This window comes from Chrysemys picta, chromosome 1 (genome assembly GCF_011386835.1).
Source record: "Chrysemys picta bellii isolate R12L10 chromosome 1, ASM1138683v2, whole genome shotgun sequence".
Taxonomy (NCBI): Eukaryota; Metazoa; Chordata; order Testudines; family Emydidae; genus Chrysemys; species Chrysemys picta.
In genome coordinates, this window is record NC_088791.1 from 88,289,469 (window position 1) to 88,350,416 (window position 60,948).

At 45.1% G+C, this 60,948-nt stretch overlaps 1 protein-coding gene across 14 annotated transcripts; it reads right to left on the reverse strand.

Annotated features, from left to right (window-relative positions):
* Positions 1-5,934: 5,934 nt before the first annotated feature.
* On the reverse strand, positions 5,935-60,443 carry AGBL3 (AGBL carboxypeptidase 3). Of its 14 annotated transcripts, none has more exons than XM_065561539.1 (22): positions 60,399-60,443; positions 58,619-58,721; positions 52,457-52,517; positions 50,486-50,668; positions 46,598-46,705; positions 43,637-43,739; positions 42,141-42,920; positions 39,805-39,967; positions 38,862-38,988; positions 37,380-37,480; positions 37,098-37,219; positions 35,225-35,291; positions 24,890-24,988; positions 23,022-23,090; positions 17,597-17,650; positions 16,272-16,326; positions 15,653-15,724; positions 13,038-13,226; positions 11,869-11,917; positions 10,179-10,381; positions 8,254-8,503; positions 5,935-7,194 (listed from the first exon to the last, which is right to left on the reverse strand). In XM_065561539.1, the coding sequence occupies exons 2-22, from the start codon at positions 58,703-58,705 to the stop codon at positions 6,888-6,890; spliced, it is 3,249 nt and encodes a 1,082-aa protein (XP_065417611.1). In that variant the 5' UTR covers positions 58,706-58,721; positions 60,399-60,443; the 3' UTR covers positions 5,935-6,887. The 14 variants fall into 14 exon arrangements, with proteins under 14 accessions (XP_065417611.1, XP_065417610.1, XP_065417606.1 ...); XM_065561538.1 differs by having other exon boundaries at positions 42,141-42,923; XM_065561534.1 differs by having other exon boundaries at positions 43,637-43,775.
* Positions 60,444-60,948: the final 505 nt, after the last annotated feature.

The following is a 60,948-nucleotide window of genomic DNA, read 5'->3' on the forward strand; positions in this document are numbered from 1 at the left end:
CCACAAGATCCCCAAAAAGGTGAGTAACCACAGGGGCAGGGGAAATCAGTGTTCCAGGATCGTACTGTACACTGGGCACGTGGCTCTTGGGGAGAGCCAGCACTGTAGGGGGGGCCTTATAATCATTCCTGTCCCCACATTTTCCACAGGCTGTGTTCATTATGGAAGATATCTCGCTGCTGAGGGTGAGCAGGGAATCAAGGGAGGGTCTTCTCCAAGACTGCGGCTTCCGCCCTGGCCCTTATGCGGCTCGCCTGTGTGCAGCAATGGTCTCCCCCCCCCCAGTGATGGCAGAGTGGCGCGGGAAAGTTACCCTTAATGGGGCAAGAAACAAAGCAGCTCTGCCAAAGAACCTGCGGCAGCAGATTGCCCAGTATCTCCATGAGAGTTTTGTGGAGATCTCTGACGGAGATTCCCATGAAGTGAGGGAGTCAAACAACACCCTGTTCCGCCGCTCGGACTAGACACGTGGTGGTATGCGCATCATACAGACACAAGCCTGCTTTCTGCTGCCTTCTTGCCCCCAACAACTTGCTTCAGCGATTCCCAAAATCAAAGCCACTTACCAGGGGCCTCCTCTCCTGTTTGCACTTCTCCAAGATTCGACAGCTGTGACTGGCTAGGTTCCTCTGGGGTAGAGAAGAGCTCCTGACTGCATGCAGCTCTGACCTCCGAGTCATCCTCTGCCTCTGGGTCCCACTATGCCCCCGCCCCCTCTACATCCTCATCCAAGATTCCCTCCTCCTGGCTCGGTCCACTCTTGACTGGCACGCGAGCCACCGAAGTATCCACAGTGGCCTTCGCAGTGGAGGAGGGGTCACCATCGAGTATCGTGTCCAGCTCTTTGAATAACCAGCAGCTCGTAGGCACAGCACCGGAGTGGCAGTTTGCCTCCTGTGCCTTGTGGTAGGCGTTCTGCAGCTCCTTCACTTTGACCCTGCACTGCAGTGTGTCCCGGTCATGGCCCCTTTCTGTCATGCATCATGAAATCTGTTCATAGGTATCATAATTCCTACGGCTGGAGCGCAGCTGGGACTGGACAGCCTCCTCTCCCCAAATGCTGATGAGGTCCAGTAGCTCAGCATTGCTCCAAGCAGGGGATGCCTAGTGCATGGAGCAGGCATGGTCACCTGGAAAGATGCGCTGAGACCACTGCATGCATCACCGAGCAAACAAGAAGGGAACTTTCAAAATTCCCAAAGAAGGAGTGGGGATGATGGTTGGGCACCTGCAGGGCAGCAGAGTTCAAACTGATGACCAGAGAGGTCAGAACAGGCATTGTGGGACACCTCCCGGAAGCCAATTGCAGCGCTGTAATCAACCAGGGTGTCTACACTGGCACCATGGTGCTGTACCGCTGGCGCAGAAAGCTGTACACCTCTCGTCGGGGTGTTTTTTTTACAGCACTGCTGTGACATTGCACTCCATAATGTTTTATCTCTGAGGGTGAGATTTTATCTGTAATTAGTTTCTTAATGTATTAGGTTTAGACTAGCATGTTTTTGCTTTATTTTGCTTGGTGACTTACTTTGTTCTGTCTGTTATTACTTAAAACCACTTAAATCCTACTTTTTATACTTAATAAAATAACTTTTGTTTATTAATGAACCCAGAGTAAGTGTTTGATATCTGGGGGAGCAAACAGCTGTGCATTTCTCTCTATCAGTGATATAGAGGGTGGACAATTTATGAATTTATCCTTTATAAGCTTTATCCAGAGTAAAACAGATTTATTTGGGGTTTGGATCCCATTGGGAGCTGGGTATCTGGGTGCTGGAGATAAACTAAAAACTGCTCAGCAGGTTTCCTAAGTCTGCATCTTTGGGGGCATGGCCCAGACTTGGGTCTGTGTTGCAGCAGGCTAGTGTGTCTGGCTCAACAAGGTGGGGTTCTGGAGTCCCAAGTAGCAGGGAAAATGGCTCAGAGGTAATTCAAGCACATTAGGTGACAGTCCCAAGGGGGTCTCTGTGACCAAACCTGTCACAGGTGCAGCTGCACAGTTTGGGCGCACTAAGTGGCTTGGCAGCAGGGCTGGTTCCAGGCACCAGCAAAGGAAGCAGGTGCCTGGGGCGGCCAATAGAAAGGGGTGGCACTCCATCCGCTGTTGGGGCAGCAGGTCCGGGTCAGCGGCAGCACTTCGGCGGCAGCTGAATCGGTCCGCTTCAATCTTCGGCGGCAATTCAGCGGGAGCTCAATCGGGTTTTTCTGTTTTTTCCTTTTTTCTTTTTTTCCCCGCCACTTGGGGCAGCAAAAAAGCTGGAGCCGGTCCTGCTTGGCAGTGTGTACACCCAGGAGTTACAATGCAGAAAGCGGCTTTACTGTGCAGAAACTTGCCACGGTAGACAAGGCCTAAGAAAAAGACCAGTAACTAGAGACTGTAAAAGTGCAATAGAAGCATGTATAAAACAAGTGACATGAAAGAATATTCCCTGAATAAAGGGCATATACAACAGGAGGAGACTGGAAAAAGGACAGGGTGAGTTACTACATTGTCCTTTCTGGAGACATGAATTCCAATCCTGTTTCAAATCACAAGTGGAAATGCTGATTTGTCTCAGATGACGCTCTGGATTAAGAAGAAAAGGCGATACTCCATGCAGTTAGGCTTGAGGTGTATCAGCAAAGCAGGTCCTTCAGTGAAGGGCACAATAACCAAATGGAATCAGCAGAGGAGGTAGGTGACTTAGAAATGTTACATTTTACTTATTGTCATTGTTGGCCATAGCTTTCACTGCTTGCTTTGCTTCACTATTTGTTTTCCAAGGAGGCTGGGTTTGTGTTTCTCTGATGGAGGCAGGATTCCCCAGGTAACTTGCCCTATAAGGTCCGAGGCCTTTTTCTGTAGCCATAGTAGGAGAGCAGCAGCCATGAGCCAAGACTCAGGAAGTCACATCCTCACATTCCTTCTAAATTATATCAAAGCAATGTAATACCGGGCTGGTAAGAAGGCACCATCGCCAGATAAGCAAGAATCTCCTAAGATGTTTAAAGAAAACCTTGTTTGATGGCACTCTGGCAAGGAATCTCTAATCAACAGTTGGGGGTGTGATATCTATACTGTTTATCTCTATGGTTTCTGTCTGCTTCTTTGATTGTTTCTGTCGCATAATTAATTTTACAATATTTAAATCAACTAAGGGGTATGAATGGATAAAACATTATTTCACAATATGTTAGGATTGGTCAAAGAATTATTTTCTAACATTTCAGTAAAATGATTGGTTAAAGTATAGCTAAGTGGAACTCAAGTTTCACTAGATAAACTGAGGTCCAAGAAGGAGACCAGCTGGGAAGGAAAAAGAAAGGAAAAGGGAAAAGAATAATAGGAAGGAAAGACCTGAAAGTAGAAGAACTCACCCCCCAAGACACAGCCCAAGAGCAGAGCTGCTAAGAATACTCTGCATGACTGTGACGTGCAGCAACCAGAATCCAGATGAGACCGAACTTGCCTGGGCAATGGGGAAAGTCCACCTGTGTGATCAGGATTGGTGAGCATAGCATTGTATGCTTAGCACGTCTAGTCTGCTTGGCAATTGTTAATAAATAGAAGATAAGGATATTACTGTGTAAGGCTCTTTCACTGGTAAAAAGATCCTGGAAACGCACAGAGGAGTATGCCCGGAGCCCTAGGAATTGGGTATGGGTGGCCCGGAGCCCTAGAAACTGAGTAAGGGTAGGTGCCTTTCGCCCAGAACCCTAGGAACTGGGAAAGGGCGAGGGTGTGTAAATCATCCAGGTTATGCCTTGAGTCCTAGGAACTGAGTCAAGGTGGGCGCCCTAGTGTGCGGGTAACAGCCCCAAATCTGCCACTGCTGTTGAGGCTGCTATACCTGGAGGTAGGGTGCTTTAGGGCCAGTGAGGAATGTTTGGGGGGCAGGTCATGACCTCCTAGTAAATGTACCATCGTTTTAAACTGGTACCGGAATTTGTTATCCTGGTGAGGTATCAATACTGTTTGCAACATCTGCATGCTGGACCTAACCCACTTCATGTCTTCTCTCAACTGCAGGAAAACCTGCTGGAACTGCCAGCTGGAGAGTAGCAAGTGTGAACCTTCTGTGCAAGGGCTGTAAAGCTAGTCATGTCTGTAAGTCTTTACAGGGTCAGGCCTTAACATTTCATACACCGATCTCACTAGTCACATGCATAGAGTGAGTGTTTAGCGGTTTGAAGCTCTGTACTGAAATGAGCTATCTTGAGATGGCTACTGGCTCAGGATACAGCTGAAGCAACTAGTTACAGCATTATCCTATTTACTTGCAATATCCTGTCGTTCAGTACACAAGAGGAGGAAGTCAACTCTATTTACTTTGAATGCTGCTTGTTTCTGTGACATTCCCACGGCATAAGGAAGCTGTGTTTGTTGTGATATAAAGCCGAGTAAATATGAGAGGGGGTTCCTTTTGGGGCTCTCTATTATCTGACCCACATTTCATGTGAGCGTGGATATTTTCCACAATGGTAATAGATACACATTTCCAGGACAGGGGCGTCAGGTTTGTATAATTTTTGGTGGTGCCCAGAACGGGTCCAAGTCCCGCCCCGCCCCCCCACCTGCCTTGTAAGCCGATATATATATTTTTAAAATAATGTAAAAATGGACTGGAAACAGTAAGTGTTTAATGGTTTCCCTATATTGCACAATGTGTGTGTGTGGGGGGTGAGGGTTCTGGCTGGGGGTAGGGCTCTGGGGTGGGGATGAGGGGTTTGGGGGGGGCTAAGGGCTGGGGCAGAGGGTTGGGGTGCGGGGGGGTGAGGGCTCTGGCTGGGGGTGGGGATGAGGGGTTTGGGGTGTGGGAGGGGGCTCAGGGCTAGGGCAGAGGGTTGGGTGTGGGTGTGTGTGTATGAAGGCTCTGGCTGGGGGTGAGGGCTGCAGGATGGAGCCAGGGATCAGGAATTTGGGGTGCAGGCAGGCTGCCCCGGGGCTGGGGCCAGAGAGGACTCCCCCCAATCCTCTCCCCACCGGCAGCAGTGAGTACCAGGGGAGGATCCCCCTCTCCCATCTGACAGCACACTCACCCTGCACCACTGTCACTGCACGTGCTCCTAGGGCCCCTCTTGGGTCCAGGGAGTTACACTTCCCCGGAGCAAGAAATCCTCATTCAAAAACAAGAGCGACAAGAGTTCAGAGGGAAAACTGACAATCAAAAAACTTTTCCCCACCCTCAATTCCGGAGAGAGGGTGGGGTGGGGTCAGGGGATGCTCTGTGGGAGTCGTGTGGGGTGGCAGGCGGGGCTGGGGGAAGAGACCCAGCCCCAAACATTGGTGGAGCTGGGCCCCTGTGCCTTGAATATTGCTGGAGCATGGGAACCATAGGCCCATATAACTCACCGCCCCTGTTCCAGGATTCATCACAAACTGCATGAGTGCTCATTGAACCTCCCTGAAAAACTGCCCTGACGCCAGTTTACTCAGCTGCGTGGAAATTCTCCTTGGCTGTTTGAGGATTCCCTGTGCAGAGAGGAAATCTCTCTGGTGGTGTGTGGCTGCTGCAGCTTGTAGGCCATCCTGCGTCAGAGCTGTGGCTGCCAGAATAGGCGCTGGAGGTTGCTGACTGCTGGTGCAGATTAAAGTAGGCTGATCTAATCTGTGCCAGGGGACTGGCCTGGTGCTGAGCTGCCCAATGATCAGGAGGGTGCAAACGACACCTTTACAATCTGCTCTGGAGCTATGCTGAGCCGCGTTGGTCACAGCTCAGGATCTGTCCCACTACTTGAAGGTTTCCTACGGTGCCTATCATTAACTAAGGCAATTAGGAATTACATGGAAATCCAGACCTGGGGTTTCCAGGAAACTTCCTGTTCAGATTACTGACTGTAAGAATGTCTAATAATTTCTATTTTGTGGGGAACACTGTATATCAGTTCAAGGAATAAAACCAGAAACATGCATTGCTTCATTGTACCATATGTTGAGCTCTTCTCATAGGGTCCCATGTTTGAACAACACACCTTTATTCTAGTCACAACAAACACTAAACACACAGCGAGGTTCTGGGATACAGTGAACACAGGTATCATCTGAATACTGAGAAAAGCATCTCTGCACTTAGCACTGTTTAGCCAACTCTACTGATGTTCTCAAACCCTGAGCTAGTGTCCTTGGGACTAATCCCGGCCTATCTTGGGGAAGGAACAAATATTAAATAGGCATAAGCACAATGGATTAGATGGACAGCAACAAAGACAGCAGTTCTAGTCACATCTGGGATCCAGCACCATAGCAAGGCATGTGACAAGATGGAATTTTTTAAGGCACTTTACTTACTTTTAGCTTTTTAATTTTAGAATAAACTTCTGCTTTTTGCTTTTGCCGCACAATGGAACAACATCCTCCTTTACTTCCCCAGACTCTCTAGCATAGGCAGTCCCTGATCTGTATTCCCTATATTCCCCCAAAGGTCTTAATCTGTGACTAGCAACCTTCAGCAGTACAGAACTGGATGGAATTCCCCTAGGAGTCCATTAGCACTGTTTCTTAAAGTGGCTGCTAGGGTCTGAATTGAGTAACACAAATCCTTCCCCTTTTTACTTGTCCATTCTGGTCAGACATCACTTTAATTCTGAAGAAGTCAGATGATTCAGCTGTTTTTTTTAATGTCTGAAATTTACTGATAATTAAAAAATGAAAACATTTGAAAAGAAACTTAAATACTGTGCCTTCTTTAGCTGTCACTCAGAGGTTCCGGAAATCTAGACTCTGTCTTTCAGGACAGTGTGAGGCTAAACTTCTTAGCACTGTATACACTTCTGCTGCATTTTCAGAGCACTCCTGCCAAAGGGTTTCCCCAGGACGGGAGTCCTAATCCCTCAGGGTATCTGATGTGAAGCCACTCATTTCCCAGTGTTGATGTCCTGTCTGAATGGAGCCTGGCTGGCTGTATATTTTAGCTTGTAAGGTTTTTCACAACATTTGCATCAATTTCTAAGCCTGACAGGAAATTCACCCAGTTGTGACTGGAAGGTCTTGTAAGTAGAGTCTGTGACCCAGGCTCCAGAGTTTTTCTCTTAGCCACCGCCTTGGTCTCACTATTGCACAATAACCCTTTTGTTGATGTCTTCTTCATGGCACATAGCAAAGATGCTGGATGGAATGTTTCTCTGCTGTCATGTTGGGGCAGTAAAATCATTTTGCTTGATAATGTAGGCCTGGCCACGTTCCCTTTCATATCTGAACAAGTTGCCAGGTCTGCTCTGTATAGAAAAACAAAACATGTCAGTCAGTGCCTTACATGTATCTCAGTCCATCCTATTCAACTTGTATTATAGACATGTCTACAAAATACCATCTGGTGGCTATGTCCTCCAATTCTGTCTATCAAATCAATCGATCTATCATTCTAAGTATTTTACAAATTCTATATTGTAGTTAATAACTCTTTCTAGCAGCATACAAATATAATCAAAGGAGATTTCTTATACTATTGGCTAAATCCAATGCTGGCCACACTCAGTTGAACTGCTCAGCACTGGGTTTTGACTTAGTTTTGGGGTACAAACCATTGAGAGGTGGAGATAAAGAAGAGGTAGTGAGAGGGCAGTCCTAGCCAAATTGCATGCTGGGTAACTGAACATGTTGGGAAATTTAAATAGCTAGGGTTCAATTGGGTATGAGATATTTTTCACTTCCTGTGCTAAACTGTTGTATAGTATCATGCCTCATAAATGGTTGCAAATCAACTCAAAGGTGTCCATTGTCAATAAAATGATACCTATGTACAGATTTTGTATGATTGTAAAGTGCTATGGGATTCTCCTGGATGACAGATGATAATTATTATAATCTATATGGCTTATGACCCTCCAATTTATCTATCACAGATCAAGAGATATGCATGTCAGTCTCAAAAGGTTGAACGGCTTGGTGAATAATTCTCTCAACATGTATATCAGGGATCAAGAGTCAAGATCAGCTTGAGATGCCAAACAAAAATGAAGGCTATGTTCTTAGCTCAGTTCCTACTGGGTAGGAGTTTGCATTACAAAAAAACAATGCATATGACAGACCGCAAGTCAAGTGGAAGTTTCTACTCAGGAGAGACTCAGAAGTAAGCTCGTGCAGTGAGAACGGAGAAATCCCAGAGCGGGTGAGATCCCTCATATTTCAGTTGTCCAGCTGCGTATGGCTTAGAAATAAAGCAAGAACTTTTGCTTCTGTTAGTCCTGACACCCTCATTGTTCATGCCACAATGTACATTCAACGTATCACTGACTGGATAGGTAAGTTCAGTAACTGGACTCTTCTTCACCTACCGGTGCTGGCCAAAGGATTTTGGCTGTGGTTCACCCTCATGACACTTTTCATTGGATTGCCTGCCCTTTGCACCAGGCACTATAGGGAAAGAAAGTTGCAATGATTCTTGTGTCTGGCATGACTTGATCATCCTAACATTCGTTTCCTGGTTTGTTCTGTTTCGGCAGGACCTTGCACTTTTCAGTGGTGGCCTGTTCTTCACTTTTCTTTCTTCCCTGCTTGAACTGCTCTTTGCATTGTGATCCAGATCTGGGCCAAAAAGGAAAAAAAAGCTACACCACATCAGCCATGTGTGAATTCTTTATTAGCTAAGATGACACATGGTTTTAGTGAAATGGAAACCTACTCTGATAGTTTAGTTTAACTTACAAGAAATGGAAAGTCTGGCAGCAGGGGACCATCCAGTATGAGTCATAGAAACGTAGGGTTGGAAGGGACTCAAGAAGTCATCAAGTCCAGCCCTTGCTCTGATGCAGGACCAAGCAAACCTACACCATCCCTGACAGGTGTTTGTCCAACTTGTTCCTAAAAGCCTCCAGTGATGGGAGAAGTGATCCACAACATGCTTTACAGCCTAATATACTATAGTGCAGGGGTTCTCAACTTTCTCTCTGAGGCCCCCCTTGACATGCTATAAAAACTCCAGTGCCCAGGGGAGGGGGAGCGCCTTGGGGCAGGGGCCTTGGGCATAGACGTAGTTTGACTTCTATTGGGGGGGGGCGCAGGGGTCAGCGGGGCTGGAGCCACCTCTGCATGGTGGGGTCCAGGGAGGGAGTTTATATATTTAAATTATAACTCAAAGGTGGGGTGCTTAGCTCAAAAAATTTGAAAACAGCTTAGGATGCAGGGAGGGGGTAGCTAGGGGCTGTGTGCAGACAGAGGGTAATTGGGTCTGTGTGCACACAGGGGGTGGCTAGGGTCTGTGTGCAGGCGGGGGGGGGGTAGCTCAGGGTGCAGGAAGGGCATAGCTCAGGGTGTAGGGAGAGGGGTATTAGGGGCTGTGTGTTGGGAGGACTCCCTTGCAGTCCCTGTTCCTGGAGGGGTCTGCCAGCCATGGAGCCGGGTCTCCCCACCCGGGGGGGCTCTTACCAGCTGCCTCTGCGGGAGCAAAGGGGGCTGGGAGCTGAGGAGCAGCTTCAATCTGGGGCACGAGCAGGAGATCAGGGAACGCTGCCGCTGCCTGCTCCATGGCAACAGCCAGAGCAGCAGTTGCCCTGCACTGCCCGGCTCTGGCTTCCCGCCTCCGACCTGGTTGGGGAGGGGCGATGGGGGGTGGGGGGGGCTCAGGGAGGTGTGGAGCTGCCCCCGGGACTGCGGTGCTCTTACGCTGCACTTTGGGGTGGGGGAGCAATGCCCTCCATGTCCCCAACCCAACCCACCAAGGGCTCAGGCTTCTGCCCCACAGGGAGCATCGGGGCTCTGGGATTCAGCCCTGTGCCTCCTGGCTTCAGACCCATGGGGGCACTGGGGATCAGGGCTTCAGCTCTGTGGGGGGTGCCAGGGATCGGGGCTTCAGCCCTGAAGGGGGGTGCTGGGGATTGGGGCTTCAACCCCATCCCTCCCGGCTTCAGTCCTGGGGGGGATGCCAGGGATCAGGGCTTCAGTCCCATGCTTCACCCGGCTTCAGCCCTGTGCGGGGCGCTGCAGATTGGGCAGAGGTTAACATATAGATTCTTCTCCTGTGTCCTGGTAAATTTACTCAATGAAACCAGTTCTGACATCCTCTGGCATGTAAGTTATTGCTAAAAACCTAATGGTTGCTGTATTTTTCAGCACAATCATTGCACTTCCATCATCTATCTCATTGCTTTGTAAAATGCTCTGAGATATCTGGAATAGGGAATGCACTAAACAAAAGAAAATCCTGTTGTCTTTTGGCACCTAGAATACTTTAATTAAAAATATATAAAAAAACCTTTCGTACAGGTAACTGTCTTTTCTGTGCAGCTGGTGACCCTTCTGCCTTGGTGCTTCTCTACACTTTGAGATGTCATCTTGAAGAACGGTGAATAGAGGTTTGCTCTCTTAGGTAAGGTTGCATCTTGGGACATGCTTTCTCCTAACCCCAGTGGCAAACAATTCTTTTCAAGAATGTTCTCTTCGGCACCCTGAGTCAGTCTCTCAGAGCTGAAAGAGATGGCGTTCACACCAGTAATTAATTTATTTCCAGACTAATTTGTGACTATATATATATATATATATATATATATATATATATAAAAAAGACAATGACACAGAAAATGACACTGTTACAGCTGGAGGATCTCCTGCTGTTACATTAATGCCAAGTTAAAGTGGGGCATTTTCCCATATAGTTCAACTGTACAAAACAAACTATGGTGGCTCAATCATTTTATCTGATGGATACTGATGCAAATGACATTTGGCCACTGTACCACCATCCATCCAGGATCTTATACTGATGCCCAGCCCAGGAGTACTGGAGAGTCACCAGAGTAGCACAAGAGTAAAAAACAAGAACAATGATATTTCTTTTTTCCCTTCCTGGGAAGATAGGCTTAGTTTCTTTTTATTTTTTTTAATACAAAAGTATGAAAGATAAGGTACTATTGTGGGAAAGCTTGAACAAAGAGGTGGGTTTTGCTTTAACTCTCAATGTAGAAAATTTAGTGGTTAACCTTATTTCATAAGCCTTTTGGGGCAGGGACTAGCTTTTTGTCCTGTGTTTGTATAGCGCCTAGCACGCTGGGATTCCGGTCCATGACTGGTGCTCCTGGGTGCTACCACAATAATAACAGTAATAATAATAATAATAATCAAAGAGTTTTCAAGTCTTGGTCTGGCTCTTGTGAAGGTTCTTTCTCTGCTGCATACTGAGATTCAGACAATAAGTCTATCGTTAGCCACCCATGCAAGCCATCTTTGGCATAAAAATATTTTTTTTAAAGCATATGGTACTTTTTATAAATAAATTGGATGCTGATTGGCCAAAGCTTTATCCTCTTTCAAATGTAATAAGTAATTTTCTGCCATCCTGCAATTTGAATGGCTACCAGTAGCACTGATTCTACTTTTGAATAACATACCACCAGGCACTGCCAACCCAGGAATAGCTTACAGTGCATATTGAACAAGCAAAGGGAACTAACAGCCTATCAATATGTAGGTATTTATGTACATAATGAACACTGAGCGTCAGTGTTACTGGTATAAAAGTCCTGCACATCCAGAAGAGGATACAGCCTTCAGAATTCACTGCCAAGACAGCCCAAACCTGGAAGTGCAGATATCCATGTCTTACTTTAAGTATGTGAGTAGTCCCATTGACTAAAGTGGGGCAAATTACATGCTTAAAGTTAAGCACATGTATAAGGATTTGCAGAACTGGGGCCTAAAATGGCAAGACAAAATGACAGAAGAACAGAAAATCAGATAAATAAAAAAGATCAGTGGGGGAAAAAAAGCCACGACCACCACCAGCTCTGAAAATCATCTTCCAAAAGGGGATCATCCTTCCCCTGGTAAATGATTTTAATCTGTGTTTCAGTCTATTTCCCTCTCCACATCATAAAGAGGGACTTTGAAAAATCAAGCTGGGATCACTCTTTACCCTTCAAGAGAAATTCTGGAAGTCAAATATAATGTTCTCTTACCTGAAGCATTTTCCCACTTGCTTGATGGAGGTTGTAACAGGCAGCTTTACTATAAAAAGTGGGAAAGAAATCATCACTGTAATGAATGTGCATGTCAGATTTAGAGGAAATAGTTCATCACACAATACAATACCCTGATTTTTGTCTTTACAGTTTACTCCCACTTTTGATTGCTAACTTAAGTCATTGGGAGTTGTGGGTGCTTAGGACCTCTGAAAATCAAGCCACCTATTTAGGTGCTTAAGTACAGATTTAGTAGCCTAATTTTAGGCATGCAGCTTTGAACATTTTGGCCTTGGATCATATATCCATTATTCTGCTAGTACCTCAGCTGGATTTACCATGATATTTGAAATAGCACAACTGATCAAGTATCCTTCAGATTAAACAAAATTTAGACTATTCAAGGTTTGGTAGATGAGCAACATACTTTATAACTTCAATTAAATACGAGTAAATGCTGAGTTTATTTATTTAATTTATAATCATTTCTAATGTGCTCAATACCTTAGCATCTGAGCACCTCTAACATTAATGAATTAATTTCAGCACCCCTATGAAGCAGGGAAGTATTATTATTGTTATTTTCCAGATGGGGAAACTGAGGCATAGAGCAGTTAAGTGATTTTCCCAAGATCATACAGGACAACTGTGGCAGAGCTTGGAATTGAACCTCAATTACCTGACTCCCAGGTCTGTCTTTAACCACAAGACCCTAACCCTAACCCTATCCATTTGTTAGTATAGTTCTATCAAAATCCAGAGAAAAGTCCCCTCTACTGCACCTAGTTTCAATATGTGGGACTCAGGGTCTTTGGGTTCAATACCTGACCCTGTCACAGACTTCCTGTGCGACTTGGGGCACGTCATTTCATCTGTTTGAGCCTCCATTCTCCATCTGTAAAATTGGGACAATAATATTTCCTTTCACCCTCACTGTGAATGTCTTGCCTACTTACATTGTAAACTCTTAAAGGCAAGGACAGTGTCTCCTCCCATGTACATATAGAGCACCTAACCCACCCCTAAGCACTACTGTAATACAAATAATAATTAGATCCCAACAGTCTTGCTCTGGGGATTGTCAGCTGCCTGATTATCTCTAATGTTAATATGGCATTCAATTTTCTAGATATGTTTTACCCCTCCCAGTTTCCACTACTCCTCACCTCTTCGCTGGGCCTTTTTTTCTTTCACTTTCGGCCTATTCATCACCTTGGGAAGCTGACACCCAGAGATTGCCCCTTTCCCTGCTGTTGAACCTATATAGCACATTTGTTTGAGGATGGCAGGAGGGAGAAAAAGTCTCTGGGATATGAAATGTTTTAGAGGTTGGGACACATTGGTCCAGTCCAAGTCTAAGAAAACAATAATCAAGGTCAAAGATAAATGCATTTAGTCATGCATTTCCATTAGTTATTGCTTTAATCATTCTTCCTTTAGCTAGTGCCATTTCCAGGAAAACCTGGCAGAATATAATCTACAAATCTCTATAAAGTTGTTTATTTTTGGATATGGAATACAATAGCTGAGGACTGTGAAAGAGAAAGTGTATAACCCCTCTATAGGCTGCAGGCCAAATCTCAGAAACCTTATTCCACTAATGAATGTTCAAGTTCCTTGTTAACCTCTTCTTCTGCAGACAGGCCTTGAACAAGCAAAGCATTTAAGCCTGTGCCTAACTTGAAGTACATGAATAGTCCCACTGAAGTCAATTATTCCTGGAACTCTTGGTGCCCACAATTAGAGTCTGAGGGGTAAAAAAATACAAGGCCAGATTTTTTAAATCTGTCCCTCCAGAATACCTGGGCTGGTATATGTATTGGTACTATATCTGTGTAGATGTGAATATATATACACACCACTCTGAAGCTACTTTTACTCTAAATAAATAGTGGGTTTTCTTTTAATAGTGAAATACAATATATTTCAACAATAAAAAACTCTTCAATTGCTATTATTTAATAAAAAAGTTGGCAAGCTGGAGACCAGCAAGAAAACTTTTTGTGGAATTTTGCAAAGTCTCAGCTGTCATCTTTGATCCACTAACCCAAAGATAGGGTTACCATTCGTCCAGATTCCCCCGGACATTTTGAGCTAAAAATAGCGTCCGGGGGGAATTTGTAAATGTCCGGACTCTCCCCCCCGCCCCGCATGCAGAGTGCGCGCGGCTAACAGGGCAGCCGGCCGGATAGTGCCACTTACATGGGGCTCTGGCAGCCAGAGAGAGCCCCTCCTCCTCTCCCCTGCAGCAGAGATCACTCCCTCCCTCCCTCCCTGCATTCGCAGATCGCCTCCAGCAGTCTGGAGCTCCTCCCCCGCTCCCCAGCGTGCGGGGACGAACGGCTCAGGCCGTTCCTGAGCAAGCTCACAGAGACATTAGGCAAAGGCCAACAACAAGGGAGCCAGGGGGTCGGAGAAGGGGCAGGGAGGTTCTGGAGGGGGCAGTCAAGAGACGGGGGGGGGGGGTTTGGCAGTTCGGGGGGGGGGCTTTCTGGGGGTGGGGGTGTGGATAAGGTTTTGGGCAGTCAGGGTACAGGTAAGGGGTAGGGTGCTGAGGGGCAGTTGGGAGGGGTCTTAAGAGAGGGCAGTTGGGGACAAGGAACAGGGAGGCTTAGGTAGGGGGTGGGGTTCTGGAGGGCAGTTAGGAGCAGGGGTCCCAGGAGGGGGCAGTCAGGGGACAAGGAGCGGGGGGGGGTGTTTGGGAGTTCTGGGGGGGGCTGTCAGGTGGCAGGGGTGGGGAGAGGGATCGGAGCAGTCAGGGGACAGGGAGCAGAGGGGTTTAGCTGGGTTGGGAGTTCTGGGGAGGGGGCTGTCGGGGTGGAGAGTGGTTGGATGGGGCGTGAGAGTCCCAGGGTTCTGTCTGGGGGTGGGGGTGTGGATAAGGGTTGGGGCAGTCAGGGTACAGGTAGGGGGTGGAGTCCTGGGGGGTAGTTAGGGGCAGGGGTCCCAGGAGGGGGCAGTCAGGGGACAAGGAGCGGGGAGAGGGTTGGAGGTTCTGAGGGGGGAAGTGGGAGGGGCAGGGGCGGGGCTAGGGCAGGGCAGGAGCGGGTCTAGGGCGGGGCTCCTCCCGTCCTCTTTTTTGCTTGCTGAAATATGGTAACCCTACCAAAGAGGGAGAAGGAGGCAAAATGTAAGGAAAAGTTTAAATTATTTTTCTACTTCCCATCAAATTCTACAAGAGAAAAACCATCAAGTAGATAGCTCCCTTGCTAATGGAAGGTACAGCAGCTCTGAATTCATGTCAGGAAAAACCGAGAGGGATCCAGAGACCTATTTTTAAGCAGCATGAATGGAAAGCATGAAATCATCATTAAAACAAATTGTTACAGTATGACATTATTATTATCCCTCAGTATTGTAACATGGGTTTGTTTTTTTAAACAAATAGCCTTCACAACATACAAGATCTTTACTTATAAAAAAGGGAAAGCTACTGTCTAAAATGTATCCCTATGAGTTACCAATAAATCCTGACCATGAACCAACTCCATAGGGTCTGTCAGGAGTTTTGTTAAACCCTCCACAGAATTCCTGCATTTTAGGTGCTCAAATGCACACATTCTCCTTACTTATTTATTATTTATTATTATTAATAATAATGTAATTGTTATTATTACAGAAGGCCAAACTTGATATGCTCCCTATGAGTGATGAGGCCACTTATGTCAGAAAGGCAACTTCCAGTATCCTCAGTACAACTATAGGCAGAAAAAATATGTTATCACATATTTATACTTAATTGATACACAATATAGATACACACACGCACACTGTTACTCACCCAATTCCTGTTCAGGAAAATAAGGACTGAGATACTGTTCTGTGTAATTTGCTTGCACAGCTGGTACAGCTTCTGGAAAAGATTTTAAAGATGGCATTTAAGAGAAAGCAAGCTTCAGGTTTTCCATCTGCATAACATTTCACCATGGTTGCTTAACCAGGTCAGAAATGGGCCAGAGGTCAGAGGTGAGCAAAGTTGTATTTTGAGCTTTGCAACATTTTGCAAATGAAATGTTATGACATTTTGTAAAGGCAAAAATATTGATTGTGTGTCTGTGGAGAATCTTTCTGGAATAAATAATTATTAAAGGCATAAATAAATAAATAAATAATGTCCAAGTAAAAACAAAAATTAACAGTAGGGTGGGGCGAGGTGGGAGCAGGGAAGCCTCATACTTGTAATTGTATTCTTCTACTTTTCCTCATAGCCTAACTTATAGGTTCCCAACTCCACGATAAGCTAGTGGGGCGTGTGATGTCTTTCTGCCCAGTTGTAGGCCCATGAAGCAGCAGTCTAATGCTATGTCCTACAAATCCCATCAATTATCAGTGCTAAAAGACAATATATGGATTACAGGGGCTTCGTACCCCTCTTCCCTTCCCCCAAAAGTGAGGCTTACCTTTCACCATGGGATCAATTTCCTTAAGTATTTTATGTAATGCCATGCTGCTAGTCTGTAAGAGAGGACAGAGACATAGATGTATGTTATTATTATTATTAGTCTACTCTAAATGAAACTGTGTGAGAGACAGAAAGAGAAAATGGCATTGTCCTGCTGCTCAATGGTTTGTTGAGGGAGTGCAAATTGGTTCAATGATTTCCCCAGAAGGTGAAAACTTGGGTAGAAGTTGGGTGGTTTGTTCAAGTGGGAGAGGGGTAATTGGTTGAGGCTGAGTGGTTTCAGGAAGGCTGAACTGTCTGGTTGGATTGCTGTTGGGATGGGCAGAATAGACTGACCATGGGAGTGAAGCAGGATGTAGAGGTACTGGGGACATGCAGACTGATGGAAAACACTGGATCACATGATAGACCTTGTTCCTGGAATTCTTAATTTGGGGATGGTAGTGCAAACTGAGAAAAAAAATCAAGCAGGAAGACTCATGCAATATTAATTTTATTTACAAAGAGATTCAGTTTTATGTTTCTTCATCATTTTTAGTGGCAAAGCTAATACATGAAATAATTTTACAAATATGATTTTGGGGATGACTGGGTCTCTTTACCAGGTTCATGAACTAATAAAGCAAATGAATCAATGGTAGTAGAGACATGGATTTATCATCTTTTATTTATGTTCTGCTCAACTATATCTCTGGCACTGCACAACAGTGAGAAGCACCACAGCGAGATTCTTTAAGATGAAACTCACTATCCCGATCGAGAGTCTTTTAAAAAGATTTTGGGCCAAACACTCAGCTGGTGTAAAATACCATTGCTCTACTGAAGTCAATGGAGTTATGCTGGTTTATGCTAGTGGAGAATCTGGCCCTTTGTGCACATCACTTCATTTGTAGAACTAGTGTAGCATTTAATAAGTGGCAGTGCTTACTACAGCAGGCTGCATATCACTGTACTTTCTGAATACAATATTTAGTGTTCCTGGGCCATCTGAGGGACCCTGACAAGGCTTCCTTTAGGTGGTGGCGTGAGTGGCAGTGAGGTTTGCTTTTTTTTTTTTTGTACTTTCTTGATTCCTCAGGATTTAGCAGCCTGCCTGACAAGTGCTGTCTGCTGTGTCAACCAGAATCTTTCCTACTGGCCTCTTCAAGCTGGGTTGTGTAATATCATGTATGAGGGGTACTCAGGGTAAAAAAACAAACAAACAAACAAAAGCTAACCACTATATTAGGGATGGATGCAGATTGATCCTTCTGGGCAGCATGATTTATAATAGGAACTATAACCGCCTAGATAACAAGATTCTTTCTGCTCAAATACAAGTACCTGGACTTTGGTGACATCATTGCTTCTGGAATTAAAGGGGAGATAGACTGAAACCTTTGAAAAGAGAAATGTATGAATCATATGACAGAATGACACCATCGGCACCACAAAGAAGGAAACCAATAACCTACTTCATGCTACTATTGTTCGGAGAGCTCTCTGTAGACTAAAGCAATAAAATAATTCCAAACATCTTTTACAATTTTACTTATCGTACACAATGAGAGTCAATAAAGGGAAAATATCAAACAGGCTTTTATTTATCTGCACAAGAAAAAGCATCATGTTTGAAAATAGTTTCTAAACACAATCTAAAACACGGTTTCTCTAAACCAATTCTGAACAGTTTGGACGAGATTTTTTTTTTTTTTAAATAGGAACCTAAAGTTAGGCATCTAAATAACTGGCCTGAATTTTAATACTCAAAGGTGCACATTGACCTGTATGGTTGCTGCTGGCACTCAACACTTTTGAAAAACTGGCCACTTTATGTAGGTGTTTACACAGGGATTTAAGAGCACAACTTAAAGTTCTTATTTTTTGAAAATCTTGGCTTTAGAGCTAGATTTTCAGTGATCAGGACCCACAATAAGAGTCTCATTTTCAAAAGAACTCAGCTCCTACAAAATAAAGAATTCAGCACCCAACATACTGAATTCTTTTGAAAATCTGACCTCAATTGTGGAACCAGATTTTAAAAAATCTGGTTCTATGGGGCTAGAGTTGATGGGCTCCTAGTTGTATCAAGAGGAGGCCAAAGTGGGATGGGGAGAAAAACACAAATATGAGATACCATTTTGAACTTCAATATCAGACATAGGCCCTGAACTTGTAAGAGATTCTATGCTGATGATCCTCTGTGCCGGCGCAGATCTCCACTGACCACCAACAGAACAGTATAAGTAAAATGGCAGACATTGAGAGCACTCTGATGTTGTTGCACAACAAAGCTTATTCTAATAACAAAAGATCCAAGACTCTCTTTCCTGCTTTAGAACTTCATTCCCATGTTCCCTGCACACACTGTGCAACTCCATCAGTTTTACTTTCTGAGTAAGATGTATCTGGGAAAAAACAGGAAGATACACCATGCATCCTTTAAATCAACAGACAGGATGGAAGCTGCACTATGGCTAGAAATGGGAAGTCTGAGACAACAGTTGATCAATACCAAAAATGTATTAAGTTCTAGATATACAGTGCATTATTAATTACTATTTTTTGTATTCTGAAAGAGCCCACAGTATACTAGGTGCTGCTCCCCCCCACAGAAAGACACAATACTTCCCCTGAAGCTTTAGGGCTTCCAATCTAATGCTCCAGTCCTGCAAACACTAATGCACATGTGTAACTTTACAATGGGACTTGTGAGACAGGATAAGTTGAAACAGAATCATCAGTTATACATTTCTAATTACTAAATAAATAATAATAAAAACACTTGCCCGTCCTGAGGCCACTATATTTACAACAAAGACCTGAGTCCTTCCGTGAATCCCCTTTAAACTTGGCTAGGTTAACAGCACACTCATATGATTGCTACATAGCTGTTCTTGGCCAACAGCATTTGGGTTATGCAACAATTTATGGGAACTGCCTTTTGGCCTCCCTACCAACTGTGTGTCTGACTGTGGTGCGTTTGTGTGTTCTAGACATGAGTGATAGTATTGTTTCTTTCCTGTTAGCAGGCAGTGTACCTGAAAGAGCAGGATTCTTGTAAATTTCAATTTACTGCCTGCACATAAGAAGGTTTATTTCAGGGGTCAGCAACCTTTCAGAAGTGGTGTGCCAAGTCTTCATTTATTCACTCTAATTTAATATTTCGCATGCCAGTAATACAGTTGAACGTTGTTAGAAGGTCTCTCTCTATAAGTCTATATTAAATAACTAAACTATTACAAGATTGCAATCTTATATAACTAAACTAAAGTAAATAAGGTTTTTAAAATGTTTAAGAAGCTTCATTTAAAATTAAATTAAAATGCAGATCTTATCAATTTAGTGTGATCCTTGCCCTTGGTTTCCTTGCTGAGTTTTCCAGTGTCTGGCACGTATTTGGATACTTTAAGCTGCACGCAGGCTTCTGAGTGATCAGTTGTTAACTGGCTCTGAGAGGGACAGAGGACAGATTTTATGTGTGAAAATACCTGTTCACACAGGTATGTGAATCCAAATGCTGAAAGAACTGCAAACCCAATTTTCTTCAAACAGTTAAATTTCACTGGCAGGGACATCCAGCAGGTCAGAATAGAGGACTCATGGTCTCTCTCAGTAGTTTCAAGTGCAGTCCGCAGATCTCCAATCTTTGATGCCCACAATTCCGAGCTTTTTAACTGAATGAGCTGCATTTTGAAATCTCCAACACCCATCCACTGAAAAACAGACAAATCCAAGTCGCTTTCATTGAAGTTTTCAGGTTTAATTAGAAAGAAAGCATTCGGCCAAATTGCTGGAAATCTTGAAATCTGTCAGAAAATTCTGATTCCAGTTCTTGCATGTACATTCCAATCTCATCGACACTGACAGTGCAATGTGTCGATAGCTCTTTTATGTGTTGGAAGTAGCGGAAAGTCGAAGTTTGAATATCCTGAGAAAAAATTGCTAGTTTTACAACAAATGTCTTCCAGGCTTCATAAAGATCCAGACCCGTTTGCCCTGCACCCTGGAGACAGAGGTTGAGTTCATTTAGGTGAGCGGTGATGTCAGTTAGAAACATGAGCTTACACAGCCATTTGTCATCATCCAGTTCGGGGTAGTTTTGTCCCTTTTCTGACAAAAAGGCCTTGATTGCATCAAAACAGTTTACAAAGTGCACCAAAACCTTGCCATGACTTAGCCACCGAATGTTGCAGTGAAGTGGAATGTCGTTATAAGCACTGTCCATCTCTTCTAGCAGTGCTTGAAACTGTCTGTGAGTCAAAGCAGATCGAGCAACAAGGAAATTCACAATTCGCACCACTGTATTCATCACATTATTAAGCTCTAAATTAGAAATCATAGCACACAGGTTTTCTTGATGGATGATACAGTGAAATTTGACTGTTGGGCAGCCAATTTGATCTTCAAGTAACTTTACAAATCCCTTCTGTTTTCCGACCAGGGTAGGAGCACCATCTGTTGTCACACAAAATATTTTCTGATGTCAATTCCTCATTCTTCAAAATGGCTTACAAAACTTTCTGCTATATCTTCCCCCTTTGTTGTGCCATGCAGGGGTTTTAGGCAACAAAGTTCCTCTTGGATTTCATCGGAAGCAAAATATCTTACAACAATTGCCGAACGTGGAATGTCGTTTATATCCACGCTGTCATCAACTGCAATGCTAAACACTGCTGTGTCTCTTAATGCAGACATCTGCTTTTCATTAATGTTTTGTGCCATTTCGCTTATGTGTCTCTCAACTGTTCTGGCAGAGACAGGCAGTTCTTTTATTCTAAATAAGTTCGTATCTTTATTTGGCAAATCATTGAACAAAACCTCCGAACTGCTGAAAAAACTTCTTTTATATATTTCCCATCTGTAAACAGTTTTCTGTTTTTTGCAATGCACTGTGTAACTTCCTTCTGTAGCTTGATTTTTACTTACACTTAAACATTTAAAAACACTGCTTTGCTTCTCATATCCTGCTACTGCCTTTTCGAATGATTCAGTCTTGTCTGCTTCATCAAGAAAGGTTTTCTTGTGCTTCGTTTCAAAATGTCGTCGAACACTTGATTTGTGACAAACAACACTTTCACAACAGAAAGCATAAACAGCACAGTCCTTCTTTTGAATAAATCCAAATGTGTCTGTCCAAGAAGGCTGAAATGAATGGACATCTAACTTTGCCTTCTTGGGAGCTGACATTTTGTCAAATGTACCCCTCAACTCACAGTGGGGAAAAAAATTGTGCTGTTCCACGTGGCGATATAAGCAGCAAATCAGGACTTAAAAATATCCCAGTGGCTCTGAAACAATTTTTAAGGTGGGGGTACTGAGCTGCGCCCTCTCTTGCCCCCGTCTGCACCCCTCATTGCCTCAGGCTGGGGCCAGTGGGCCACAGCTGGGGGCGGTTGCAGAGCGCCGGGCCGAGGACAGGACAGAGCCCCAGGCCGGCGGCCAGGACCCCAGGCTGGCAGCAGAGCCCCCTGGACCAGTGGCCGGGACTGGCAGCAGGCCAAGCGGGGCCGGCAGACAGAACCCCGGCTGGCAGGGGGCCGGTAGCTGGTACCCCAGGCCGGCAGCAGGCTGAGCGGGGCTGACAACCGGGACCCAGACTTGCAGGGGGCCAGTACCCCAGGCCAGTAGTAGAGCCCCCCGGACTGGTGGCTGGGACCCAGGGCCGGCGGCCGGCACCCCGGCTGGTCGGGGGCTGGCAGACAGAACCCCAGGCTGGCAGCAGAGCCCCGAGGCCGGCGGCCGGGACCCGGGCAGTGTGAGTGCCACTGAAAATCATCTTGCGTGATGCCTATGGCACGCTTGCCATAGGTTGCCGATCCCTGGTTTATTTTATGATCACTCAGCAGTGGTCTTGTCATTGATATGCCAGAAGTCCAATTCTATTTCATTTCAACCTAATGGTAAACTTCCCATGGACTTTAAGGGGAACATGATTGGGCATGTGTATTTGTCTATAGTGTACTAAAGTATTAATTTAAACATGCTATTTGTTATAAGAGAATCAGATTTTATATCCAACAATGCTGACAGTGTGCTTTTGACACAATTAAACACAAGAGATGCTAGCTTGGTCAGTTAATAAACGCTAAGTACCATGTTACTTCCTTTGAAAGGTAGGAAGGTATGTGAATTGGCATCACATATCATGAATAGTGCAAATATTTTGATATTCAGAATTCTGGGCTGAAATGATTTCCAATATTATTTAGAACCATCCATGCCTTTTTCTCTAGAACCCGAATAACCCTCTTCTTTCCCTCCTCTTTACAGGCCCCAAAATGTTTGATAGGATTGATGGAGAAATGTGAGAAGAGTGTAACATTTTAAAGGACTGACAGAAATCCCCATAGGAAGGAAATCATGGAGAGAAAGTTTTTAAAGAAGTAGAGGGAGAGTAGTAGGTGGCTTCTGAGGTCAGAGGGGATCTGGTCAAATCCCCAACCCCTATGCATGTCCCTACAGAAAGGGCGAGGCTATCAAATAACATGCTAGTGGAGACTGAATTTTAGCATCTTTGGCCTCTCTCAGATTCTTGGATATTGATATCTTCCTTTCACTGGAAACCTGTGACCTAAGATAAATACATTTTACAGTAAAAAGAAGTGATCTTTTTCAGATTAATTATTGTTGTTTTATCACAACAGTGTGTCCAAACTCACTCCTTCTGAATTATGCTGCTCATATGTTATTCTCTGGTCAGATAAAGAACAACTTCCTAAGCTGAAAGAAGGTACCTCCATAGTTTAGAGTATTGAAAAGCCCTCACATTTTTGCTTCCAGTTCCTCTGTTCTTAGTGATGCTGTGAAAATTCTCTTCCAACGTTTTGGCTTTTCTCTAAATGGAAAACAATAAATAATCATCTTAACACATAAGGGAAAATACTGCAGCTCAGGAAAAGGGTGCTACAGAATACTAGGGTTCCAATGTTAAAAGCATGAGATGTGGGCAAACACCTGAAGATCAGTGCTTTCCTCTTACCGTTCTAGTCACAAAACAGTTATGAATCCTGGACACAAACATACCTCGAACTGGTAGCAGGCCCCACTCTTCCTCATCTCTGCATACCTGTCTTGTAACTGTTGGGATCGAGGGTGGGGGGTGGTCTTGGTGGCACTGTTGCCACTCTTTTGTAATTCCATAACATTAATATAGGGGTTCCGGTAGAGGGAGCTATGTATATGTAGCACAGAGCACAACCCAGATTGTGAGGCATCTGCTTATCAATCCATTTAAACCAGTGTTCCCCAAATTTTTTACCTCACATTCCCCCTTACCCCTGTCTGCACCTCCACCCCCCTGGAGCCAAACAGCTCTGGGAGGAGAGGACACAGACAGGAGTAAGGAGGCCGAGACTGGGATGATAGCTGGGGATGGGGGCAGGAGCAGAGCAAAGGCCGGGGGCTGAGGCCAGCCAACAGGTCCCAGGGCCGGTAGCCACAGCTGGCAGCCGGAGCCCCGGGCATGGGGCTGGCAGCTGGGTCGCGAGCCAGGAGTGGAGCTGGGTGGTGCTCCCTCCTTGCCCCCTGTGAGGGCTGGCCCAGGCCCCAGCTGTACTCCCCCCCGAATGTTCCTCCACACCCCTTTAGGGGAGAGTGCCCAATAGATTGGGGACCTCTCTGATCTAAACCATTAATAAAACCCCCAACACTACAGTATACATACACCCCAAAAAGGCATATCATGGAGAAAGCTGTTAACTTATTACTATTTTTTCTTTAAAATTTGTGAGCTATTTTAGTTTTCTAGACTTGGTCAGGCAAAATGTGGGTGAGGACTGCATGCAAACTTCCCCCCAGGGCAGCTGGACAATGTACTTAAATAGTGACCCAGGATATCCCTGGCAATTCAAGTCCTAACCCTCTTCTGACAGCTTTAACAAATGATACAAAATTCTGTGGCCATTCTTCAAGGCCACAAGAGAGGATGTTGATAAGACCACTAATCTTGTCTCTTAAATTAGTAATTGAACCCAGATCCTCAGAGGAGGAAGAGTATTACACAACATACTGCATCAGCAAGTGCTCAAATGGTAGTAATTTTTTCCCCAGAAATGGTGATTTACTATGCTTTACAGATCTGGCAAAAGTTATTAATCTTCCCCAAGTAACAGCTTACACAACAGTTTACTGTTTCTTGCTACTATCATACTTATGGTAGAAATGATAATCCACACAATGTACAATGTGCACAACACATTTTTAGTCTCTTTCCACATCTCAGCAAAGATTTAATAGCAAATGGAATGGTGAAAGGTCATATGAATAGGATTTCATTATTTTGACCTATATACTACACTATATGTGTTAGCAGAATGTGAGGTGAGGTCAGAAGTAATTGGAACTGAAATTCACCAAATAAAGGCCTGATTCTGTGACGTGCTGAGCATCCTCAACACCCATTGACATCACCTTTCACAGGTGATACTCTGTATCTTGCAGTATCTGTATTGCAACATCCTTACTTTTTTATTGGTTGCTTGCTTACTGGCTAATTTGCAAAGTAGTAATTCACAATGCAGTCATTAGTGCAAAATGTTAAGGTTCTAGTGATCCTCCTAATTCTGTTGGATGGATAAATGCTACTACAATTCACTGTCTAGCATGTATATAACCCCTGAAATAATCATGCCCTACCACTTGCTCTTGTGTATGTTTTGTATGGTTCTTTTCCAGTGTTTCTAGATAGGAATTCCTCTCTTTCTTTGTTTTCATGCACTTCTTCTTGGATTTTACCTAACAACAAACCAGAATTTATATGGATGAGAAACAGCAGCACCTTACATTTCTATGAAGTTCCACTGTCTTGGGTAACTCGGGTCCGGATAAAAACAGAGTCATATCCCCCCAATGTCTATTATTTTCATTGAAAATTTCCTCTATTGCCTGAAATCACAGTTATCCAAAATGATTTAGTGTCCCCCATGACATTTGGATAACCAAAGTCATACTGTAGTGCTTTGCATCCTGAGCTCTCGGGTAAACCACAAATGTGTGTGTCCTGGAACGAACTTTTGTGGGCGTCTATATTAGGGGTGGGCAAACTTTTTGGCCCGTGGGCCACATCTGGGTGGGGAAATTGCATTCAAGGCCATGAATGTAGGGCTGGGGCAGAGGGTTGGGGTGCGGAAGGGAATGCGCGGTGTGGGAGGGGGTGTGGTGTGCAGGAAGGGGCTCAGGGCAAGGGGTTGGGGCACAGGGGCTGCAGGGACGTGATGCCAGCAGCTTCCGTGAGCAGTGTGGGGCCATGACAGGCAGGGATCCTGCCTTACCCTTACGGCACCACGGGGGTGGCAATCCCGTGGGCTAGATCCAAAGCCCTGATGGGCCAGATCCGGCCCGTGGCCCGTAGTTTGCCCTTGGTCTATATTAACACTTGTAAAGGTGTTATCTAACTGCCAAATCACTTGAATCAGTTAACTCAGGTTACAACAGGACAAGAAAAATACTCAGTGGCTTTTATAGTCAGCACAGGAGTAATGCTGATGGAATCAAAGTCAGCCCTCCTTGACTAGAACCATGGTCTTTTCTGGGTGGAATCAAGGAGGGGAATATATAAAGATACATCATTGTACTTTGCTATCATGGGATCATATAATTGAGTTTGAGCTTTACTGGTTTTTTTCTTTTTTAATTCAGGGGCGGGATTTTTGGTAAAAAAGTTCAGGTTTCGGGGAAGATTTTTCACACTGCTATCAGCTGGCTACTCCCCACAGCCCACCGGTCTTGGGTCACTCATTAGGATAAACGTGCACAATGCTAACCTGATGGTTGGAGGTGGGGCAGAGGGAATGCAGAGTTTCAAAGTGTCAGGAAAAATCCAGTTTATTTTTGTATAAATCAGTATTTGCTGGTAAGTCTAGAATCTGTTTTAAATTTTTAGTCAGCTGGTTTTAACAGGTAAATATTAATTCTTCACATCCACAACTGGAAAATTTTGACCTAAATATTTGGACATCTGGATTTATAATTCATAAGTGGATAACTCTTAGACTGAGGTTAAAGATGGCAATTCTTTGAGGAGGCCTGCAGGGCACAGAAATGCCAAATAAACTCCCACATAGAAAGATGTGGTGGATCAAACTCTGATAAGAAATAAATCTGATTGAATCAGAGTTAAAATAGTCATGGTAATTACACAACACTAATGGTGTAATTTATAGTACACAGCATACATTGCTTGGTTTCTTTTGCATGGAGCAAAGAGGGGTGGAAAAGCTTTAGTTTTAACCAAACATCATCAAAACGACCCAAAAGTTAGAGTCATCCAAATGAATTCATAGAATCAATCAGCCCAGTCATCCAGATGTGCATTTGTTTTTAAAGGATTTTAGGGGCAGGCCACTTTTGGTATATAGGTTTCAGTTTTTTAGCTTTCCTTTTACTATTTGTATTATGTTAAAACAAACAGCTATAATAAATGGAAACTGTCAGGGTTCCATCCCCACTCTGAACTCTGGGTACAGATGTGGGGACCCACATGAAAGACCCCCTAAGCTTATTTCTACCAGCTTAGGTTAAAAACTTCCCCAAGGCACAAATCCTTTCCTTGTCCTTGAATGGGTACTGCTGGCACCACCAAGTGAGTTAGAAAAAGATTCAGGAAAAGGACCACTTGGAGTTCCTGTTTCCCTAAAATATCCCCCCAAGTCCCTTCACCCCCATTCCTGGGGAGGCTTGAGAATAATATACCAACCAAATAGGTAACCAAAGTGAGCAGAGACCAGACCCTTGGGTTTTTAGGACACTAAAAACCAATTCGATTCTTAAAAAAACAGAACTTAATTATAAAGAAAAAAGTAAAAGAAGCACCTCTGTAAAATCAGGATGGAAAGTAATTTTACAGGGTAATAAGATTCAAAACACAGAGGATTCCCCTCTAGGCAAAACTTTAAAGTTACAAAAAAACAGGAATAAACCTCCCTCTTAGCATAGGGACACTTCACAAGCTAAAACAAAAATATAATCTAACGTATTTTCTTCCTATTACTTACAATTTGTAATCTTAGATGCCCTGATTCCTTGCTGACCAGGAGAGAACACACAGAGAGAGACAAAACAAAAACCTTTTCCCACAGATTTGAAAGTATCTTCTCCCCTTATTGGTCCTTTTGGTCAAGTGCCAACCAGGTTATTTGAGCTTCTTAACCCTTTACAGGTAAAGGAGGGATTTTATGCTACCCTTAGCTGTATGTTCATGACAGAAACTATTAGTGTTAACTGAAAATTACTATAATGAAAGTAACTCCCCCACAAAAGACTTAAAGGTATAAAACAGTTTTGCCCAGTAGAAGGGGATTGAACATCTGAAGTACTGAACACTAATCCTTCATGCCAAGGGCATAAACCCCAATTCAAAAGAATGGTTAGGTATGTACTTAAATCCATCTCTACTCAGCAAAGCAATTCAGTTAAATATGCACTTAAGTCCCATTGCCTTCAATGCAAAGTGCTTTGTTGAACTGGCACTATAATTGCAAATGCTGCCCTCCAAAATAGCTACTATTGAGGGTAGGAACACCACTGTGTTAAAATCACTTAGTGCTAGAATCATGACTGGTGCATGTGTTCTGGAAGGAAGTGCATCATCTGAACATTGTGAGACATGAGAACTTAGCATTAGGGAATGATGACTGACACATCAGCACATATGTAGGCACCATGAATTCTCATGCTGAATGCTGGTGGCATAGAATCATAGAAATGTAGGACTGGAAGGAACCTCGATAGTCCCCTGCACTAAGGCAGAACTAAGTACTATCAAGACCATCCTTGACAGGTGTTTGTCTAACCTGTTCTGAGACAATGACACAGATTCCACAGCCTCTTGAGGTAATTTGTTTCAGTGCTTAACTATCCTTACAGTTAGAAAGCTTTTCCTAATGTCTCAGATAAATCTTCCTTGCTGCAATTTAAGCCCATTGCTTCTTGTGCTGTCCTCAGTGTTTAAGCTGAACAATTTATTACCCTCCTCTTTATAACAACCTTTTGTGTACTTAAAGACTATTACCACATCCACCCTCAATCTTCTCTTCTCCAGACTAAACAAACCCAATTTTTTCAATCTTTCCTTGTAGGTCATGTTTTCTAGATCTTTAATCATTTTTGTTGCTCTTCTCTGGACTTTCTCCAATCTGTCCACATCTTTCCCAAAGCGTGGTGCCCAGAACTGGGCACAGTACTCCAGTTGAGGCCTTATCTGTGCTGAGTAGAGTGAGTGGAAGAATTAATTCTCATGTCTTTCTTACAATGCTCCCACTAATACATCCCAGAATGATGTTAGCTTTTTTTGCAACAGTATTACATTGTTGACTCACATTTAGTTCGTGATCCACTATAAAAAAATGGTTTCAGAATGGTTACTAACCTTCCATAATGGTTGTTCTTCGAGATGTGTTGCTCATGTCCATTCCAATGTAGATGTGTTCTCGCCCCGAGCACCGCCACCAGAAAGTTTTCCCTCAACGGTATCCGTTGTGTTGGCTCTGGTGTCCCCTTGAGTTGCGCCTTCATAGGACCAGTATATAGGGTCCTGCCATCCGTTCAGTTCCTTCTTGTGGGCTAACTCCGACAGAGGGGAAGGCAGGAGACAGGGGGTTGGAATAGACATGAGGAAAACATCTCGAAGAACAAGTTACGGAAGATTAGTAACCATTTTTTCTTCTTTGAGTGCTTGCTCATGTTCATTCCAATGTAGGTGACTCCCAAGCATCTGTGCAGATGGAAGGTTCAGAGTTCATTAGCATGCTGACTGTAGAACTGCTTGGCCGAAATCCACATCATCTCTAGCTTGCTGGGTGATGGTGTAGTGTGATGCGAAAGTGTGGACTGACAACCACGTTGCTGCTCTACAGATGTCCTGAATTGGAACTTCCGCCATAAACACTACCACCAATGCTTGAGCTGTTATAGAATGGACTGTCAATGGAGGAGCTAGGACCTTCACTAAGTTGTAGCATGTGTGGATACAGGAAGTGATTCATGATGAGATTCTCTAGGTCGAGACTGGATGGCCTTTCATTCTGTCTGCAATGGATCTGAACAGCTGGACTTCCGAAAGGGTTTAGTCCTTTCTATATAAAAGGCTAGCGCACGCCTAACATCCAATGAGTGGAGTCTCTGTTCCTCCCTGTTAGTGCGTGGCTTAGGATAGAAGACTGGTAGAAAGCTATCCTAGTTACTATAGAATTGTGAGACCACCTTTAGCAGGAAGGATGGGTGTGGCCGCAGCTGTACCTTGTCCTTGAAGAAGACCGTATACGGTGACTCAGAGGTAAGAGCTTGGATCTCTGAGACCCTTCTAGCAGAAGTAATGGTGATTAGGAAGGCCACCTTCCAAGAGAGGTAGAGCAGAAAGCATGTTGTCAGTGGTTTGAACGGGGGTCCTGTTAGCCTTGCCAGCACCAAACTGAGGTCCCAGGGGACTGCTGGCTGGTATACCTGGGGGTACAGCCATTCCAGCCCCTTAAGGAATTGGCCACAGACTGAGTTTGAGAAGACCGGCCAGCCATTCACCTGTGGGTGAAAGGCTCAGATTGCAGCTAGATGGACCCTTATGGATGACACCGTTAGGCCTTGCTGCTTTAAATGGAGAAGGTACTATAAAATGAAGGGCAGTGATGACTTGGTAGGTGAAAAACCCTTTTGTGCTGACCAAATCGAGAATTTCTTCCATTTTGTCAGGTAAGTGGCTCTAGTAGATGGCTTTCTGCTCCATAAAAGCACCTCGCGAATGGGCATGGAGCAAGCCAGTTCTGCTGGGTTCAGCCATGGAGCTTCCATGCCGTGCCATGATGTAGACAGCTGTGATTCTGAGAGATCAAGTCCGGAAACAGGGGCAGGCTGATTAGTGTGTCCACCGAGAGATCTAGGAGGGTGGTGAACCACTGCTGACACAGCCAGGCTGGGGCTATCAGGATAAGACGTGTCCTGTCCCTTCTGACCTTCAGCAGGATCCTGTGTATGAGAGGGATGAGAGGAAATGCATAGAAGAGTTGGTCTGTCCAACGGAGGAGAAAGGCGTCTGTGAGCGACCCTGAGCTGTGGCCTAGGAAGGAGCAGAACTGAAGACAATTTCTGTTGTACTTAATGACGAACAAGTTTACCTGGGGAGTTCCCCACCTCTGGAAAACAGTGTTCACGTCTGGGTGGCAAATGGACCACTTGTGATAGTTGGAAAAGGTTTTGTGAGGTGATCCACTAACTCATTCTGTGACCCTGGGAGGTAGGAGGCTTTGAGGTGGATCGAATGGGCTATACAGAATTCCCATAGGTGAAGTGTCTCCTGGCATAGGGGAAAGGAGCGCACTCTACCCTGCTTGTTTATGTAAAACATTGCTGTTGTGTTGTCTGTGAGGACTGACATGCAGTTGCCCTCCAGGTGGGGTTGGAACACCTGGCATGCTAAGTGTACAGCCCTCAGTTTCCTCACATTTATGTGTAACGAGAGCTCCTCCGGGGACCAGAGGCCTTGAGTTCTGAGGGTCCCCTGATGTATCTGTGATGAAAGACATTGATGGTTGGGATCTCAAGAATGGGACTCCTGCACATACTATCCCTGTGTCCAGCCACCAAAGCAGGGTGGAAATCACTGACGGGGGAAGTGAGATCACCTTGTCCAGACAGTGTCGATCTGGTATATATACTGACGTTGGCCAAGATTGGAGAGGTCTGAGTCACAGTCTTGTGTGCATCGAATGGCTGGGAATGGCGGCACTGGGAGGGAGTGCAGTCCCTAGCTGCCTCAAACTTCTCCGGTGAAGATGGTAGTATCAGGGCTATCGAACCCTGGGAGAACCCAATGGTACCGGATCAACAGTGCCCTTCCCAGGGCTGGAGTCAACGGTACTGCATGCCCCACTGGTATCTCTGAATGGCCCAGCATAGGTCGCACTCTATTGGTGTCTCTATGGCCCACAGACCTTGGAGTTGGAGAACGCCCCCAGTCAGTGTTTCTCTGCTTCTTTGTCAGCACCGGTGATGGAGAGCGGTGCCAAGAGTCCCGTCCTAGAGTTGACTTCCTCGGCGCCGGGGATGCATGTTGGTGCCGGGAGCCCTGGGCCGTAGGTGCAGCTCAGGGAGGCAGAATGGTGCTGTGCCTCTCTCAGAGACGCCAGGGCGCTTCTCACAGAAGTCGAAGTGCTCGGTGCCGAGTCCACATGACTTGGCTCCAAAGGGGGACAGAGCACTGCCTTCATGAGGAGGAACTTAAGTCTGGTGTCCCTACCCTTTTTTGTTCTGGGTTTGAAGCCCCTGCAGATCCTGCAACACTACTGCACGGGGCCTGCCCCAGGCTCTTAAGGCAGCTAGTGTGTGGGTCACTAACCGGTATCGGTTTATGGCACAACGCCCATGGTTTGAACTCCGGGGACTGAAGCATATCCTGGTGCTGGAGAAGGGCTAGCCCCACTTTGCTGCTGACTATACTAATTAACTAACTAATTAACTAACTAAAACTCAACTTTAAAAAGGTAGCTATTTACATTGTACAAATCAAGTTCAATGTGAGAAGGTACTTGCGGGAAAAACGCAAGAACGAACAGAAGTTCCAGCAACCGTCATGGGTGGTAAGAAGGAACTCAAGGGGCGGCGTGGGCCTATATATCGGTGCTATGAGGGCGTGACTTAAGGGGGCACCAGAGGCAACCCAATGGATACCACTGAGGGAAAACTTTCCAGCGGCAGTGCTTGGGGAGAGCACACACCTCCACTGGAATGGACATAGGCAAGCACTCGAAGAAGAACCCCCGGATCCTTTTCTGCAATATTCCTTCATATGCAGTTATTTCCCATTTTGTAATGCACAATTGATTATTCCTTCCTAAGTATAGTAATTTGCATGTGTCCTTACTGAATTTCATGCTATTTATTTCAGACCATTTCTCGTCTGTCAAGATCATTTTGAATTCTCATTCTGTCCTCCAAAGCACTTGCAATCCCTCCCAGCTTGGTATCATCTGCAAACTTCATAAGTGTACTCTCTATGACATTCTTGTTATCCTTTATGTTCCTAGCTAGTTTAATCTCATTTTTTGCCTTGGCCTTTTTAATTTTGTCCCTACATGCCAGTAGGGTGACCAGACGTCCCGATTTTATCGGGACTGTCCCGATATTTACTTGTTTGTCCCGCGTCCCGACCGATGTTTGGTCGGGACACTGGACAAAGAAGCAATTTTTGCCATCCACTCCGGCTCGCGCCCCCCCTCCCCGCCCCGACTCCGCCCCCTCCTTCCCCGATTGGATAGCTCCCCTGGCCCCGCCTCTTCCCCACGCACACCGTTTGCGCACTGATCAGCTGTATGGCGGCGGCGCAAGCGCTGGAGGGAGGCCGGACACCAGCGTGTGTGGCGCGGCCGCCATGAAGATTAAGAGGGTGGTGCGGTACAGCAGCTGCGCCTGGAGGCCAGCGGAGGAGGGATGTGTGGAGGGGGGATGGAAGGAGGGGGGGTCGGGCAGTTGCTCCGAGTCTGCGCCTCTCTCTTGGCGCGGCGGCTGTGGGGGGTCCGGGGTGCGGGCGCTGTAACCCGAAACCTCCCGCCCGTGAGTGGAGCGGAGGCGGCGGGGGAAGAAGGAAGCGGCTCAGCTCGGCAGTCCCACACACACCAAGGGGGGAGCGCTCCGGTTTGTTCACTGGAGCTTATGGCAGCTACAGGGTGGGGAAGGGGGGGTCTGTGCCTCCTTTGCGGGGCTCTCCCGTCCCCGGGTGTGTTCTCGCCGCCCCCTGCTCCTGCGGCCTTCCCGGCCCCACCCCCCGGGACTTTGCCTCCTGCACCAGCCTTTGTGTGCGGAGGCGGGACAAGCCCATGCCGGGAGGGAGGCTGGTTTTTAGGGCAGAGGAGCAGCCGAGTGCTGCATCTCTGATTGCAGAGCGGGGGCAGCCAGCGGCTCCAGAGGGTTGGGGCGGGGGCGGGGCTCTGGTGGCTTTTTTTTTTTTTTGCTCCGCCCCCCCCACTCCCTCTCCCCCCTCCCCCTGGCGTCCCGATATTTCATCTTTGGTATCTGGTCACCCTACATGCCAGTGTTATTTTTTTTATATTTATCCTTCATAATTTGACCTAGTTTCCACTTTTGTATGACTCTTGAGTTTCAGATCACTGAAGATCTCTTGTTTAAGCCAGGATGGTCACTTACCATACTTCCTATCTTTCCTATGCTTTGGGATAGTTTTGTGCCCTTAATAATGTCTCTCTAAAAACTGTCAACTCTCCTGAACACTTTTTTCCCCTTTGCCTTGCTTCCCACAGGATCTTAACTACCAATTCTGAGTTTGCTAATGTCTGCCTTCTTGAAGTCCATTGCCTTTATTCTGCTGTCTTCCCTCCAACCATTTCTTAGACTCAAGAACTCTATCATTTCATGATCACTTTAATCTAAATTGCCTTCCACCTTCAACTTCTCAACCAGTTCCTCCCTGTTTGTCAGAATCAAATCTAGAATTGCCTCTCCCCTAGTCACTTCCGCCACCTTCTGTAATAAAAAGTTGTCTCCAATGCATTCCAATGATGCATAATAAGATCCTAGATCTGCTTATTCTTTTAAACTGCAAAAATATTTCTTTGTAACCAGAAAAGCTAGAAACTGTTTTTCTTTTGAAATGGAAAACAAAATTCTGAAGAACTTAGTACAGAAGATTATGACAATTACAGAATATTATGTGGAAACCCTAATTTTGTTTACTGTTCTGCATTATAGATTTGGACTGCACCTGGAAATACTGTACAGCTCACTGACATGCGATAGAATAGGGGTGGGCAAACTTTTTGGCCCAAGGGCCACATCTGGGTGGGGAAATTGTATGCAGGGCCATGAATGTAGGGCTGGGGAAGGGGGTTGGGGTGTGGGAAGGAGTGCAGGGGGTGGGAGGGGGTGTGCAGGAAAGGGCTCAGGGCAAGGAGTTGGGGTGCAGGAGGAGTGCGGGGTTTGGGGTGCAGGAAGGGTGCAGCAGGGGGTTCAGGGCAGGGGGTATGGGTGCTGGATGGGGTGCGGGGTGCAGAAGGGGGCTCAGGGCAGGAGGTTGGGGTGCAGGAGGGGGTGTGGAGTGCGGGAGGGGGCTCAGGGCAGGGGGTTGGGCTGCAGGAGCGGTGTGGCAGGGGGCTCAGGGCAGGAGGTTAGGGGGCTCAGGGCAGGGGGTTGGGGCGTGGGGTGCAGGAGGGGTTTGGGGTGGGGGCTCCGGCCAGGCACCGCTTACCTCAAGCGGCTCCGGGGTGGCAGCGGCATGCAGCAGGGCTAAGGCAGGCTCCCTGCTACCCTGGCCCCGCGCCGCTCCCAGAAGTGGCCAGCATGTCCGGCAGTGGCTCCTGGGGGTGGGGTGGGGCAGGCAGCTCCAACGTGCGCTACCCTCGCCTGTGGGTACCACCCCCGTAGCTCCCATTGGCCATGGTTCCGTGTTCCCGGCCAATGGGAGGTGCGGGGGATGGTGCCTGCAGGCGAGGGTAGCGCACGGAGCCCTCTGCCCCCACTTCCCCCAGGGGCTGCAGGGCGGTGATGCTGGCCGCTTCTGGGAGCGGTGTGGGGCCAGGGCAGGCAGGATCCGGCCTGCGGGCCGTAGTTTGCGCTCCCCTGCAATAGACCAACACAGTCTATTAACTGTACTTAACACTATTCAGGAGGAGAATCCAGAGGCATATTCAATGTATTAACTAGCATTATGACGAGTTTGTTACATACACCTGTACCCCGATATAATGCGGCCCGATATAACATGAATTCAAATATAACGTGGTAAAACAGTGCTCCGGGCGGGGGGCGGGGCTGTGCACTCCGGCGGATCAAAGCAAGTTTGATATAACGTGATTTCACCTATAACGCAGTAAGATTTTTTGGCTCCCGAGGACAGCATTATATCGGGGTAGAGGTGTACTTTCACGTCCTGTTTAGCCTAAGCACATAAAACTGTTCTTTCAACTCGAGCAATTTCTTTCTTGCTACACCCAGTAAAGAGATCTAAGCAGCTGAGAGAAGTTTATAGTGTACCTGAGTATCTGGTTTTAGCCAGTGTGCAGCTGTATCGTTGGAGTCTGAGCTGTCAGAAACGTGGGTACTGTGAAAGATTGAACATTGTTTTATTTCCTTAGTTTTGGACTGAAAAAAGTATTTTGTTGAGTTCATCCATATAATAAGCCAGTGCCCTGCCCTGCCCCCACCAGCCCCCATAGTAACCCTATTGGGAATGCTGTATAGATTGTGGTTTTCACATTTCTCTCATCTAAAGCACACAATCCCACTGTATAGGCTGCAGGACCTGGAGTTAAGCAATATAACAGTGGGGACCTTGATCACAGGGACTACAGGGTTGTCTGACAAACGGTGGTTCCTCAGTACAATCTGATGTGTGCAGATGACATTTCTGGTTTCTAGATAGCCATAATTCTACTTTGCATTTTCACTCTATTTTATGTCATTTCATCTAAGAACATCTCATCTGTTTTCCATAACTGAGCCTTCTATTAGTTCTCTACCAAGATGCAATGTATTGCAGGCACTAAGATAGGCCTGTCTGTATTAAACAAAACAAAAGAAAACAAAACTTCATCTCGTCATTTGCTTATTATTCACCAAGAGGAGTGAAGACTTCAGCTTTGGGACGTGTACTTCTTAGTAATTTATAATACAGACCTTATTTTGAAGAGGCAGTTTTGAAAATAATGTACTGACAAGGGCCAAGAGATATTTCATTTCCTGTATTAATTAGAAACATCAAAATTTTCAAAAAATTACAAAATATTACTCCTTGTGAAATGAGTTTGGAGATCTCCAAACTATTCACAATAGGCCAATGTCCACATCTCATTAATCACCTGCACAACTGTCATTAATTAACTTCAAGTATCAGGGGGTAGCCGTGTTAGTCTGTATCTACAAAAACAACAAGGAGTCTGGTGGCACCTTAATTAACTTGTCAGTTTCAGCAGTGAGATCAAGTACTGATTGGGCCCTGGAGATTGAATTCCTCCCGATATCTAGGGGTGGATCATTCAGGGGGAGAAGCACATTGCTGGATCATTGTGGGGAATCAGGTATTGCTATTGCTTACTGAGTGTAGCTATTCTATAGCTAAATAGAGTACAGGACTTCAGACTGGCTCCTTTCTACAGCAATACAGTAGAACCTCAGAGTTATGAACACCTCAGGAATGGAGGTTGTTCGTAAGTCTGAAATGTTCGTAACTGTGAACAAAACATTATGGTTGTTCTTTCAAAAGTTTACAACCGAACATGGACTTAATACAGCTTTGAAACTTTACTATGAAGAAGAAAAATGTTGTTTTCTCTTTATTATTTTAGTAGTTTACATTTAACACAGTACTGTACTATATTTACCTTTTCCCCCCATCTCTGCTGTTGCCTGATTGCGTATTTCCAGTTCCAAATGAGGTGTGTGATTGACTGGTCAGTTCGTAACTCTGGTGTTTGTAACTCTGAGATTCTACTGTACATTCATGTACACTGAAGCAAGTGATACACTTTATCCTACAGCTAGACTTCTCTGCAAACATGTACAGTCGAAAAATAGTGTATTGATTTACATAACCCAGCTGATCAAGTGCTGCATCAATTTACAGTCCGTGCAATTCCATCTCTCCGTAAGAGCCTTTAGAACCCCACACTGAGCTAAATGAGAGCCTCGCTTTCTTTTGTAGGACAGGGCCAAGCTTCAGCAGATAAAGGGGTTCTATCCGCAGCCAACTGACCATTAAAGACTCAACCTGAGATTCATATATAATTATCTTCCAGTAATTTCAAAATTAAGTTCTTGGTAATTAATCTAATGCCTAGTGTAGTCCTCTTTATCAAAGTGCACAACAAGGTAGAATATATCTCAGTATCTCTCAATAGTTTTGATTTACCTGGAATCTTTGTCTAACATGGCATCTGTGACAGAGGCATCTGAGTCACAATTAAGATTCTCTGAGTTTGTCTTAGCTTGCTGTTTCACCATTTCCTCTAATTCTTTCAGACACAGATAATACTAGGGAAGATCATACACTTAGTTAATAATGAAGTCCACTGCCTTATTGAAAGGCACTTATCAAAACCAATATAGTGTTTGTTATTATTACCTTACAGAGTGCCACATTTTATCACATAAATACTTTTATTCCAATAGCTCTAAGAAGGACTTTTCTTACCTTACTCTTGTCTGGATCACAGTAATCCAAGAGGGCATCACAGAAATGGTAACCTATTGACTCTAAGTCTTCGGTGTTGAAGTGAGTGCCCCCTCTATTACCTGAAACATCAACAGAGATACTCACAAATGAAGACATAACTGCTCACTCCCTGCAGTGATATTTTCAGCATGGTGGTTAAAAGTAAGTTAAAATTTCTTTGGTTCAAGACTAGTTGCTGCTCCACAAACTTATAATATAGCTCCCAGAAAAACACTCCACCCTTCCAAAGCCCATGTGAAGGCTGTTGGTTTTCCAAGACATCTTGGAACAGTTTTCTACCATCTCAATACAAAGCTCAAATGACATGATTATGACATTGTCTTGTTCTTCCTGTGCTCCAGCTGACTGAAGCCAGAGTATGAGCAAAACTTCTTGGAATGGATCTGTTGGTCCCCATGCCTTTGATCAAATAAGGAAGTTAGTGCTTCTTAGTGTCCCTCCACCTCTCACCAGAGGTCAGAGGCTCATTTCTTTCTTTCAGGAGTGGCTCACAGTAATTCTCCACACTGGCAGTCAATAAAACCAAAATGACCTTAAATAAAGCACAGTTTATTTAGCATACCAAATAGATAATAGAGAGAAAAGTCATGTAACTACAAATTAAATTGAATACATGTGTTCATTCTAGAGACTGCACAAAATATTAGGCTGGCCAGCCAAAAGGTTTGGGATAATAATCTCTGAATAGTTCCTATAGCAAAGCTCTGACATTCTGGACTTGACAAAGCCATGTGTCTGGTCAGCACTCTTGGTCTGTGTGTGATCTCCTCCTTTCTCTGGGTAAGCAAACACCCTCTTTTATAGCCAGGATGGCCTTTTCTACACTAAGAAAAATTTGACCTGTACTTCCCCACTGGTGCAACAGTGGTGGACGCTCTTGTCCAGACAGCGTAAGAATGCTGCAGACATGTGCACACTAAAACTTCCCTATCGCTATTACTGATGGAGCTCCACCTACAGAAAATTCTAAATCCATGTTTTGCCAGCATAGACAGGGTCCCCATTCTGAGTGTCTCAGAGGGAAGGAATTATATATGCCATTACTTTCAACAAAACCAGCTTGGGACTAATAACGTTTCTCCTTGCCTCTCACCACTAATCCTTAATAAGCAATCTCTCCACTCATTTGTACAATTGTTTCTGGCATATCTATTTCTAGCAATTCTATTTATTTTGGTAGGCAGGCTCACTAATTCATTATGTATTGGTTTCCAGTACATGTCTGTAATAACTGTGGCCTGAAAGTTAATTTATGCATACCCTGTGTTAAAATGCTCACTCTAACTTCATAGAATTTGTCATTTATCTCTGTTAAATAGGATTCTTTGAGGATGGTAGCTAAAGTCATCACAGATCACTACTGCATCTGTAAAAACAAACAATCAAAACCAGATTTTGTTTGATGACCCCTACAATCTCCCTTGAATAAAAAGGTCTTACCTAGTTTAGATCCACAAAAAGTGGCTTCCAAAGTATAGCTGTTGTGGATGCCCATCTTCCACATCACTACTCGACCTGTCCCTTCTTTGCTTTTCTGTACTTTGAAATTGCAATCTGGGAATGAAAACTTAAAAGAAGGATGTAGGGTCAGTTCCCTGTCTTTTAAGGAGCACCCTTTCCCACTAAAATAGAGATGAAGTTAGCAGTTTCTTCTTAACCTCACTAATGTGTAAAACTTTCAAGCCCAAGTAGGAAAATAGTTAAAGGTTCAATCCATCCTTCTTTCACATGTAGTACATAAGTATTGCATCCCACATGGTGCATGGCAGTCTTTCAATATTTAGGTACACCAGAGTGGTGGGTGGAATGAGAATCCGTCTTTGATTATACCAGTTTGTTTTACTTTAACAAGGATTTGTAATCATTACACATGTAACACCTTTTAATACTGCTGTTCATACTACCCCCTTTAGTTGAACTAGCACCAGATTACTGGACCAGCCCCCCAAAGCCTCCAGTTCTGTTTTTAATACTAAGATGGTGTGAGATGCATGTTTAGTAAAAGTCTGAATAGCTTTTCTGTCATGGGTGAACAAATCAATAATTTGGTATCCTGGATCACATGCAGCTTTGGATCACCTCCTCATTGTTTTCTGAAGAAAACAGAATTAGACTCAAATGCTACAGTAATAAATGTAGTGTGATAGTTTGTGTGTTGTGCTATTATTGAATTGCTGAATCCCTATTGGTTTAGATAATGGATCTGTTGTGTGTTTTAGCCAATCAGAAGTCATTTTTATCAATAAAAGCACCATCTTGTAATGCTTAGTACCTTTATAAATAACTTTGTTTCCAACTGACTGACATTTTAGCAAATCAGATTGGCTTACACAGGTTTCATTTAGTATAGTAAAGGACTATTTCAAGTTAGCAACTTGCTTACCTTATCTGGGCAGTTCTTGCTCATCATGAGAGGAAAGATGCGTTGGTGCAAGCATGGCACCTCTGCTTGTTCCCCACCATCACAGCCATACATGAAGACATTCTCTTTTCTACTATGACCATGAAGATCACAATACAGGAGAATGTCACGCTCTTCCATCAGTCTGTAACAAGAGAGGAAACAATATTTTGCTATAAATGCTTTTTTTTTCTGCATCAGCCAGGGCTGATGGGTTGCAGCAATCTTCATAGGAATAATTAAATACATAAACATATGCTTAGCTTTAAGTATATGAGTAATCCCAGTGATTTCAACAGGATTACTCATGTGCTTAGAATTAAGCATGCATTAGGTGCTTTGATAGATCAATGCCAAATAGCTCAGCACCTTGCAGGACCAAACCCAAAAAGTGTGCCATGGCTTAGTAACAACAGGGTCCAAGGCTGTGCATCAGAACTTTGTGTTCATTTTATTAAAACAGTTATAATGGATCCATCATTCTTCATGAGTCCAAAAAGCTGGGAGTCATTTTTGTTTAAAATGTGGGTAACTGAACTCTATTCTTTTTAGATCTCATTTCCTTGATCTTCCTTTCTTCAACAACTATTATCTGGGTCTTCCCTTCCATCTCCACATTTCCCACAAATACATTCACCCTGGCAAATTTCCCCTTCAGGCCTATCAACCGTCAGTAGGAATGATCTTCAGCCACTTCAGATGTACATTAAAACAATTTGAAGTATTGCACCAGAATGCTACTTTTATGTTCCTTCTTGTATGTCACATCATACACAAGGCACAATCTTGAGACTTATAACACACTACAAATATATAGCACAGAAGTGTGTAGCAGATAGCTCTTTTCCCATTCAGGGCAAAAGTAGTATCAGTTTCCAGTATCAGTTTTTTGCAGTATTGCAAGTTTTGGAATATGCTGCATTTTGTCTATAATTTTTTAAAAGAAACTTTGCAAAACTGCACAAGTTTTGAAAAAAAAAGGGGGGGGGATTTAACACATCCCCTAAAAGCCAGTTCCAGTAGGATTTCACGCAGGTGATGTGATATCACCAGAATCATTCATGCTGGGCCATCACTCTGCACAGGAGTTGGCAATTCATGATGGATCAAGAAAGAAAGGGGAAAAAAAGGATTATATTTTTTTAGCTGATAATGTGCTAAATGTGAGTCTGGATATTTGGGGCATTTCAGCACATTTTTCTAAATGTATTTATTTTTATATTTTGGTATGCTAGTTGCTTTTAAATTGTAAAACTGGGATGCAGGGTGAAGAGAGGGTTTTTCTGCTACACAACTTTGCAAAAGACTAGCCTGTATCATAAAAACTTTTGTCCTCTCTCAAATCTACACAAGTTGTCTCCTATGGGAGAACAGTCAATTTCATTCTCTAGCAGGCTCCAAAATCCTTCCCCAGAGTCATCAGAAACTCTTGAAAGGGTCAGGATTAGACAGGCCAAAATGGAAATAAGTAAAAGTCAGTGATTGAATTTGAACTTCTTTGAACATTTTTCTAATGGAAAGGTCGTAAGTTAGACAGAAGGATTCTTGTTTGAAGAATGGAGAGGCACAAAGGGAAAGTGCTTATGATTAAACATGTACCTGAGAATCAAAACATACTGTAAATGACATTGTAGGTTAAATATTAGCTTTACGAGCACTGACAGAGTCCTTTCAAAGCTAAAACCATCAGAAGAACCCAGTTACATAAGCTAAACCTGAATGGTGACTCTGGGTATGAATATATATGTATAACCAGATGACTAGATGTCTGCACTGCAAATGGATGTGAAGCATTAGAAACCAAACATAATTATGCTGAAATATACAGTAAACCTGATAGGACTAGTAGTCAAATACAAGGTTGGGATCCACTCTGGACTTAGCCCACTTTAGGGCACTGTCCTGCACCAATGGAGTTGGCAGATATTTTCCTACTGAATACAATGGGAGCAGAATTAGGGCCTTCATCTATACATCTTGATGGGGGGCAGTGAGGAGAAGGGCTATGAAAAAAATCACTTTCTGTTCTGGGGCTGATGGTTCCCTGAAAAATTCTCCTTTGCTACCCAAGATATCTTTCCCATTCCCTGTATTAAAGCTATATTACAGGGTGCTGTGCAACAGAAGAACATTGTAAACTACAATAAAAACTCACGCTTCTTAGAATTTAAACAAATAATATAAACTGAATGGGTTAAATATGAGATGAGAGGCAATAAAAATGAGGCAAATATAGTGCAAACAGTAGTTATACTAAATAACAGACACTACAAATACAAAGGGTTTTTTTGTTCTGAAGAGAGGAGAGATGATGTTACCTTCTGATCATGTTCCGGGTGTACCAAACAGAAGGAAAAGATTCCTTCAGGTCTGATGTGTAATTACGATTTAAGTCCTGACCTGCTAAGGAGCAGCGATAATTTCCCACAATCACACCATCTGGGTTCAACATTGGTACCACTTTGAAGACAAATGTGTCACGGAGCAACCGAGCATCGCCTGAGCTGCCCAGAATGTAATCCAGAAAGCCCTTCATTATCCAGGAGCTGTTTGTTTCGCCTGGGTGCACCCTCGCAGTCAAAATCACAGCTGCCTTACGCTTTGCCTCCTTGCCACTTTCTGAGGGGCTGGTGATGGTTAAAACATACACTATGTTTCTTGCTAGTGAATGGCACAAGATGCGGATCTTGCAAAACTTTGACCTCACTGGATCTCTCGAGATGGCTGCCAGGTAGTCCTGCAGGTTGGAATAGGTGTAAGGATAGCAATGGGCAAAGTAGCAGGTGTCTCGATCATGTGGGAACTGGAATGTCCAAGTGAGTGAGAAATACTGATGCCCATCTTGGCCAAGGTTGTTTTTGTAATACTTGATTTCATCTCCTGTCCTTTGCCAGCCAACTCGGTGGATCTTCGCATCCACTTCTGAGTACAACAGTGGACGCATACCATGGTTGTACAGGCTGGTGGGCTTGGTGAAATTGACAATGGTGAAACGATAAGGCATTCCTGCCTGAGTGTTGGTTACTCGGAAGTAGTACCATTGGGTGTGTCTGTTTGTGTAGAGGTCAGTGCGCAGTGTCAGCTGGTACTCGAATTCACTACTGGTGTACAGAAAGAAGACAAGCATTTTTAACGCTGGTTACCACAGAAATTCATTACAGACTCAGATCATGCTGGGGACTGTGGGATGGAGATGGAATTCTTCCAACACCATGATAAAGCACTGTACAATTAGCCACGTGCAAGTGTGGGGAGATTTCCACTTTCACATAAACAATCAAAGCATATGTTGCTGCTCAGGTCAGGATGTCAGACTAGATGGAATGCGTCAGTAATATAACCACCACATTCCTTTAGTGCTTACTTAAAATAATTAAAATGTGTGACCAAACCAAGGCTCATTAACAAAAAAATCTTGTGCAAAAAAATTCACTCAACTAAATAAAAAAATATTGTCAGCTCTAAAAAAAAGTGTGAATATATGCATATGAATTTGTGCATGTAGGGTGAAATTTATAGCTGTGCCGAGGGCTTACATCACCATTTTGAGGCTTCACTGCAACACCAGTGGTACACAGTCCTTGCGCAAACTCTTTGTACAGAAGTGAATTTCACCTGTAGATAATATTTAATGCCATGGAACGGTTATGAGATTGTTTCATTTGAAGTCCACATGAAAATATTCTTAGGGCTTATTCTGTTAGTGTAACTCAGGATGTAGGCCCCAGCGTCACCCAGGGTACTTACAAAGTCATATTTGACTGCAGCTGGTGTCTACGCTACCTCATCAAAGAGGAAAAGATCATAAACCTACACTTTGACCACCTTTTGCAGATTCCCACTCTCAAAACGTGCTTCAAAGATCAAAGTGTTGTCCCAATCTTGAGCGATGACCTGCTTTGAGGGGAAGCTACCTCCTACTCGAGAATACACAAAACAGGATTCCTCGTTAGCTAGTGAAAGGAGCAGAACATACATATTATTCAGTTGTTAATGATTTCCAGCAATGCCTAAAACCTTTTACAGAAATTACACACTTGATTTTCAGGGCATATCTAGGGTAAATTCTCAAAGGAGTTGTGCAATGTTTTAGCCACTCCTTCCCAATGCCTTTCAATCCACTACATGGCTAAAACATCACCATTATGCTTTGAAAACTTCTATGGTTACTATTTGTTGCTATTACTGTAAAGCTCCCTTTTTATTTATAAACAGTCTCTGTATTAAATGTATCTTGTTTACAAGTGACAAGCTAATGCATTAACCCACCAGTTCCCAAACTGTGGTCACTGATGGGAGAACTTACTGTTCACATAGTTTTAATTTGCCTCCTTTATTGCAGCTGCTAAATCAGATTAAAAGAAACTAAAATGTTTCCATTATTACTTTCTATGTATGCAATTGCTGTAGTTGCCACAGGGATGTTATACAATCATGACCTTAGAAAGAAGATGGTCTGTGCTATCATGACTTGAAGGAGTGAGGTCCATGAGACAATTTCTCTATTAAGATCTGATCCATGCTATAACAACATATTAGCAATGGATTAGGTTACCTAGGGAGATGGTGGAATTTCCATCCTTAGAGGTTTTTAAGGCCTGGCTTGACAAAGCCCTGGCTGGGGTGATTTAGTTGGTGTTGGTCCTGCTTTGCGCAGGGGGTTGGACTAGATGACATCCTAAGGACCCTTCCAACCCTAATCTTCTATGAGTCTAACATTTTAAACCCCTGCATCAACCCATCTCACTACTTATTCTTCAGTTCCCCTCCTAAAACCTATTGTGCACTGTTTCTGGCAAAAGAATAGTTACCATATGCAGCCAAGAGATGACTGGGTGTATTTAAATCCTAAAATCCTGATTCAGCAAAGCACTTAAGCATATGCTTAATACTCATTGACCTTAATGTAAAGCACATGCTGAAGGGTTCAGAACTTGATCCTAAATTAAGTGATTCCTATACAATATAAAGCACCTTGAGATTTCCCTTAATGGAAAGTGCTATCCACACTTAGAGTTTTTTATAACACCTGCCTCCTACTTCTATTATTGTTACTGGGAGCTATGCACAAAAATCCATTAATCATTATAAAGACCTTACATTTAAATAGGGCCTGTCATCCCAATGCATATTACAGACATAGACTGATATACAAAATATATAAAGAATATCGCTTCATTCACTGCTCAAACACTGCTCTGTCCAGACTGAAATGCCCACAGAACACTAGGTGAGTGAGGCAGGAAATGATAAATACAATTTCCAAACTGCAGGTGGAATTTTAATTAAGCAGAATGTAATTATCCAAGTGGGTATTTGGCCAGGACAGCAGGATTAAAACCCCATGTCTTGTGAAAAGTGCCATGAGTCTTTAACACCTTAATCCCCAAGAATCATACACCCTTTGTAACATGGTTTGTATGTAGCAATAAAGAATTCAGGGGTTAATGACTACAACTGGTTGAGATCTTGGTTTCACATAACATCCAAAAGAAGGTGATTTCAGCAACAGAGCTCCCTTAACACTATTGTGGTTCAGAAGAGAATCAGAAAACAGAGTAACACCAAATGAATCAAAAGTACCACTGCCAGCAGCAATTAGCTATCCCTTTAGAGATCTGTAGTTAAATAGTCTCCCAACCTGACTTCGTTTAACTTAAGAGAGTTGACAAGGTCATAGTATAAGTGATAAGTTGCAAACAGGATACTGAAAGTCTCCTGCCAACATGTACTTCCAGTTTTATCCCTGCAATTATGGAAGAAAATCATTTTTGAACTTTCATACTCTCTTTGCTCAAATATTATGAAAACATCACTAGAGAGAGATTAATTAACAAACTAGTTTCAGGCTATTTCCCACTGATGTTCAGAAACTGCTTGAACTGCACTTTTAAGGTTGTTAATAACAAAGGTTAAGATTTTGTCTCGGTTATTTTTAGTGAAAGTCACAGACAAGTCATGGGCAATAAACAAAAATTCACAGGAACCCTGACCTGTCCATGACTTTTACAAATAACGTGGCAGGGGAGAAAGGGCTGCGGGGGAAGGAATGTCACCTGGATCTAAATGGGGGGAACTGACAGCCCCAGCCCCACTGCCACGAGGGGGCATAGCCCTGGCTCCAGACCCTGCCAAAGCTGTGGGACGGGGGCACACAGCAGTGGCTCTGCTCCCAGCCAAAGCCGCAAGGGGTGGGCACACAGCACCAGCTCTGGCTACAGCAGCAGGGGATGGAGACGGGGTGCACAGCCCCAGCTTCGGCTGAAGGAGAAGGGGGCTGGGAGGGCAGGCACACAGCCCCGGCTGAAGCCGTGAGAGGAAGCAGGGGCATGCAGCCTCGGTTGAAGCCGCGGGTTGGAAAAGCACAGCCACAGATCCTGCTGCAGCTCCGAGGAGAACACACAGTCCCTGCTCCGGCCAAAGCCATGAGTCCAGGATGCACAGCTCTGGCTCCGCCTCCACCGCTGACAGCTGAAGCCAAAGTCATGGAAGTCCAGTAAAGGTACAGAATCTGTGAGTTCCCTGACCTCTGTGACTAAATCGTATCCTTATTAATAACATAAGCAGAATCCATGGATGGGGAGAGAGCTCTAATTCATTTCTATATCTTCAGATATAGGAGCTTATCCAAAACTCATTAAAATCATGGGAGAGACTCCTATTGACTTAAATTGGCTATGAATCAGGCCCCCCCAAAATAAAAGAAACCCAGTCAATCAAAATGGGTGCCAAAATTACATGCACCTGGTAATAACATTTCACAGTGTGCTCCCACCTTCATCTGCTGAATAAACCACCGTGCCCTCTCCGGGGTATTGGTACAGTGGCTCGAGCTCCAGGCCCGTTGGGTGGTACAGTGCCTCAGGCTCACGGGGAATCCAGTCTGAAAAAGAAGAGACAGAGAGAACTAAACTACAAAGGGTGTCCACCACAAATGAAGGTTCTGAAAGCTGCTCCTTGAATCTTCTCCCTGCTTGCCAGGCAGCAACTTCAAAATGGTTTGTGGTAGGAATAAGTGAATCATGCCTTTTGGAAGATCAGAGTTTTTCTTAGGTTTATACAAGGGTTTTATCAGCTCATTCTTTACCTTGATAATTTGCCTTTAAAAACATCATCTGAGTGGATGTCATGTTATGGGGTGCAATTCAGACCAGTAAGAAGTTGTGTCACTGCCTGACCTGTAACCAGGGGTGCCTTAAATGCTCTGCTGCTGTGGCTCAGAGCCCAGACACCAACAGATAAGCATACAGTTCCGTGTGTGTGTGTGTGTGTGTGTGTGTGTGTGTGTGTGCTGGGGAACTGTGGTTCAGCACTATGACCCCAGCAGCCTGCCTACAACACAACACCCCCACCCTTGTCCCCACCAGCCTTGGTTACTATTTATAGGGTGATACCAATACACTCCCAGTCCTGAATTTCCCCAAAACCATCTGCCCTGTAATGTCCAGTCTTCTCTTGGAACTCAGAGAAGTAATAAGTTTCTTTGCACCTTTAAAGAAACAAAAGCACCGGTTATTACTTTAAGTGGAGTTAATAATTACTTCAATTCAAACCCAGCACTAAATTGGTTTAGATTAAAAGTAAAACAAATGTATTAACAAAAAGGGAGGTTTTAAGTGAGTTCAAGTTCAAGAGTTGAAGACAAAATGGTTACAAGCAAATAAAAGTAAAATATGCTTTCTAGTGGCTAAGGGCTTGCTACACACTTGAAATGCTACAGCAGAACAGCTGCAGTGCTGCAGCTACAACACTGTAGCACTTCAGTATAGACACTACCTGTGCCGATGGGAGTGGTTCTCCCATTGACGTAGGTAATCCACCTCCCTGAGAGGTGTAAACTAGGTTGATGGAAGAATTCTTCCATTGACCTAGTGCTGTCTACACCGCGGATTAGGTCATCTTAACTACTTCACTCAGGGGTGTGGATTTTTCAGAAATATAGCTGGGTCAAGCTAACTTTTTAGCGCTGACCAGAACCAAGACTTCACTCAACAAGCTACAGCCTTGGTTCAAGGTAGATTTCTTACCAATCTCTTTCTTTCCAGCCAGGGCTGGTTTTCTCTCAGTTAGAACCTTCCACAGAAGTACAAACGCTGGTTTCCCTTGTCTTCCTAAGTGAAAGATCTTTGGCTAAGCAGGTTTCTCACATATATTCAGTTCCCACAGACTTCAACTCACTTGGCTGAAGAACTCATCTGTCTCATCTTGCAAGAATTCTGGCCCCTTCTGTCTATTCAGTGATGGATGCCAAGATGGCTTTTTTTCTCTCCTTATATCTTTCCAAACTCACTGTTTTGTCCCCAGATTCAGGATGACCTCATGCTGTTCTTCCTTCCTGTGGGCTTCCCATCCCCCTGCTGATTGGTATGTAAATGGGGCTTCCATTGTTTTTGGTCACATCTTGCTTAATTTCATTAGACACAGGTAGATACAGTAAAACCTGTCAAGAGCGACCACTCATGGTAGTTAGCAAAAGTGATCACTTGTAAGAGGTGGTCTCTCTTCAAACGTTTGCACACTAGAGAATGGTGGTGTTCTGTGGCCTCTGCAGGTAATTGCTCGTGACATGTGGTCTTTTTTCAGAAGTGCTCTCTAAAGCAGGTTTTACTGTAGCTGCCTTCCCTCCTGTCTAGGAGAAAATCTGTTTCTCCTTTTGTTGGGTCACAGACTTTAAAGCATAATATCAGTGAGTATTCATAATTCCTCACATAGTGTTAACACATACATTTTACAATTATATGAATGACCAATGTGTTATTGGTTATCATAACAGACCTTACTCAATACACTTTTATAATACAGCAATATCACATACAATCAGTTGATTCAATTGCTTATCACTTGATATTCAAACCCCCGCAGGAGGCTCTCTTGCCTACTCTCTAGGTTGATGGCTTTGTTTACCTTTTATGTAAATGTACCTTCATTGTCTGTGCCAGATGACCAGGCAGCTCAGACAAACAAATACACATTCGTTTGCCCAAGGCAGACTGTGCTTATGCATTGCTTTCCAAACACATTTTAAGAACATAATTCTAGCATATATTCATAACTCTTTGTACATACATAACACAAGAATATGAATTATCAGTGAGTTATTTGTTTTCCAACGATATCTTACATAACCCCTGTTAGATACAGAGTCTGACAAGAATGTGTTAGGTGTAGTGAGTGTGTCAAGTCTGACAAGAGTTGCTGACACAAAGAGTGAACCACAAATGGGCATCTGTGTCACCGTGGGTTACTTTAAAAAAGATGAGTGCATAGGGAAAGAGGAGAAAAAAATATAGGTAGTGAAGGTCTACTGTCCACAGTGGCTGTTGACCAAAACCAACATATAAGTAACTATCTTAACTCAAAGGACAAGAGGTGTTACAGAAAGAAAAATGGAAATCCACATGGTCCAGAGATGAATACAGCTTGTTAAAAGTATGGAGAAATTTATACACGATGACTGTTTGCTGGGATTATTTAACTTGTAAAGAAAAGTCAGCAAGACTGGACTATTCAAATTATGAAGGACACATTGAAAGTGTAGCTGTCCTTCCTTTTTATCCTACCCTAGGATAAAAGAACAGGGTAGTCAATTGATTAAATTAAAGGGCAATAAATTTGGACCACACTTTTAGTACCTACAAATAATTCTCATTCACAATTCGAAATAAAAACAAGTGTGGGGGGGTGTATTATTCTCTGGTAAATCTTATTTTCTACATTCCTATACTACTCCCGGTAATTTAGACGTTACTGTTGTTAACACTCTGGATCTTTGCTTATGACATGACTAGAGTTCTCAGCCCATAAAACAGTTTGTAAGGCAGTGGCTAGAGGCTTCAGTTACAGATATCTGCACAGTCACATGAAGGGTGTCAAAATAAGGCCCACAGAATCAGACGTACAACTTCCATTATTGATAATGGGAGACTGCACAACTCATTCTCTTTGTTAAAACTGTCCACTCGATATAAGAAAGTGCTGTATCAAACTAAGTATCATGCCTTCTCCATCATACCATGGGCCAGGCATATAGATACAGAGGTGCTCATCTGTACATTTTAAATAAAAAAAAAGTGTTTATATATTTGAAATATTAGGTCCTCACCTCTTCTTCGGTCAAGGACAAAGGCAAGAACTGGAGTTGTATGAAAAGGGATGTCACATATCTATAATATGGGCTGCAGATTTTTCCTCCCCTAAGGAAGGGGGAGCAGAAAACTTTTTTGCTATGGATAAGGCAAGCAAATTTGGGATCCTAGAACAGTAAGACATTAAACATGTTTTGCTGCAAAGTTCACCTTTAAACCATTAATCAAGAGGTGAAAGTCTCCATTATGCCCATTACCAGTAGTCTTCTGAGTGATCCAGTTCCTGTACTAATTTCCAAAAATTATGTGATTTTGATTTAATTCCTTTTCTTCCCCTGCAGTTAATGTATATTAAAAACACGGTTGAGAATCTGGGCCATCGACAGTTCAATCTCACCTCAGAAAAGCACATGATCTCCATTGATTGCTCCCAAACCACAGTGAATTTTATCAATAAAGCACAGGGACTGGCAAGGAAAGTTCTTAATAGTATCCCAATAGCTTTGATAAAGATTCATCTGTAAAAATTATGAAGAGTTAAGTATTAGTATTATTAATGACCAATATTTAGGACTTACCAATGTGCTCAATTCTGTCCCTGATGACCTCACATTGGTGTGGCCAACGTATTAAGCTCAGGTGGCCTGCAGGGGATATGCCATAAAGATTGTGAGGCTCACGAAGCCGGGGTACCCATCTCCCAGAGTTATATGCCAAGACAATCTGTTTTGTCCGTGGGAAAAGCTGATCACAAATGGAATCTATGTGAAAATGAAAAAATACACTAGTCTCTTCAGTCCTTCAAGTGATAGCATGCAAAGCCAATTGGTCCGAAACTAATGGATACTCCAGGATCCCAGAATGGTTTCATGAATTTACTGTCATCCCACTGAAAAAAGGATCAATGCTGCATGCTATAAATCACCCTGAATTTAAAAAGCTGAGTTAAATGGACAGTGGATTATATCTATCACAAAATACATCAAGCATTCTGCTATAAGTAATAAACAGGATAAATATTTCAAGCCAGGACCTTTCATTTGAGCCTTTGTAGATATGTATTAGCAGCTTTTAATAGAGTTGGGAAGGATTTGTTTCATGTAATCTGGAGCAAGTCTCTTAGTTATAATTGTTAGGGGTGTTGAATGCAGGGGGAACAGGGGCACAACCGGAATTTTCCTAAGGAGGACGGCCCAGGTAAGGTCACGTGCTAAGTAACAGAGGTCACATTCTGAGAAGTTCACATCTGTATATGGGGTTCCTCACCTTCATATTGCCGCATGGCACATGTATGTCCTCACTAAGTTGCCATCTCTCCTTCTGGAGAGGGCCCGGAAGAGGTGGACGAAGTAGCATGAGGAGATGGCAGTCCAGGGTTCTAGGAAATGGGAAGCTGGGGGTGGGAAGGGAGGTGGATGAGTTCTGGTCAGTCTCTCTCACCTGGATCCGAGACTTGGACCCAGGGAAGAAGCAGAGAATGAAGCTGTCAGCAACTGGCGAGAGCAGGGGCAGGAGCACCTCCAGGATACCACAGACTCAGAAAACAAGGCCACAATCTCCTCATGCTGCCTCCTCCATCTCTTCCACTTCTGGGCCCACTCTGGAAGGAGAAATGGCAGTTTGGCGAGGACTTTCACAGGCAGGGCCGGCTCTGGCTTTTTTGCTGCCCCAGGCAAAAAAGCCTCCTGCCGCCCCCCCTGCTCCCTGGCGGGGTGCGCAGCTGGGGAGGGCGCCAAGCGCGGCCGCGGCCCCGCTCTCTCCGGCCGGCCAGAGCGCCGCGGGGAAGGCAGCAAGCTCTCCCCGACCGGCCGGAGCGCCGGGAGGAGGGCGGAGAGCCCAGCCGGGGCCCCCCCTCTCCCCAGCCGGCCGGAGCGCCGGGGGAGGGCGGCCCCCCTCTTCCCGGCTGGCCGGAGCGCCGGGGGAGGGCGGAGAGCCCGGCCGGGGCCCCGCTCTCCCCGGGTGAGCGCCACCCCCCCTCCAGGTGCCACCCCAAGCACATGCTTGGGGGGCTGGTGCCTGGAGCCGGCCCTGTTCACAGGAATTTGTTGTAGCGCCTGTGGCCAAGGGTGAGTTAGGTCCTGGGCTCATGGGCCCCTCTCTTGTTGCACCCCTAGAGGGAATTTTATCTTTTCAAAGTGTTCAGTTTATCCTTGCTTACTACTTTCTCTGGGTCTGTTTTGTGTCAGCACAACAAATAGAGACTGAGGTAATGCCTTTTCATCTCTGGGAACCTGGGTTCAAATCTAGATTATATCTAGAGCATGTGGAAAATAAATTAGTTTAGCTGTCTCATTTTCATTCCTAGTGGATAAATGTTCACATCCTGAAGCCACCACACAATTTGGCAAGATCAATAGTTTCTGATCAAAGAAATGCAGCAAATTATGGCTGAGGTGCATTAGCTGAACAACTGCGTGAGGAAGCATATATAGCTTTTGCTCAGACTACACTTGGCTCTTTTGTCACTCGCATGAGTACTAACATCCCTTCTCATCCTCCCTTGTGACCTTGCAGTGAAAGTGTATGGGAATAAATGGAAAGGTTCTAACCTGTGAAAATGGCACACTGCTCAAGATCTTCTGCCACAAATGGGTTAAAGGGATCTTCATCCTAAAAATAAGACACCAGGATAAGGTCCTCTTGTTTCTATTTAACCAAAAGGAAGCAGCAATAGTATCTGTCCTGGTACATGTTTTAGAAGGATACGTGGTTTTCAACAGTGAGATTACTCACTTGTTCATTATTATTATGAAGACACTATATCATAATGCAAACATTTCAGTGGTGGGGGAGAGGAGGACATGCCACTAAGGCAGTGTTTCCCAAACTTGGGACGCCGCTTATGTAGGGAAAGTCCCTGGCGGGCTGGGCCGGTTTGTTTACCTGCCCCGTCCGCAGGTCCGGCCGATCACTACTCCCACTGGCCACGGTTCGCTGCTCCAGGTCAATGGAAGCTGCTGGAAGCGGCGGCCAGTATGTCCCTCGGCCTGTGCCACTTCCAGCAGCTCCCATTGGCCTGGAGCAGCGAACCATGGACCTGCGGACGGGGCAGGTAAACAAACTGGCCCAGCCTGCCAGGGGCTTTCCCTACACAAACGGCGTTCCAAGTTTGATAAACAGTGCACTAAGGGAATGAGTTTCAACAAGCATTGCAAATATGAGGAACTGACCACTCTCTGCATAATTGATCAGCTTCCATTTGGCCAATTACCTTTACAAATGAGCATGAATGAACATATTTTGCGGGAAGTATGAACAGAGCAGATGCCAATTCCAACCAGCCAGATAAACTATGGGAGACTAGAAGGCTCAGAGAATTGGTAAAGGGATATTTAGTCTTCTCTCTTTGTTGAGCAATCTGAAGTTACAGTTATAGCAGAAGTAACTGAAAGTTGTTGTTATTAATGGCTGTTCAGAGGTCTATGAAAAATGAGTTTGAAAAGTGTCTATATCACAAAAATTCCCAATTCCACACTTGGCATTTTTGTTGCCAGTTTCAGTAGAGAGGCCAATGTTTAAAAGAGCCATGGAGAGCAAATTACTGTCTTGACCCTGAAGGTGATTTTGCCAGGGCAAGGTTGGAACACTCTGGCAAGGCATGAAGGAGTATGAACTGCTGCTGCTGCCTGTCCTGTACATTTTCACTTAATACAGTACTTAGTCTCTAGGGCAGTCAGAATGACACCCCTACCATTAATATCACATTCATGTAAAAAACCCACCTTCTTCCTTGAAATACCATGGAACATTTCTAACTCCAAAACTGTTTCAAAACTGCAGCAGGAAATTCCAATTTATTTGTGGACACTATTTACATTCATATTTTAAATATTGTTATGGGCTGAGTTAAACCCTGCTATGGACTGAGATAAAACCTCATTGAAATTAATAAGTGTGAACATGCCCTTCATTTAAGATATCTGTAAGGAACAGGTAAGGGGTGACACCCAAAACAAGGCAAAATGGAGTTTGCAGAGAAACTAGCACCATATGGGCAGAGTATTCCACTCACTGGCTATTGCATGTGTCTGCCTGTGGTGAAAAAGACAAGCTGGAGTGCAGACAAGAAACTGAGAAAGACTCAGGCCTTGGCTACACTTGCAAATGTACAGCGCTGTGAGTTAAACCTGACTTTGTGCAGCTGAGTAGGGAAAGCGCTGCAGTCTGTCCACACTGACAGCTGCCCAGCGCACTGTCGTGGCCACATTTGCGGCAATTGCAGCGCTATTGGGAGCGGTGCATTATCGGCAGCTATCCCACAGAGCACCTCTTCCCATTCTGGCGCCCTGGGTTGTGGGAAGGGGGCGTAGGTGCGGGGCATTCTGGGTCCTGTCCCAACGCTCCGTGATGCATCGCTTCGCATCCCAGAAATCCCTTTGTTTCCGTCCACCTTTGGAGCCATCTTTCAACGGTTTCTGTGCAGTGCGATCTGTCTGCGGGAAATGGAGCCCGAACTGCTGAGGCGTATGCTGACGAGTCTCGCCAGCACGTCACGTTTGGCTGTCCAACTATTCCTTAAGATCCAAAGTGACAGTGAGAGTGAGGGTGAGGAGTCTGACGATGCTATCGAACCGCGTAATGCATACGACACGAAATTGCTTGTGGCATTCACGGACATGCTCAGCACCGTGGAACGCCGCTTTTGGGCTCAGGAAACAAGCACCGAATGGTGGGATCACATTGTCATGGAAGTCTGGGATGACGAGCAGTGGCTGCAGAACTTTCGGATGAGAAAGCCACTTTCATGGGATTGTGTGAGGAGCTCACCCCCATCCTGCGGCGCAAGGACACGAGATTGAGAGCTGCCCTGCCGGTGGAGAAGCGGGTGGCTATTGCAATCTGGAAGCTGGCAACTCCAGACAGCTACCGGTCGGTCGCAAACCAGTTTGGAGTGGGAAAGTCGACCATTGGAATCGTGTTGATGCAAGTTTGCAAGGCCATTAATCGCATCCTACTCAGAAGAACCGTGACTCTGGGTAACGTGCAGGGAACAGTGGATGGCTTTGCACAAATGGGGTTCCCGAACTGTGGAGGGGCGATAGATGGGACGCACATTCCTATTCTGGCACCACCCCACCTAGGATCCGAGTACGTTAATCGGAAGGGGTATTTCTCTATGGTTCTCCAGGCGCTTGTGGATCACCGTAGGCATTTCATTGACATTAACACAGGCTGGCCCGGAAAGGTGCATGACGCACGCATCTTTCGGAACACTTGGCTGTTCAGGAAGATGCAGGCCAGGACTTTTTTCCCAGAGCGGAAGATCACGGTACGGGAAGCTGAAATGCCCATTGTGATCCTTGGAGATCCTGCTTACCTGTTAATGCCGTGGCTCATGAAACCCTACACAGGGAGCCTTGACAGCAGCAAGGAATGGTTCAACTACAGGCTGAGCTGGTGCCGAATGACTGTGGAGTGTGCCTTTGGCCGTTTAAAGGCCCGCTGGCAATTTCTGTATGGGAAGCTGGACTTGGCCGAAAACAGCATCCCCACGGTTATATCCATGAGCTGTGCCCTCCATAATATTTGTGAAGGGAAGGGTGAAAGCTTCACTCAGGCATGGACCTCTGAGGTTCAACACCTGGAGGCTGAATTTGCACAGCCAGAGAGCAGGGCTATTACAGGGGCCCAGCGCGGGGCTGCAAGGATTAGGGATGCCTTGAGGGAGCAATTTGAGGCTGAAAACCAGCAGTGATATCTGGTGCCCTGCACAGGAGTGAAGTGCAGTAGTTCCAATCTTTAGGAATCAGTGTTTGCTAAGCAGACAAGCAGACTTTCAGTGCCTGTTTATTTTCTAGGCTAAGGAGTCTTTTACTTTATGCAATAATAAAGAATGTTTTCAAAGCCAAAAAATCCATTTATTGAAAAGAAACAAGGGGGTGGAGTGGGGAACGGTACAATCACAGATTCGCGCATGTCCTGTCTGGTGTGCTGTGCATTGAGTGCTGCACTTCAGGATAGCTATACTGCATGGTGACGGGGGTTGAGTGCAAATGGAAAGGGTCGTGGTATTCAGGATTGGGTGGTGAAGATACTGGTGTTGGAGGCAGCGGGTGGCGTGAAGAACACGGAAGTTGGGGAAAGTGGGTTGGAGGTGACAGTGGGGCACAACGGAAAGAGTTTTGGGACAAGGGCTGTGGGGGGGGGTGGCATTTGCATTTGCGGTACTGCTCCTCTTTCTGCATGGCTACGAGCTCCTGGATAGCATCTGCTTGGTGCTCCAGGATGCTTATGAGCCAATCCGTCCTTTGCTGCCGGTGCTCCGTGCTTTGCCGCCGGTGCGCTGCGTTTTCCTGGCGGATACTGCTTTCTCTCTCCCTCCAGTTCTGTGCTTTCTCATTCTCTTTAATAGATTGCTGCATCACTTCTTGCAGCATGTCTTCTTTGCTTTTTTGTGGTCTCTTCCTGAGTCTTTGCAGTCTCTGAGCAGGTGATGGCTGAGGTCTCAAGGTTGATGCAGCTGTATAGGCAAAATGCAACATTTAACAGAGGAAGCATTGTTTATACCAGACAGAGTAATGATTCCCCCCGCACTTAAGGAGTAGAAAACACACAGGGTCTACACAATAGCATAATTTTCCCGTCCGAAACAGAGCACACATATCCCACGGGAGCCTCAAAATGGTGAGTAAGGGGGACTGATTGTTTCAGGGCTGCACTGTCCTCTGGGTTTCTGTGCCTTAGGGAGAGCCAACAGCTTCAGGGGGCATCTATACTGAACACTGTCTCAACATTTTCCGCAGGAGTTCATCCTGGACAATATTCTGCTGCTGAGGGTGACCTGGGAAGCAAGGGAGGGTCTTCTACTGCAATGCGGCTTCCGCCCTGGCCCATATGCAGCTTGCCTGTGTGCAGCAATGGTCCCCCCGCCCCTCGCGGCACAGTGGCGTGGACACGTTAGCCTGGCTGGGACAAGGACCACGGTGGCTCTCCCGATAAACCTGAGCAAGCGCATTGCACATGTTCTGCATGAGACATTCGAGGAGATTACCGAGGCCGATTACCGCGATGTGATAAACCACATCAATGCACTATTCCGCATCTAGGCATGCATGCCTAACCCTCCTCTCCCAAAGAGCCCGCACCGAAAAAATTCCTTCCCGAAAAAAAAACCCGCTTACCGGGAACCTGCTCTTCTGTTTGTCCTCCACCAAGTACCGTCCGATGCGACTGGCTACCTTCCTCCTGGCTCGAGAAGAGCTCCTGGCTGCATGGCTCCAGGGATTCCAGGATGTCTCCATCCGGCCCACAACCATCACTCCTGTTTTCCTGCTCCTCCTCTTCCTCCTCCCCCCCCCCCCCACACCGGCTCTGAAGTGTCCATGGTGGTGCTCGGAGTGGAGGTGGGGTTAACCCCAAGTATCGCATCTAGCTCTTTGTAGAATTGGCAGGTCACGGGGGGGAGCACCCGAGTTGCCGTTTGCGTCGCGGGCTTTGCGGTAGGCACTCCGCAGCTCCTTCACTTTAATCCTGCACTGCAGCGCGTCCCGGTCATGGGCCCCTTCCATCCTGTTCTTTGATACCTTCCCGAAGGTATTGTAATTTCTACGGCTGGAGCGCAGCTGGGACTGTACAGCTTCCTCCCCCCAAACACTGATGAGGTCCAGCAACTCGCCATTGCTCCATGCTGGGGCTCGCTTGGTGCGTAGAGGCATGGTCACCTGGAAAGATTCGCTGATAGCACTCCACGCCACGCCGGGCTGAGCAAACAGGAAGGGGATTTTTAAAATTCCCGGGGAATGTAAAGGGTAGGTCACATGGTTGGTTACCTGAGGCCAGGGCAGTAGAGTTTGAACCGATGACCAGAGTGGCTAGAACAGGCATTGTGGGATACTGCCGAATAATTCTGGAGGCCATTCACAGCGCATTTGGCGGCCACACTGGTGCTGCAGCGGCAGCGCAATACTCACTATTCCTCTCGGGGAGGTGGAGTACATGCAGCGCTGCAACCACGGAGATACACCGCTGCAAATGCCTTGCCAGTGTGGACCGGGAGTGAGTTACAGCGCTGGGGGCGGCTTTACAGCGCTGCAACTCGCAAGTGTAACCAAGGCCAATGTCTCAAAGATTCAATCCACCCTATGAAAAAGTTTGAGAAAAGCATGGGAAAATATAAGGCAGAGGGAAAAGACAAACCTCTGGGCTCCCTCAGAGATGAGGAGAAGAAGAAGCAATTACCATCAGCATCATCACATATATCTCTCGGTTTTATTGATATGCCATGACATTACTTCACTACATGTTTGCAGTTTGGAAGCAATATAAAAGAATGTTGTATTGGAAAATAGTTGAGAAACCAATTAGATCCCTGTGCAGACCTCAATTCCTGCATAAATTTTGCTGTCGGACTGGGGACTGTATTTTTACTTTGTGCATTTGATAGCACTGTGCGTATACTCAGTTGCACTGGTAAGTTTTTCCTGTTTAAACAGGATAGTGGAGAGAAAAATATTTTCAAAATAGGAAAATGTGGTCATAAACCTACACAAACAAACAGGGAAACTCAGGGGAAGGTGTAGTACCTGAAATTACTTTTAACTCTTTTTTTAAAAAGTGGTTAGGTTTCCAGATCACAGGGCCTCTTTAAAGTGGGGAACTGGAATCAGATGTCATAAAGTTTGCATAGAAAGCAAATCACATTATATTGATGGCTACATTGTAAATAAATAAACAGGTACATACAAGAGGATGAAGGCCAAAGGGAGACATACCGAATTGTATTCATCACTTATTATGCGATTTATCAGCTGCTTATCCTTGTCTGAATCTTCTGACATAATCTTCAGAAATGTGAACATTAAATTGTTCTGCAGACTGTGAAATACATTACAATTTCAAAATGACTGTTTTTATACTTTTTCTACAACTGATTTCTACACAAATAAAAGGGCAGCAAGGGTGGGATTCTTTCTGAAATCTCTGCCTTCTATGAAAATATTTCTTTACAATGACAATTAGGCATTATGCCACCAAGAGAGGTAGTCAAAATGCCATCACTAGCTGCATTCAAGGAAAGATTAAAACAAACACTAGAGGAAGCCATAAAATGAAACCGTTTTGAAAAGAGAACGGAATGGATTATAACTAAATCTCCTGGAAGATATTTGGGATGGTATTTACATTAACCTTTTCTCTAAACATTTCCCAATGTTGCTAATACCAGCACAGCTCCTGCTGTGATAGCAATGGAGATAAAGCTAGAGGGTGGAACTGGAATGTAGGCATCAGCAGATTTCCATGTCAGAGAATTCTCTAGGGCACTTTCTTCACAGACCCCTTGATAAAGGGAAGGGATGTGGTTGTAGAAGGGAGATATGCCACAGCATACTGTGCTCTAACTATTCTGCTGGCCTAAGAGGGGCACTGCAACAAAGCAGACCTAGGCTGCTCTGACTTATGGCAGGGATAGTCCGATTGCTTCCAGAAACTGGAGCAAACTGTAAAGGTGATGCACAGTCATTTTTGCCTCTGCGCTGAACAGAATTTAGCTTGGCTGCTGCTCGGAATCAAGGCCTCTGTTTAGTTGATTCTCTTTCCCTGTGAAAAGATTCAGATTTTTGCAAAGTAGCAGTAGATTTAAACTGGCATAATTCTTGTTATTTTCACTGTTGCCCCCCAGGGTTCTGAACAGCAGCATGAAACAGAACAATTTTCTCTATTTTACGTGGTTGCTGTTTGGCAAAGTTACCAGCAGAAGTGAAGGCTCTGGAGCAGTGTTCTGCTCCTGAGTAAGATGATAAATGGTTTACATTTGGAAGGATTTTGTTTTCTTTATGCCAGAAGCTTCAACTTTCAAAAGTGAAATAATAAATGCTGCACAAATTAACAGTTTAGGTCCAAGTGATCACCGGGGTATCTAGGCAAGTGTGTTTTTCAGACTCTCTCTACACAACTCAGCCGGTTAACAGGGAGAAGGAAGTTCATGGAGGGGAAGCAGGCTTAATTTGTGACTCTGAGTCTCTGTCCACCTCAGATGCCCTGGCACTGGCTTTCTTCAGCAGCTGGCCACACACTCTCTGGCTTGTCCCATATGACATGTCTGACCCTCTCTCAGGGACTAGGGGCCGTTCTCCTGGAAGTCCCACCCCATCCTGTCCAGGCCCCATTCTACCTCCACTACACCATCCACAGCATCCCCAATTTACCCTCACACCGCCAGCCTGCCATACACTCCTCCCCCACTCACACCAACACCCCCATACCCCATCCCCTCATCCTGCCATATACCCCTCCCCCAATCACATCAACACCCCTGTACACCCCTCCGCCACTCACACCAACACCCCCATACACCCCACCCCCACTCATCCTGCCATACACTCCTCCCCCACTCACATCAACACCCCCATACACCCCATCCCCTCATCCTGCCATACACCCCTCCCCCACTCACACCAACACCCCCATACACCCCTCCCCCACTCACACCAATACCCCCATACACCCACTCGCACCCCCTCCCCTCCGCCCAGCATCCCCCCTCTCACTTACCCCGCCCCCTCTATGCTAATGCAGGCTCCGGGCCCCTAACCGTGCATACCGTACCTGAGCCCCGCCCCAGCCCCGCCCCCTCTGGGCGCGCCCCGCCCCGGGCCCAGGCGCGGAGCCCAAAGGGGCGGAAATCCCGCCCATGAGCGGCCGCCCGGTTGCCTCGGCAACCGAGTTCTCCGCAAGTCTCGCGAGAATTCTGCCCGCTCCCTTCCCTTGCGATGAGCCCCGACCCGCGGTGTAGGCGCAGAGCCCACGTGTCGGGGGGGGGGAATAGTTCCTGGGCTGTAGCGGGGCCTCTTCCCCAGGGTCCCTTCCCGCAGCGCTTGCCCCGCAACGTCTCCCTTTGCCAGGGACCCCGCCCCCCGTAGCTGCCCTGATAGGAAGTAACCCGGGCTTGGAGGGGGAGCCACCGACAGCCCCCCACTGGCAAACCCTAACAAAGTTGGGGTGTTTCTGGCTTGTGAGCCCTCGGGTTTTGTAGCTTTCCTCTGCCCAGCTGTGGCTAGACACTTGCTTTAAATGATTCCATCTATAAAGCAAGAAAGGGAGG

Coding starts and splice junctions, on each gene's coding strand:
- AGBL3 (XM_065561531.1), bottom strand. CDS start 58,705: ATGTTCACATTTCTGAAGATTATGTCAGAAGATTCAGACAAGGATAAG. Junction 16,327..17,596: donor ATGATGTCACCAAAGTCCAG/GTACTTGTATTT, acceptor CCTCTCTTACAG/ACTAGCAGCATGGCATTACA. Junction 10,382..11,868: donor CAAGTGGGAAAATGCTTCAG/GTAAGAGAACAT, acceptor CATCTCTTTCAG/CTCTGAGAGACTGACTCAGG.